This window comes from Microtus oregoni, unplaced genomic scaffold, assembly GCF_018167655.1.
Source record: "Microtus oregoni isolate MIOR12 unplaced genomic scaffold, Mior012 000009F_ref0000495, whole genome shotgun sequence".
NCBI lineage: Eukaryota > Metazoa > Chordata > Mammalia > Rodentia > Cricetidae > Microtus > Microtus oregoni.
This window is the reverse complement of record NW_024543068.1, coordinates 1,714,618-1,786,706: the sequence shown is the minus strand read 5'-3', so window position 1 is coordinate 1,786,706 and position 72,089 is coordinate 1,714,618.

Here is a 72,089-nt window from a genome sequence, read left to right as displayed (position 1 = left end):
TTAAATTATTGTGTGAAGGAGATAGTGCTTTCAAATGACAAATGATCATTCAAAAGTAAATGCCTAGATAAAAGGTGAGCTCTGTGTGATAAGTACTTGGTCATTGCTAATGAGAGAATAACAACCCTAAAATTAGGAAGTATTATTCTTTGATAAATACTGGATCCCAAAGATTACTTCCCCTTTAGTTGGTGGTCTGGTTGTGGACCCTCTAAGGAGCACCTCAGAGCTTTGCAGTCTTCTGTTACTTATATTTGTATTCTCTCATGGTTCTTTAAATATGAATGGTGAAAGGAGAATCTAAATGGAAAGTTCCTCATGCTGAATTGACACTGATATCTCTAGTCATTTCTCTTGGCTTTTAATACCTTGAATGATGTGAATATAAATTTTATGCAGAAAAATAACTTTAACTGTAGCAAGTAAAACTTTTTAAAATCAAGAGTAATTTTTTTAAAAGCATGGAGTAATTCCATTGTATATGAAAGAACAGAGAGACAGACAGACAAATAGACATAGGCAGACACAGAGACACAAAGATACAGAAATACAGAGACACAGAGAGAGACCTAGGACCTTATCACAGGGAATAGGATAGGAGTTTTGACACCCATAAGGTAAAATCTAGGCTTCTGTTAAAATTCATAAATGTACAGGATAGATCTCCATCACAGTTATCAATCTAATCTAAAATTTCTATGGTGCTGACCAAGCGTTGCCAAAGAGGAAGTTAAAAATTCAACTTAATGAAAATTGCTGATTTCATTTTCTCAACTTATGCTCAGCATGATTCTTTGTCCTTTATGAAGCATTAGTAATTGTGGTAATGAAGCCTGCCCTTCCTTCTAGCCCTCCCAGCCTGACACAGAATTCCACTTGCTCCTCAACCATTACACTGCTTACTCAGTAATTTGTCTGTACAGTTGACACTGTAGTGTTTATGAAGTCATCAGACATGCTAATAGAATCAGCTGCAGATACAGTAATTCATTCTCAAGATTACTTCCTTCTCAATCAAGATTTGAGTAACATGGAAAGAACAGGGGGAGTTTAATGCTCATCTCTCCCTTCCCGTGTGTGTGTGTGTGTGTGTGTGTGTGTGTGTGTGTGTGTGAATGAGTGTGTGGTGTGTGTATGTATGTAGGTAGACATACAGCATATGTATGTGGACATGGATGTACCTGTGTGTATATACATATGTGTGCATGTAGAGGAATGAGACCAATTTCGTGGCTCTGCCTTGTTTGCTTTTTGTCCTTTCTCATTTCGGCAAGGTTTCTCAATCAATTTCAGAGCTTATAGATCACATTATACTGACTAGCCAGCTTCCTCTGTGGAGCTCTGTAGGGCCCCACATCTACCTTGTATGTATTTGGGTGCTGGGGATCTTAACTCTTACTCCTCTTGTTTGTGGGAACAACTTAAATATTTTATACGTTCCCAGGCCTGAAGTTCTTTCTCATATTCCTGAAATATGGAAAACATTATCTATGAGCTGGAACACAGAATGACAAATACAAAATATTACAATTGAAAAGTCTCCTCGTGGCTTTACAGTAGTGTGTTCTATATGGTGATAATTATTATATGAAAAAAATGAGGAACAATTTCCAGTTTGTTTCTGAACTATATCAATGTATCTGGATAGAGGAAAGAATATTTTGTGGGACATAATAACAAAATGGCAGTCACTTTGAGACCTAAAATATGATTTCAGTACTTGGCTCAAAGAGTAGCTAAATGTGCCATTTTATGCTGGCTGACACCTCTGTGCAGGGTTCCAGAACAGCACCATTCTGTCACAGCTTTGGCAGATGGCTATCACCCAGAGACCTTTTAGAAGACTGAAGTTGAACAGTGCAATGTGAAACCCACCACATTATTGGATCACGTAGCTGGACCCAGTGGTCTGGAGCATTACAAAGTAAAACCCACTTCCAAGTTTAAATAGCTGCCACCCTGAGGTGAATGGAAAACGACCAACCAAGTTTTTTTTTTTTTTTTTTTTTTTTCCAGGCTTAGAATGACCTCGTCTTATTGCGGAAGAATCAAATGGCATATGATGTATTGTTGAAACGTTAAACCAGTGCAACAGATATGATTGTGTAAAAGCGATAAAGAAAACAAAACACCCTGATGGTAGTACAAATTTGCATATTCATGAGTATCATCTTTCTGAAAACCCACATTCCCCGAAGTCAGTGGACCAAAAGGGAATCCATCAGTAGGATATACTACTGTGAAACAGAAGTTTTTACTCTACTGTAAGGATTCCAAGAGCCCAGAATTCACACTAACGTTGCCATTTGAAAAATTACTGAAAATGTTAAATCTGAAGAGTGATGTGTCTGGTCTGAGTTAGTAGGTTCTTTGAAACACTGTAGCTTCTTCTTAGAGGAATTGAATATGTATTAAACTATTTTTGCCTGTTCTATGTAGGTTTTGAGTAAGAACCCACATGTAAGCTTATTTTTTGTTGAGAATCGTTATTCAGTCTCAATAGAAATACAAAAAGTACATGAAAAGAGATAGGAAATTTTAAATGTAGGCTAGATATAAAAAGTTTCACATTTGAGCCATCTTGTAATGTCTTAGTCCCCAAATTTTCATAAATGCTTTGTCCATTGTTTAGTGACTCAAACATCACTTAATTTTTGTCCTTTTATCATAAAATATGACAGTGTTGGCAATATTGTATGACAAAACTTTTTCAAGCCATTTCCAAAAAGTCAGGTTGTAGGCAGATTTTCTTTCCCAGATTTTGCCAGTTTCCGATTAATTGATATAGAAACAATATTAATGATAAATCCCTGGCCAATACCTCAGGCTTTTTACTAACTCTGACAATTTAAAGTAAACCTGTTCTATTAATGATAAATCCCTGGCCAATACCTCAGGCTTTTTACTAACTCTGACAATTTAAATTAAACCAGTTCTATTAATCTGTGTGCTATCACATGGCTGTTGGTTTGACCTGTCTTCCAGCAGATCTTGTTCCTCTGCTCATGACTCCTCTGAAAATCCTACCTAGCCATTGGTCAATTAGCTTTTTATTAACAATGAGTGCAATACATATTTACAGTGTAGAAAAAATGTTTCACAGCAACAGGGAGACTATTTTCCTTAATTTTAGGCACTTTGAAGATAAACGGTATTTCACTGAAATTACCTATCTTCTATGTTAAAGTTCATTTTGATGGTTTTTTTTGCTTTTATTTTTCCCCAAAACTTAAAATTATAATTATTGTTAGATCCAAAGCTCTTCAACCCCAATGACTTTGCTTGTGACATTGACCTGAACAGAGGGTCTTTGGGCAGGTAAACAAAAGGACTGTAGTTGGGTAAATCAGCCTAAAGTCCACTTCTGTTGTTTACCAGCTTTTAATCCTTCAAAAACCACTTTAACCTTCTCCCAAAGGTCAACAGTGGGGGTGCCCATCCACACACAGCCTGTAATCAGCTCAGACACATAAAATCTGCTCGCTTTTCTGCCATTTTGTTATTCACTTTGCCACCCCTGCCTCCCCTACTCCCAAGAAGCCTTGTCAGTTTGATCTGTGATAAACCTTTCTTTCTACCCACAGAGTAGTCTGGTTCAGAAGTTTCTGTGCACCACTGATTAGAATTATCATCTACATTTTCCTCATGCCTTTATTTTAAACCTCTATTTGGTGCTTATGTCTTAAATGTTAGATTTCTATCAGACATAATTCATGATCTTGGTATTTCCTCTGCCGTTTTAACGGGAGATTAGAACAACTAAGAGAGAAATAAATTTTAAGCAATGGAAATAGGTTCATGAACAACTCTGTTTCATATTAGAATTAACTGTGCATTTGGAGTCTCTAATTCTGATCCTGCAGTGTGAAATCCTACATACAAATGAAAGCAAAATAAACAATTGCATTTGTTTATTCATTTTAAAACATTATTAGTCTTTGAAATATTAAAACACTGAAATTCATATGAGGAAATAATTTAAGTAGCACTGATCATATTAACTTTAATGTATGAGTTACAGCCCTTGCAAACATTATGAGTAGACCATATTTCTTTACGGAATGTGAAAGACATAAATAAAATCAAAGAAATAATAGAAAGGATAGAATAAGAAATAGAAGAAAAGGAAGGTAATGCAATATAATACCAGAAATGAAATATCAATGTATAAAATGTATATATTGTTTTCAATCTGATTTGTAGAAAAATTTATTATCATTATTATTGTTATTATATTAACATGCTGAGGTTTAGACTCAGGGCCTCATGCATGCTAAGTATACACTGTAAAACCAAGCTATACTTCCAAACCTTATGAATATATTTAACTTTTAATTATAATATAATCAAACCATTTCTCTCCTTTACCTTTCTCCCTTCAACTCCTCTTATGTGTACTCCTCCTAACCTCCCATGTCGTCTACTTCCAATTTTCCCATGTCCCCTCCTCCCTCTCAAATTGATGAACTCTTTTTCTTTGTTATTGTCACGTATTTACATATGCATAAATCTAAACACACAACCTGCTGAATCTGTTTAGTGTGGCTTTTATGTGTCTGATTTTAAAGTTGATTATTGGTATTGGATAATCAACTTGGAGACTCATCTCTAAAAGAGATGAATCTTCCCTCTCTCAACAATCTTTATTTGCCTATAAGTCTTTGTCTAGGGGTGAGATCCCAGGAGATTTTCCCTTCTGCTTTAGTATGTCTATTGATATTCTTTTTACTGAATTAATTTTTGGACAATCCTACTGCTGAGGTATCACAGGTGTAGCATTCTGATCATTTCTAGGACATACAATCTCACAAACAACTTTTAGTTTTCTCTTATAATCTTTTTTACCCCTCTTTCTATGATCCTTTCTGAGCCGTAGTTGAAGAAGTTGTGTTTTAAATGCATGTCTTGAGGAGGCATGGGTGGGGGAGAAATTCCCACTGCCTCACCACTGCCCCCATCAATATTGAGGCAGGTGGGAGAGCTGGCCCTGAGGTTACAAGACCAGGAGAGTTGTTCTGACCCCTTATCAGTTGCAGCACTTGGGAGAGTGGTCCCTCCACCTTGCCTAGGCAGCATAGTAGAACTGTCCCTGAGGGTGTAGGTGTGGGAGAACCAACTTGAGGGTGTGTAAGCCAGAGAATTGGACTTGTCACTTTCTCATTGCTATAGGGGGTGAACTGCCCAGCGTGGTCTTGGAGGGCCTCACCCTGGTGACAAAGGTGGTGTTGTGGTGTTGGGGAGCTGACCATCCCTGCAGATACCCAGGCTGGGAGCCAGGATTTTTTGCTCAGTCCTATATCCAACCCATCTGCGACCTGCTGGAGCATGGGGAGTAAAGGAGGTATTCAGTTCTGTGAGCTCAGGGCTCCAGCATCTCCACGACACAGAACAGTGATGGGATATCCAGGAAGAGGTCCCGTGAGGGCCCAGCATTTACAGTGCAGTAGAAACCAGCGACTTTGGAGCAGACCAATGATTTTTTTTAATAAATGCCTTTTTGTAAAAATATGTGAGCAAAGGGGTTCACTGCGTGACTCACTGTGTCACACTGCAGCTTCCATGGCGAGATTTTTCCCTTCTTCCTTTTTTCTTTTTTTTTTCTTCTTTTTTTCTTAAATTTTATTTTGCTTTTTTGGGAGGTGCGGAGGGAGATGGGTGGAATCAGGAGGCAAGATGTGAAAGAGACATAGAATAAATCCAAATAAATAAATGAATAAGTAAATAAATAAATGTGTTCCAGCTGTAACACTATCAACCTGATGATTACCGCTTATTTAACCAATCATGAAATTAAAGAGTTTTAGGAACAGAGTGGCCTTAACTGGGATCTCATCCAAATGCCTTGAAGAAATGAGCCTGGGATTCAGTGAACTCAGTCTTTACCACTAACAGGGCTTGAGATGATTCAGCTGAAAGCCAGAGTTGATATTTTACTCCAAATGAGGTTGGCAATTTAGGAATCAGGAAAATAGAACAATGGAAAAATGGGTTATGTCCGGCAGTGGTGGCCCAGTGGTAAAGAGTGTATACTACTCTTGCAGAGGATTTAGTTAAAGTCCTATAACTATCTCTAATTCTGTCTCCAGGAGAATCTGGTACCTCTGGCCTCTGTAGGCATAGGAACTCATGTGCACAGACACACAGACACACACAAAGCCCCATCGTTAATTAAGAAAGTGTAGACATTGGGCCTCTGGCAGAGGGAGAGACAAAATTACTTAAAGGGTATTGTTACAGTACACAGCCTTATCCAAAAATATCTGGGAAGCACAAATGATTCAGGAGTTATTTTAAAAAATACATAAATAAAAACAAGAAAATGCAAATAAAAGAGGAAATGAACTTGGTGGGTGGAAGTAGGGAAGTATGGTGGGTGGATGGGAGGGAGTCAGGTGGAGGAGTCAAGAATGAAGATGATCAAAATACATTGTACAGCATTCTCAAAGAATTGTTTTTAAAAGAAAATTGAATAATCTACATGTGCTTGAGATAAAGTAGGAATGAAAAACTTGATGTACTGAGAATCTGAGACTATTATTTTATTTAGTTTTTATATTTTAAAAATTATTCTTTATAACTGCATACATGTATGCAACATATTATGATAATATTCATTTCCATGTCTCTCCTTTGTCTCTCCCTAGGCATTCTCTATATGTTCCCTTCCAACTTCATATAAATTACACACTTATTTACTCATTACATTTTATTTTACAACACTATACCCAATTTAGTCCACATTGCCTTCACACTGACTGGCATGGAGTCATCCATTGGAGCCTGGGTAATGTATTAGAGGCCAAAAACTCAAAAATTAAAAAAATAATGACAATCTCTTCCTTACCCATCACCAACTGTCAATATCTACTTGGCTAATGGACAATAATTTAAAATGTTAAAGAATAAATTTTGCCTGTCTACAAGTATTATGAGAGGTTCTCGACATTGGTATCACAGTTTGAATGATTATTGAATCTATTTAATGGGTGAGGAGTTTGAATTAGCTGAATAGCATTGACTGAGATGAAACTGGACTGCTGGTATCATCAAGAGATGTCTCTTTTGCCACTGTACAAATAAGACAAACCGTAGGAAGTTTTCCTACATCTATTTATAATGGCATTTGGCATTTGAAACAAAATTATTCAGATCAGCTGTAATCTTAACAATGATTCATTTCACAACTAGCTAATAAATTCATGCACTTTGGAAGAGAAAAAATAAAATTTGTCTTTTGTGAAGAAGTAGTAAAGATGCAAACTGCTTTTGATTCCAGAGTGAACATTTTGATAAATAGTTATAAATGAAATACCCATACCCTAAGTTTGAGTCTGGATTTTCTGGGCATGTAACGCAGAGGGGCTTTATTTACAAGCTGCACCTCAAAAATCAATATTTGATGTATAGCTATAACATAAATAAGGAAACAAAACTTTCACTTAATCGGACGTTTAGCACAATTCAAACAAAAATATCTCAGAAGCAAAGTTTTTTTCAAAACTTTGGAAATGATGACAATTGATTTGTAGCAATTTAGAAATAGATCTATGGTTTGCTCCAGTCTAGAAGAGGTTCTCTTGGTCAACAACTGAATTACATCAGTGTTCCCAGTAGGTTCACGAGAAATACCTGAAACCTACTCAGGCTCCTAGATAATATAAAAAAGTTAATACAGGATCTGAACATGTATTCTGGTGTCTCACTGCCGTGTGGAACTGTTAACACTATAACATTTATAATGTACAATGACTCAATTATATTTGTAATACAAAATAAAGAATTTTTAATATAATTGTTAATGTGGTGCCTTAATTAAGATTTCTATTGCTATCAAGACACCATGACCACAGCAACTCTTATAAAGGAAAATATTTATGAGATGGCTCATTTACATGTTAGAGGTTTAGTCCATTGTCATCAAGGCATAAAGCAATGCAACATGCAGGCAGACATGGTGCTGGAGAAGGAGCTGAAAGTTCTTACTTTTTGACCTGTGGGCCACAAGAAGTGGTCTAGATCTGAGGCATCTCGACTTGTAAAAAACAAGAAGTTGTCTGAGATATTAGTAAATGGCCTGAGCATATTAAAAAAAAAAAACACAAAGACCACTTCCACAGTGACACACTTCCTCTGACAAAGGCATACCTACTCCAAAAAAGTCACACCTCTTAAAAGTGCTACTTCAGTTGGGAACCATATTCTTTCAAACCAGCACATTCCACTCCCTGGATCCCAAAGGCTTGTAGCCATACAAAATGTAAAAAATGCATTTAGTCCAACTTCGAAAAGTCCCCGTATTCTATCACAGTGTCAACAATGTTCAAAGTATCTCTTGAAATTCATGCAATTGCTTAACAGTAATCTTCTATAAATCAAAATAAAAAACTAGATCACATAATTCCAACATATAATGGCACAGAGCATGTATTATGGTTCAAAAACATGGGGAAGGAAGCATAGTGAGGAGATACTGGACCAAAGCAAGACTAAGAATCACCTGAGTAAACTCCAAACTCTGTATCTCTATGTTTATTGTCAAATGTTCTTCAGATCTCCAACTCCTTTCAGCTTTATTGGCTGTAACACACTTCTTTCTCCTTCTGGTCTGATTCCACTTTCTCTTAGCAACATCCTTCAGCAGGTTTCCCACAGCTCTGACATTGCTAACATCTTGGAGTCTCCAAGGCATTCCAGACTTCTTCACAGATTCACACAATGGTTTTTCTGGCCTCCATTTAAGGACACCCCTGACATATGCCTGACAGTGGTTTTCCTTAATCAAGGGGGCAAATTCCATACATACCCCCTTGCTTCTATCGTTAACTCCAGAGCCATGCAGCTAAAACTTACAAGTTCTGTTGCTTACTGGAGCTGGAACACGGCCCCCCTTGTTTAATGACATCTTCAACCAATTTCTGATTTTCCATGTTTTTCTTCACTGTCTAAACTTAGCTGTCTGGAAACGGATGTATAGACCAGGCTGGCCTCAAACTCAGAGATCCACAAGCCTCTGCCTCTGGGGTGCTGATATTAATGGCATGCATCACACCACACCTGGTTCTAAACTTTTCTTTAATTCCTTTTTATAAATTGGTAATTTAGCTAGATGGGATTTTGCCCTGAGGTAACCACATCTTTTATTCTATTTCGTAATCTGTTTATCTCCTTCAACACAGGACTTAACTCCATCCCACTTCCTGGTGCTCCTTTTCTCTGCTCAAATTGTTCTTTCTCATTATAAATCTTTATAAACATGAACTCTAGTGACCACAGGGCAGAGTCTATACTAGGCTGTTTTGAGATTTCCTCTGTCAAAGGAATCAATCCAAATCTCTTCACTTTAGTCTCAGACTCTTTGGACAAGGGCAAAACGCAGCCACTTTCTTCACCAAAACATCACAAGAACAATGTGGAAGCAACATACTAAAATTCTTCTCCTTGAAAACCTCTTGACCCCCACAGTTAATTAAATCACATTTAGCATCACTGTCTTCCATGCTCCTTCTTGCAGTGCTTCATGCATTCAACAACTTTTCTAATCCACAGTCCCAAAGTCCACATTCATTCGCACAGAAGCATGGTCATGCCAATCACAGCAGAACCTCACTCCTGGTACCAACTTCTTTTTTAGGCAGGGTTTTTAGTGCTGTGAAATAGACACTATGACCACAGCAATGAAGGAAAACATTAATTAGGGGTGGCTTAAATTTTCAGAGGTTCATATCATTATCATCACAGTGAGACATGATGGCAAGCAGGAAGGTACAGTGCTGGAGAAGTAGCTGAGAGTCCTATTGACTTGCAGACAATAGGAAGTGGTTTACTTCACTAAGTGTGGCTTGAGCATATATGAGACCTCAAGAACTCAAAGCCCACTTTCGCACTGACACATTTCCTCCAACAAGGCCATACCTATTCCAACAAAGTCTTACCTCCTAATAGTGTTACTCCCTTTAGGGACCATTTTTTTTTTCAAATCACCATATTTGGTATATGAGTAAACCATTGTGTATAGTGGGAAATTATTTGATCATTTATTTTACCTTAAAGTCACAGGGTGCATAGTGTGGGAGATTTGTTCTGGATAGATGCTTTTTAAAAAATTTATATCCTCTCTTAAAAAATAGTAAAGCATATCACTCTCAGTTAAGAAGGCATAATATTATGTGAAATCAAATTGTAATTCTGTTGAATCCCCTCCTCCATAGCCTTGTCAAGTGACATATTTATATTTGCTTTGGCATTCCATGAATTTTCACCAGTTCAGACACCGAATGTTTTTTTATTTTCAACTCTGTTTTCATGCCTGATTTGTTTATATCCAGGAATTTAACAAATGAACATTTGTTCTATATTCAAGGTGACTTTGGAAAGAATTCATTTCATAAACATGTCTTAGAAGAGTAATTTGTGCCAAAACTTGATTTGTCCCATAAGCTGAAATTCTTTTATTAGTTTACCATCCATTAAATGTATCACAAATCATTTATTGATTTTTTATGGGCATACAAGAAGTATCAGTTACCAAAGGTTTAAGAAATGGGATGATTCAATTATTAAATATAAAATAGGCAAGATGTATTGCAGGCTGTTCACTCTGCCTTTTGCTGAGTTCAAAGTCACTTATTGCATTGCTGTAATGTTCAAGTTAAAAGTTTAAATACAGGCCCTGCATTCTGTTTGCTTACAGTAAAAAGCAAAACTATCAGGAGCCTAAAGAGATAGCATTTATTTGTTTCTCTTCAGAACATCACAAACCATCTATAGATTGATTAAATAAAATAGTGAGGGAGGGGAAATTTGGTAATAGAAAGAGAAAAGAATTCTCCACGGGGGGAAAAAAAAGAATACCATATAAGAAAATAACTATGCTTGGTATTGTGTGATTGTAGAGAACCCCAGAAGAGCATTTTAGACAATGTATTTACATTCTTTTTAAAGATACCCTTGAATTTTGTCAGAACTGATGGTTACATTTAAGAACTTAGCTTTCACATTTACATATATATTGAGGTCAGAGCACTTGGTAGGCCACCATCGTATTGATGGAACTAGCTTTTAATAATGATTTCTGTAATACCTTGATAAGTATTTTTTTTCTGATGAAGATTCAATTTGATTAAAACCATTTTAATTGTACAGCTATTGTTCCAGAGTGACATTCTAATGTTGGTGAATATAATTCATAACTTCTTAATGTTTCATGCAGATTTAATTTCTTTTTACTGTCAGTTGAAGAAAAGAAGCAAAGGCTGATGTATTCAAACTCTTACACTCTTTTCACATATGTAAAAAATTGTTTTTATAAGTGTGGCATGATGATACTTATCTGTAATCCCCATACTTATGGTGTAGAGACATGAGGATCATGTAAGCTGGATATCTCAAAATATTAATAATGATTTTATAGTTTAGAATACCCTTTGATGCTCTCATTGATTTTGCTATGACCAAATATAAAATTCACTTTACAGGGATCTGGAGAGACATCTTGCAGAAGACCTAAGTTTGGTTACCAGCATCCAGTTATGTCCTGAGGCTCACCGCCATCTGTAACTTCAACACTGGGCTGTCTGACAAGTTCTTCTGGCCTCAGTAGGCACATCAATCAAATGCACGCACACATAACTAAAATCTTAAAAATATAGTAACAAATCCAATTTTCATATGGAGGGGGAACCCTGACCCTTGAGAAACAGACTGCCCCACACCTAACAGAAACTCCGTTATGGTTGTGATCTCCAGGTTATGATTGTTATGATCCAGTGATTGTGATCTCAAGGTATCATTGGCTTCCTCCTGCCTCAGCCTTTCCACATATGTTGCTCTCGTTTAAAAGTCAACCTCCCATTCACCATTCATTTCAAAACCTGTGACAAAATATAGATCATCTCACTTGTAAATCAAACAAGAGTGCAGTTACTCAGAACATCTGCAAATACAGAAAGTTTCTCCAAATATTTACAGAGGAAGAGAGTTGAGCCTTATCCTGACTTCTCCTGTTTCTTATGCATACTCTCTCTTCTTCCACATCCCCTGTGTGCATAGTGGATCAGCACCTCACCTGGTATAGATAGATGGCTTTCACACTCCTGATCTCAGTGACTACTTGAATGCTGTCTTGGATCTGTCTGGGTGCTGATGAAGCTTAAAGATACCCATATAGATTGCTTAATTTGTCTGCTGGATTTCAACCAAGAAACTCCTATAAGCCATGTCACAAACATAAAGAAAGAAAATTAATTCTAAAAAAGTGTCAAAAGGTACATTGTGTGAACCAAACCAGAATACCCAGGGTTCGAGTGTTGGATGAAGCAGTTAATTTCAGTTTTTCTTCGTTGTGCTTTCTCTGAGAGTCAGAATCAGTCCACACACACACACACACACACACACACACACACAGCATCAACTGTGTGAGCTATGTCCCATATATAGAACTAAAAGTAAAATGCCCTGGAAGCATTCTGAGTCAGAGGAAATGCTCCTTTCACATTCAGCTTATTCTTCCTTAATTAAGGTAACTTGAGCTAGGTGATACAGTGTATTTCACTTCTCTCTTGGTTACCATAATTAAAGCCATAACTTAATCCTGTGCCCCACTGCAATAAACATCTTTGCCTGAGTGGGAGTATAGTCATCTATCTACAATCTTATTTCCTCTGTCACTATTTTCTGTCTTCATTTTATTTTATTTTGTTCCCACCGGATCAATATCTTTTTCACAGCAGACCACGTGAAAGGAAAAAATTTAATTGTTCAAAATAAAAGGTAATAAATATTCAAGATTTACCTGTTGTTGACAAAGAAATCCTGCTTTGGCAATGCTATTTGCAATAATATCAAAACTTCACACTGAATGAGTGTCTTAAATCAGTAAAATAAACATCAGCACAGTGGAAAAGTAGATTATTATGATTTTTTTCCAAGATATTATTTGGAGTTATGGGAAAGGGTTCAAAAATGACTGTGTATAAAATTAGTTTATAAGTTTGAGTGAATGAATCATTAATGGAAATAAGTTTCCTAAATTAATGATCCCTAACAATGCTAAAAATTGATACTAAAACACTCTCTCTCTCTGTCTGTCTCTCTCTCTCTCACACACACACACACACAGATACATACACACATTTACATTGTTATATGTATGTTTATATCAATATAAGTAAATTATTTTTATTTTTCAAACCAATGAAAGAATAAAAGCATAAACTAGGGAACAGAAAAGCTTAAAAGAATACCTTATACTTCCTCTGTGAAGGCTGTGCAGAAGATCTTAAATCGAAGATGACTATGATTAAAGCAACAAAAATAATTTAAATTTAGCACAAAGGAAAATGTGCTGAAAAGAAGGAGTCAACTCTGGTCAATGAAAAACCATCAACTCGAGGCAAACAGTCAACAGTACTTTACGTAATTCTCTTTTCCAGAAACAAGTTGTGAATTTGTTTGTAATATCACAGTGGTAGATAGCAATTTCTAAGATGAGAACTAAGACAAAGTAACTCTTCATTCTGTCCAGATTTGACAAGTGGAATGCAACCGTTGTCTTAAAACACAAAGGAGTACGCCTGAGTTGCGTTCTACTCCATCTGGCAAGTCAGTGCCTCTTTTTATGTTTAGATTTATGTCACTTTATTCTTATCTTTTTATATATACTTTTTATGCTATGAACTACTTCTTCACCAAATTATACAGACAAAGACATATATTTGAAGTCCAGTTTATTCTTTGAGTATACGAATTACTCCAAAACTTCAATATAAATTGTCATCTAAAATCCTTACTAATTAAATATGAACATTATATTCTACTGGAGGCTTGCAAAAAAAATTATTCTATAATTCATTTGAAGAAAGTACCAGAACCAAAACTGTATGGCTATGCACATAAAGAAGCCATTCCAGAAATATAAAGATTTATTTTACACAATTATTATTTGCACATCAACAAGGAATATCAAGCAGTTAAATAATGGCGTTGTCACCTGCTTTTAGTGGTTTGCATCTCTGATCCCAGCCTTCAGGAGTTTGAGGCCAAAAGAATGTCATGATTTCTAGCCCATCCCAAACTTTAAGTATTATCCTGGCCAGAGCTACAGAATGAGATCCTGTTTCAAGAAATAAATTGCTTTAAATGGACTTTTGTTGCAAGGAGCCGCTTGTTTGTACCGGCTGCCCAGAGCTGAAATAATTACACAGAAACTGTATTAATTAAAACACTGCTTGGCCCATTAGCTCTAGCTTATTATTGGCTAACTCTTACATCTTAATTTAACCCATTTCTATTAGTCTGTGTATCACCATGTGACAGTGGCTTACTGGCTAAAGTGTCTCCAGGGGCTCCATCACTTCTCTCTGACTCTGCCTTTCTTGCTCCCAGCATACGGCCTAGCTTTCCTCGCCTAGTTCTGTTCTTCCCTGCCATAGGCTCAAAGAAGTTCTTTATTCATTAATGAATAAAAGCAACACATAGACAGAAGGACATCTCACACCAGACTTTAACACATGGGACAAGGGACTACCACTGTATCTGTTTAAAAGTCTTCTAAAAAACAGTAATTTTAATAGTTTGCAAAAACTAAGTTTTTTTTTAAAGCATTGGAAGATAACCACAGGTCCACCGCAAACTAATAAGCATTTATTCAACAAAAATGTTTGCATTTCAACAGAAACAGAGAGCTCTGTATTAGTCCAGCATATTTTCCTTGTTTTCTCTTCATTTTGTGGTACTAGTAAAGATGAGAATCTCAACATTAGCATAGTCACATGAATGTAGCCTAGAAGTGACTATGAGGGCAAGGATGGGTTTAATGGTCCCCAAAAGCCCAGCCAGAGAACTACCATTTTCTAGCATATTCAGCTGCTTCCTGGAAACCCTCACTAAACATTCATGCGCATTAAAATTCACATATACACAAATGTGCATCATTATCCATAAGGAAGTACAAATCTAGCCCACACTGAAGTAACTACTTAGAAAGTAAAAGCAGATAACAACAAGTGTTGTGGATGATACTGGGAAGTGAAATCCCTGATGAATCACTGGGGAGAATGTAAAACAGGACACATGCTTTTTCAAATGCTTTGGCATTTTCCCTTTGCCATTTCCACCTTGTCACTAAACGCTTATGAGCCCGGTGCTCATAAAATGATGATTTGAAAAATAAAATAATATTTTAGCTTCACAAATTAAATATTGTTAAGCTCTACAGGTGAAGAACTGGCGCTCGACCTGTGAGGATTTGAAAAGTATGTTAAGTAAGAGAGACCAATTACAAAAGTTCCCATATTGTATGACTTCATTCATGATTCTGAGTAGACTCAACAATCCAGTTCTAGCTAATCCAAATTTAGAGAACTAGAAAATACAATGAGCCTTGCCAGGGGTTGAACAAAGAAATAGGTACACGGTTCTAGAGGAATTGTTAATATGTCCAGGGCCTCTTTTTAAATTGTTAGAAATTTTCTCCTGACACTCTGAAAGGAAGAAAGAAGTGTTGAGCACAACTTTAGAAGAGTTCCCTGAGATGAGCTCAAGTGGATATTTGACAGCTCTTTGGATCGATTTTATTTAAATTACAACTGTTTTTAATTCCTGTTCACATGTAATTATCATAGATTAAAAATTCTCTTTATAGCTCTGGGGGAAAATCATGTACAATTATATAGTCAAGGACTTAAGCTTCAAATTTTAAACACAAATGGTCCACGTTATGCATAGTATCTCAATAATTAGAATTTTACTAAATAATGCAAAGAGCGTTGGGCATAGGTCTGATTGCTTTACATAAGCATTCGTTGAATTTAAATGGTAATTTCTGCTGGCTGTGTTTCAGAATGGATGTGCATCAAACACAGTCCTCGTTATTTCAGCAGGTTTCAGTGGATGTTGAGAGAAGAGAAGAGAGGAATGATCTACGGATTTAAGATCTCCTCGATGTGACTTGAAAGAGCTTCTTACAGTCAGCACTTTCATCCTCATCTCATAAACATATGTCCAAAATGAGTGGGTAGCTTCCAGGAAAAGCACTAACATTCCTAACGTTATAACTTAGCCAGCAACATTTGTAAACTACTCTGGGATGCCCCAGCAAGGACTAAAGCTGGCCTTAAACTCTTGGACCTCCTGACCCATCTCATCAGTGCTGGGATTCTATATGGACAGCATCACACCCAGCGTTGAATTTCTCTCTCGCTAAGCAAGGATGTTGTTCTTAGCCTATTCTTAGCCTATAACTTTTTATATCAAAACAATCACTAGCTATATATCAATATAGTTCATATCAATAGCAGTCACTACCCCATTGCTGAAACTTATGGAGTGGAAGAGTAATCTACCTTGTGGCTGTTATGTGGCTGTTGAATCGCCGACCAGAGAAGGCTAACAGAGAATCATGTTTTCCCTTGGTATAACCCAATGGTAAGGGAAAGTAACAAAAATGCATATATTTTAAACAGTGTCTAGAGTGACTTTTCTTCTCTATTTAAGGTGCCATTTTCAGGCGCCCTTGGTCTAATTTTGACGGTCTCATAGTTGGGATGACACTGAAGAAAGTGGCTCTAAAGACAAGCTGTGTTGTAAGATATAAACCTCCAGTCCAGAGAAAAGAGTGGTAGATGATAAACTGGTTCCACCATACCAACAGCCTTTAAAGCAGACGTTCTCAAATGTGGGGTCAAATGACCCTTTCACAGGAGTCATCTAAGACTATTAGAAAGTACAAGTATTTGTACTACCATTCATAACAGCAGCAAAATTAATTATGAAATAGCAACATAAACAGTTTTATGATTGGGAGTCATCACAACATGAGGAGATGTATTGAAGGATTGCAGCATTAGGAAATTTGAGAACCACTCCTTTATAGAAAGGTTGAAGAGAAAAATCCCATCACCCACACAGACTATGAGCACCTTAATCTAGAAATATAATTCTACATTATAGATAATATTTCTGGTTTGCCATACATTCTCCTCTACAACTTACTAGCTATATGATTTTGGCTGAGGCTTACATTTTCTCATATAGAAAATGGAATGTGCAATCAACTCATGAGGATTATTGTGAGCTTTTACTGGGAGTATATATGGAGAGTATTTATCACTGTGGCAGGCACACTATAAACACACATTGTTTATTGACATAGTAATAAACTATTCCTATAAAGATTACTATGTATACTCAGACTGTTAATAATATATCTACAGGAAATAACCTTTGAAATACACTATAAAACTTATTAAAGTATTTTCATAAAGAGATTAATTAAATGTTTGTTGCATCTATCTCTAATTCCAAAATGCTTATGATTTAGATACATGCAAATTTAAATATCTTATGTAAAATATGTCAAGTGCAAAGTTCCGTTAAATATTACATTCTAGAATGCATATTAAACATTAACTTTTAGCAAAGGCTGAAAATTTGTACTCAAATATATCTATGAATAATATGAACCCAGGGCTGGAGGGATGACTCAGAGGTTAAGAACATTCATAACCACGAGGATCAAAGCTCACATCACAACATTGCCCATGTCTAGCCAGCTTCCTACAACCTCCAGTACTGATAGCTATGAAAAAAATCTAATGTGCTTTTCTGTTCCCTTTGTACACTCAAACACATGAACTTGCACGCACATGTATGTTTTTCTCACACACACATGCACAAACGTGAAAAATAAAATATTAAAAATAGAAATCCAATCATCACTAATTGCAAATAGAGTATCATAGAAAACATTAGATCTTACTTTATAAATGCTGCCATAGTGACAAAGTAAATTAAGAAACTGAGTGGCTGGAAAGCAGTTTGACATACTCATGCTTTCAATGGGTGGTAGCAGGTGACAGGCTCAGAATAGGCAGAACGTCTATTGTGTTCCACATTCTGCACACAGTTGGGAAAGAGGTATAGAGCATTGAGATGCCCAGGAAATACAAGTCAAGATTACTAACATTTATTGAAGGCAAAATGAAGATTATATAGGTTTTAGAAGGAATTGCTACGGGCTTGTAAGTGATGAAACAGTTGATGGGATTCAGATACGGTTCTAGGACACAGGACACACTCCAAAGGACACAATAATTGTATTAGTAGCATAGTTTCAAGGGTGATGATATTGAGAGGTGAAGAAGTGTGTGTGTGTGAGTATGTGTGTGTAGACAGAAACCACTTGTTTGTTCCCAGCCACCCAGGCCCCAAATAATCACACAGAAATTTTTAATTACAATACCATTTGGCCAATAACGTAAACGTATTTCTAGATAGCTCTTATATCTTAAATTAACCCATTTTTATTAATCAATGTATCAACATGAGGTTGTGGCTTACTGGGTTAAGTTCCAGCATCTGTCTCCTTCGTCATCTACATGGCATCTCCTTGACTCCACTTTCTTTCTCTCTGTATCTCTGTTTGGATTTCCCACCTGGCTTTACTCTACTAAGCCATTGGCTAAAACAGCTTCTTTAATAACCAATGGTAGTAAAACATAGTCAAAGCATACAGAGAGGAATCCCACATCATATGTGTTTGTGTGTGCGTGTGTGTGCGTGTGTGTGTGTGTGTGTGTGTGTGTGTGTGTGTGTGTGTGTAGCCCTCAGTGCACATGGTAACAAACTTTTGTTAGACAGATAACAGCTTCGGGTCTCAGGCCTCATCTTTGATCTTGTTTGAAGCAAGATTTCTTTGCCACTGTGCATGTGGAGCTTTGAGACCAGCAATGCTATGAAGATTCTCCTGTTGCTGCCCCTGCCCCACATCTTGCCATAGTGCAGTGGGATCACAGATGCCTAGCATTATTAAAATGAACTCATCCAATCCTCTGGGCCCTTGTGTGCATGACTGCTTACCTTTCTCCTTTGTCATGCTATGAGACAATAAGGGAACTTTTACAGAACACCAATGTGTGCCCTTGAGACTCCAGAACTCAGAGCTAAGTATGATTCTATTTTTAGAAAGAATCAATATATTCAATTTTTATGTGTTTCATCAGAGCAATAAAGAAAGGATTACAACATTAACATATCTGAAATCTAAAAGAATTATAATTTGGAACATAAATATTTATTTATAAATGCATTTTGCATGTGATTCACATTTCTAAACTGTACAGTGAGGAAGGTTCTCCCTATGTAAAGGTAAGGCTGTCTAGGTAAACTTTAATTATTGATTAATGATGAACAGCTGTTATTCATAAGCTCTAATCAATATTTGAGACATATTTATAAAAATATTTCAATATTAATTTAAAATTCCTATTTACCTGTTTTTTCTATTTTTATTTAAAATTTTCATTTTACATACTAACTCCAGTTTTGACTACCTCCCCTTCTTCCACCCCCCCACCACTATTCCATCCCATCCCCTATCTACTCCTTAGAGGGGTCAAGGCCTCCCTTGGGGCATCAACGAAGTCTAGCACACTAGTTGAGATAAGACCAGCCCCTCCCTCTGTAGCAAGACTGAGCAAGGTATCCTACCATAGGGAATGGGCTCCAAAAAGCCAGTTCATGCACCCGCTACTTGGGCATCCTTTGTTTTGAATTTATTTAAGTTAGCAATTCAGATATGTAAGTCATATTGACTTGTGAATATTACAAATTATGTCAAAATAATGAAGTATTCTATCAATGTTAGTTTTCTCTTAAAAATTACTGATATCATTACACTTTCATGAAGATAAAATACTTCATATAGCATTAGATATGGTATCATTTTCCATGTAAGATGGCATGCTGTTTACAAGTGGATGGGATAAAGACTGTAAAACCACAAATGAAATAACAAAACAAGCATCCTTGAGTTATTTTCCTAAAGGAAGCCAATGATCTGATGCAGACCTTGGCAATTATGTACCCATCTCAGCCTCAGACTTAATGCCTATCATGTGAGAAATGATGGAGGAGAAACAGCCCACACTGGTTGGGATTTCTTTCCAAAGAGGAAGTGCAGGAATTGCTGAGCAGTCATGCAGAGCAAAGGGTTTAGATGAGGAGAAATCTATTTATTACAGATGAAATGTATTATATTTCTCATCCCTCTTCCAGAACCCTGTGATATACATAAGAACTGAAAATGCAAGTATGCCTTTAAGAATTACAGAGGCACTCAAAGTACTGATAATATCAAACACGTGTCTAATAAATTTATAAGACGGCGTAAGTGAATGTCTAACTGGATATATGTAAATGTTTATACAGAATTTAACAGAAACATTGACCGAGCCCCAATAAGTCACAGGCATGGTACTTGAAATTTATAAATGTATTTACTTTTCTGTCAGTCATAATCTAAGAGATTTTTGCTTTACAAGGATTAAGCCTGAAGCTCAAAGGCACTAAGTAATTTGAACAATTCTCAGAAACTTGCAAATGGTAAGAGATGGATTTAAACAAGAACGGCTTACTTCAAAGGAAAAGCTCCTAGGGATATCAGAGCATGACCTTTCTCTGCTAAGCAGCATCTGTTTGAAATCTCTGTTGGATGCAGCCATGGGCAGCCCACACAGATCTTACATGGACTTCCTGGTCGCTGTCATTTATATTTCGTGAACGTAAGGACAGCACTATTTCCTTAGAGGTGGTTGCTGGTCGTTTCAAACGCTTTGGGACAAGGATAATATTAGCATAAATAATCTCTAACTTTCCACCTGGAATTGTAGATGCATGACAGAGATAAATATTTTATCCACTGATGTAAAAGGAAAGATGTAGTGGATTCTTAAATAAAAACCTGGGATTAGTAAAAACATCATTGTCAAAATGTCCCCGGAAGTGTCACTTACTGGATTCCTTAACATGTGTATTTCTCTTATTGAAATCTGAGAAATTAAAAATGGTTTTGAAAGTGGCATTAAAGGGAAGCTCTGTGGTGGTCTCTCCATTTCAAATCCAAGAGATGTTGCCTAGTATGTATCCTTGCTTAGTGTCTATCCTTGCTGTATCTGACTTATTGTGGCTAAATGTTCTATCTTTGAAGTATATTCAGAATATCTGTTAAGTCTTGTGTTTTGCTAGAAGGCTACTGCTTTAGAATCTTGTGTAAAAGTAACAAAGTCTAGTGCCTATTTATTTTCATTACTTTTCAGTGTGTAGGGGATTTTGTATAACCCTTCTTTAGATAATTTCGTGGACGTGTCAGTCAGAACTTTGAAGGGAGTATTTCTGACATTTTAACTCATTACATTTGTTTTCTGCAACTTTCTCAGCAATGAACATGTATCCTACATTGAATATTTCATTGCAGGTGCATTTCTTAATTAGAGCATGAGAACAGCCATTAATTTTAAGAAATATTGCCTGGAGAAAATTATTTTAGGCTTACCATTGCATATGAAAGTACAGAGCTACCTATAGAATTGAAAGGAAAGAATCTCTGAGATTATCATTTCAGAGTTAAGCATAGTTTGACAAGACCAATTAAACTAAATTGCTTATATTAAAGGAGCTCTCCCTTTGAGACTGAAGCTGAGAAATAGATCAATCTAAATTTATGGGTATAATAGTCACAAAATATAAATTTTATTATGAGGAGCACAAAATCTTTGTCATAAATTGAAATAATAATCTATGTTTTACTTATTGCCCTGAAGATATTTTTATGCATAATCTATCTTGATTCTATATTGTCATGAGTCTAGAAAATTCCAGAACATGGAAAATATATTTTGTCTAAAATAACTATATTTTAAATTAAAATTAGGGTGGAATACAATATTTAAAGGTGCAATCCACTTGAGTAAATTCTTCTAACCTAGATTTTTTTGAAAACTAACAATATCTGTTCTATGAAAAAAACTGACAAGAGAATAGAAGAATGAACCACAGATCAGGAGAATATTTTCAAAAGGCATATGTGGTAAAACATTTTTATAAAAATTTCACAAAATCAACAAGAACACAAACATCCTGAAGATAAAATGGACCAAAGGTCATACCAAGCATGGAGAATGAGATAGTTCTATGCACCTTTAGGATTGCCAAAATCCAGAACACAGATTACACAGGATGCTGATGAGGATACACTGCAACAAATGTTTTGCTCATGACTCATGAAGAAACAGAGTAGTACAGAATTCCTGAAAGACTGTTTGACAATTTCTTACAAAAGCAAGTAACATTTTACCATATAACACAGGGGTAATTACCCCTGGCATTTACCCAAAGACACTGGAAAGTATGGCTCCCTAGAAACATTCTTATAGATGGCTACAGTGTCTTAGTAAAAATTGCTAAAAACTACAGAAACATCCAATAAGTCATCTAGTAGACAAATTAATTAACTGTGGTACATGTAGAAAATATAACATTCAGTTTCTAAACAGAATGAGCTAGTAAACATTGAAAATGCATGAAGGAAACCCACATGCCAAAGAAAGAGGCAATTGAGATGATTTCAGGTAAGATTGGACAGTATATGTGAGGATTTGAATGGGAATGGCCCCGAAAGACTCACATGTTGATAACTGAGTCCCCAGTGGTTTAGGAAGGATTAGAAAGTGTGGGCTTGGAGGAGGTGTAAGACTAAGGGTGGACTCTCAGGTTTCAGAAGACCCTCACCATTTTGAGTCAGCATCCTCTGCCTCCTGCTTGCAGTTTAAGACTTAATCTCTCAGCTGTTCCTGCCTCAGCTCCACCTTCATGGGCTCTAATGCTCTAGAACTGTCAGCCCAATTAAAGCCATTCTTTAAAAGTTGCCTTGGTCATGGTATTTTGTTATAACAATAGAAACATAACTGATACAGTATATAACCCGAATTATATCATATTCTGAGAATAAAAAGCAGTGGATACAGTAAAAAAAGATTAATAGTTGTCAAAGATGAATGTGGAGGGAAAGAAGAAAACCTACAACACAGAAAAAATATTTATCCCACTAAAATTACTCTAGCATTTTAGTGAGAGATATATGTCATTACACATTTGTCCAAGTCCATGGAACTCATTCTACCAATATAACTCTAATGTAAACAGTGAGCTTTAGATAATTATGATATGTCAAGGTAGATACATGGACTGGATTTGTCTGTATTGCAACTGTTGTGCAGAGCTTTGATGGTGGAAATGGGGAAGTGAAAGGCTAAACAGGAATCTTCTGTGCCATCTTTTCAAACATGTCACGTATTTTCTGCAAAGCATGAAAGTCTTTGCAATCGCCACATGCTGGGAAAGAAATTGGAGGTGTCTTACTACAAAGCTGGGCTGTATCTATCTTGCCTTTTCTATTTCGAGTGTCTGTGGTTTTACTATAATCATGTGAGTGAGAAAAACCTGAGAGGCCAAATTGAAAGGAAGCAAGTTTTATTTGATTCACAGCTTCAGCTCAGAAGTTCAAGGTCAATCCCATTTTAGGTGGAGCTGCTGTCCTGGGCCTTGGAAAGACAGAAAAACAGGGTAGCGAGAACGCGTGGAAGAAGCTGCTCACTTCACTGCAGCTAGGACGTCAAGAGAGTCAGGAAGGGCTTAAAGCCTACACACACCACCAGGCCTTTTCTGGCAGCTAGGCTTCTCTTTCCACAATTCTAAAGTTCCCAATAATCCACTAAGTTCTGAATTTATGATAGAAATAATATATACAACCTCTTTGAGATTTTATTGTGTTGAAAATACTACCCAGACTACCGTGTTGAGTTTGTGTGTTTGTGTGTATGTGTGATTACTTTTATTTTGTTCACTTTGTTCTTTGAAAATGTCATGTGTGTAGGAAACACATTATGATTAGTCTCTCTTCCCACCCTCTCTTATCTTCCATCTCAGTAAACTTTTCCTTCTCTCTGTAAGTCCCATTTTTAGATTCATGACTTTTGAGTTTGTTTTGTAACCTATTTTATTTATTTATTTATTGTTTTTTGAGATTATAATTACAATATTTCTCCTTTCTCTTCTCTCCATCCAAACACTCTCATATACCTTTACATAACTTTCCCTACTCCCCTTCAAATTCATGCCCTCTTTTTTTCACTAATTGCTATATGTATATAGCAATTATATATAATATAATATATATATATATATATATACTCAATGTATGGCTATCTGTGAAAATTGGATTGATCTGTCTATTAAAGCCTGATGGGGATCATAAATGAATGTACAGTTGAAGGCAATGATTCCATTCTCCCTGATTCTACAGCTAGCAGATAGCTTAACAGTGACAGACTGGTGCTCCTGAGTTCCATCTCCATCCATTCCTGACTGTTGATGTGTCCCATTTTTGTGCAGACCCAGCGTAGGCATGTGTAGCTCTATGACTGTAATGACTATTGATCAAGAGCTGACATTCTTCTACTATTCTAGTTGTCTTATAATTCTTTCCATTGCCTCTTCTTCATCAATGTCTTATTTAGGAGTAAGTATTAATTGTCACTTAACAACAGAGCCTTGGACAGCCATGAGTCTATACTTTTACTACTCTTTGAAATGAAAAGCTTCTCTGATTATGTCTGAGAGTGGCATTTGTCTGTGAATATAAACGTAAACATTTACACAACCTTTTGATGCTATTGTCAATTTAGCCGAAAAAACAAGATTTGCTTCACTCTCGGGCACTATAACCCTCACTGGTTTCTGTCCAGGCTTAAGTAACAACCTTCCAAGTCCTTCCTGTGGAGTAGTCCTCGGTTTCATAAAGTGGTTGGTTATCCTACCAGTAAGAGCACCACTGTTACAGGAGAGGGCTCACCTTGTCAGGCAGGTTGATTTGTTTATCGGCTTCACAGCTGAGTAAGACCACTGATGCTTTTCCTCCCACAACAGCCTGTTTAGCACCTTCTGAAACTATGGAAGCTAGTCTAAATGGAAGAGCTTCCTTCTTTATAGTTCAGGATCCATCTTGGGATCATGCTTGGCGTGGGTCTTCTTACCCCAATTAACAGAACCAGTATTATCCCTTATGGCTGTTCATAGGGATTTGTGTCCTTTGTGATTACAGATTCTGTCATTTTGACAATCAACACCAAAGATCACAGTTTTCTTTCGCACATTGTCCGAGTCCCGGTGATCTATTTTCCTAAAGATGTTTAACTTTTCTACTTTGCTGAGTGCATAAAGGAACGCTAGCCTTTCATTTGTTGTTTAGCTTATTTTAAAAATTCATGGAAAATTTAAAAAAATTATTCAAATTAAAACATTGTGCTTAAAATAATTAAAGCAGTTTCTTTTTCAACAATACAACTTTAATAGCTAGATAATTACTTCCGAGGCCCACATAATGTATTACAATTTAAGTGATTTATTCCATCCTAACTACAACCTTGATATTCTTAATCATTAAGAAAACAATGTTTTAATTTCATTAAAATTATGCTCGTGTTTTCAGAAGCTAAAAACAAAAATGTTAGGTCTCTATAATGTACTCTAAGAAATAATTTATCTTACACCCAGGATGAGAACACGAAGAGAATTTGGAGATTCTAAATCAAGTTCAAGGAGCTAGCAGTGGAAAACCATATGAAAATGCAAATGGTGTTTATAAGAAAAGATTGCTCTAGTCTTTCATGCTAATCCTAAAGAAATATAGTTTATTCAAGATTTAGCCTGAATTATTTGGGTAGAGACCATGTCTTTATCGTACTAAAATTGTCATTTCTTTTTTATCAAATAAAAATTATATTTGACACCAGTGATTGTAAAGACATTAAAGGTCTCTCCATTTTGGCATAACACTGACTAATAGCTATGAAGTTCTGTAGAAAAAGTCAAATATTAGAGGAAAAATAAAATTGCATGTTCCTGGCACAGGAGGATATATTTAAAAAAAACAAACAAACAAAAAATAATGCCCTTGGGAGGGACACACACAGAGAGAAAGAGAGAGAGAGAGAGAGAGAGAGAGAGAGAGAGAGAGCAAGGAAAGAGATATCTTGATAAAGGTAAAGGGATCCATTATGGGGTTAGGAAGAAACCTGGTGCTGTGGAATCCACAAGAATGACCCCAGCTAAGACTCCAAGCAATAGTGGAGAGCGCACCTGAACTAGCCTTCCCCTATAATTAGATTAGTGACCACCCTATTTGTCACAATTGAAACTTCATTCAGTAACTGATGGAAGCAGATGCAGAGATCCACAGCTAAGCACTGGGCCCAGCTCCCAGAGTCCAGTCAAAGAGAGGGAGGGGCAATAGCAAAGGAGTCGAGATTATAATGGGGAAACCCAGCCAGTGGGACCTCACTGACTCCAGACTGACAGCTGGGGAACCTGCATAGGACTGAACTAGGCCCTCTGAATGACTGGCAGTGGGATCAGAATTTATCCCTAGTGCATGAACTGGCGTTTTGGAATCCATTCCCTATGGAGGGATACCATGCTCAGCCTAGAGAGATGCAGCAGGGAGGGCCTTAGTCCTGCCCCAACTTGATGAGTCAGGCTTTGTTGACTCCCCATGGGAGGCCTTACCCTCTCTGAGGAGTGGATTGGAGGTGGGGTGGGGTGAAGGTGTGGGGAGTAGGAAGAAGGGAGGGAGGGGAAATGGAGCTTGAAAAAGATTGTTTTTAAATAAAAAAGTAAATCAGCAAAATTTAAACAAAACAAAATAAAAAGCAGTGACTGGGGATGGTATGTTTTCAGTTGGATGTCTTTTAAATAATCAAACAATATTGAATGAATGCAGGTTGTTCTTTAAACAGCAAATGCCTGGAGAATAAATCTATTGTGAGTTTGTAACTGATGAATAGTCTTCTTCAAAACACTACTAGACGAGCATCTGTTACTTTGTATTAACAGAACCGATAGTTTATTATTATACTACAAGCGCAAAAGGAGGAGCAAATATAAGCAACTATAGATCCAGCATTTGATACCTGAGATCTTGTGGTGAAAACCAGATAAAACAAAAACAGCAGGGGAAAATGCCATGAAGAGAGAATTTAATGGGGTGTTCAGGAATTAGATGTTTAGTTTAGGGACATATGGGTGTCTTTAAGATTCTTTCTCACTTTTACCTTTGACAAACTATTAACATCTAAAAGTCATGCCCAAAGTGTTTGTTGGTGTCTAAGGCAACTTATCTGTCCTGTGGTAGCCACAAGAGGGTGGCAAAATCAGATGAACTGTGAAAAAGAGTCTTAACAGACAGGATAGATTCCCAGCCACTTCAGGAAGACTGAAAATCCTGTGACCCAGCTTGAACCCCCACATGCTATGTTGTCATTAATTAAACCTACCCCAAGTACACACTTAATAAAAATGTAGGGAGGCTTGTATTTTAGGGATGTCCTCCCTCACTAGGATCACAGCTTTAAGAGAAAGAAAGAGAACAAACAAAACTGCAAGTATTTGGAAAAAAATGAATTATTCTCTTAAACATATGCTTCTGGTCACAAATATTATGTGTGTAAAAGTATATATACTTACATATACCTATATAATATGCCCAAGTGTTAGCCATTCTGTCTCTTGTGCTTTGTGCATAAAAATGTCCATTTGGTTTTTTTTTTTTTTTTTTTTTTTTTTTGGTTTTTTCGAGACAGGGTTTCTCTGTGGTTTTGGAGCCTGTCCTGGAACTAGCTCTTGTAGACCAGGCTGGTCTCGAACTCGAACTCACAGAGATCCTCCTGCCTCTGCCTCCCGAGTGCTGGGAGTCTTTGGGTTCCGGGGGGAGTATGGTTGCAAAGCTGAAACTTAAAGGAATTGACGGAAGGGCACCACCGGGAGTGGAGCCTGCAGCTTAATTTGACTCAACATGGGAAACCTCACCCGGCCCGGACACGGACAGGATTGACAGATCGATAGCTCTTTCTCGATTCCGTGGGTGGTGGTGCATGGCCGTTCTTAGTTGGTGGAGCGATTTGTCTGGTTAATTCCATTTGGTTTTTAATGGTAAAGAGAACAACATTTTGTCAGATTGGCTCTAATGTATCATTAAGAATTAACAGGACTCCTCAAAGTTAACAGGAAGTTTTGTGGTTGGGTCAGTGTGTGAGAATATACCTGAGTGGTCAGACTTAATATGTTCATGCTGCTGCTTTTGATAGTTTGATATTTTAATCATGTAATTAAGAATTTAAAATATACATATACACATACATACATATATACATTTAAAATATACATATAATCTTTAAATATATATTCAATATTTAATTTATTCAAAACATACATATATACATTTAAACTAATTAAAATCCTTAATTAGTTGAGACTTCTATGAAAACTTCTGAAGACTGATTGGTTTTAACCATGTAAATGTAATTTTTCATGTTTCTAGAGACTACACACTGTGATCTCAACTTAGTCAGGGTACAGTAGAGACTCCCTTCCTTCTTTTTAAATAGCTCCCTTATTGATGGTTCATTTACATAACAGAAAGAGTGGATTTTCAGATGCCTCTTATGAAAATATCTGTTGTTATCAGATCAGGACCATAATCCTATGATGACCCCACTTAACCTTAGTAATGTCATTAATGGCTACTCACCTAAATAGGTCACCTTAAGAGTGAAGGCTTAAGCATACAAATGTATTAGAGAAACACTCAGTTCATAATAGTTATGGTAATTTTTGTCTTACTATATAATGGGTAAAAAAGTAAAAGAAGTAAAAGAATATGATCAAAACACACATGGAAAGGTGACTCAGTAGATAAAGTCCTTGAGTTCAGATCCCCAGAACCTGCATAAAGCTGGGTAAAGTCATGGGTACCTGTCATCCCAGTCCTCCCAGGTCAAGAGGATGCATGGAAATAAAAGGCTTCCAAGTACTCCAGGGCCAGGTTTGCATGTGTAGCTATGAACAAAAGACTGTTTTCCACCAAAGTAGAAAATGATTTTCACACATGCTCTTTGATACAAGGTTTTCACAATTACAAGCACAAAATTAGGAACATGCATACACACATGTACAAACATACACAAGTGTACTTACACAATCGTTGAGGCTACACTGGATGTTTAAATGAGGGACTGTTTCAAGGAAATAGTTGGTAGAGAATGAAACATCATATATCAATGATATACAAGAACTAGAGAATCTATTTTCCAAACTGGAATTAAGAGTAAACAAGCATTGTGAACAACTGAAGAGCAGGCTGTGTGTGCAGACAAGTGAGGTATCTGCCAATCATATGGAGTCATCATTCATAATAGAGAAGGCAGGTCTTAAAACATGACAGAGAGGAATTCTTTGTGTGGAAAACAAAAGGTTTGGAACCCAGTGAAAATCCTGGAAGCTTGGTTGATTTTCCTGAACAGAACTGTCATGTTCAAAGCTAGGCTTCTATATGACAGATCAGGAAGATGTACAAAGGCGTGGAGTTACTGGCTTTGCATAGATAGCAAAGAGGTAGAAGGTGATAGCAGAGACGAGGAGAAAAAGCTAACGGTTGCAGAGTCTGATGGTGATGCAAGCAGACGGCTTAGGTCTAAGAGGTGCTTTTTTACTCTCCTTTTAAATATCATTTGTCGACTGAGGAGTTCCATCTGGACGGAACCTTCCATCAATGGAGATAGAGACAGAGACCCACACTGGAGCACTGGACTGAGCTCCCAAAGTCCCAATGAGGAGCAGAAGGAGGGAGAACATGAGCAAGGAAGTCAGGACCACGAGGGGTGCACCCACCCACTGAGACAGTGGGGCTGATCTATTGGGAGCTCACCAAGGCCAGCTGAACTATGACTGAAAAAGCATGGGATAAAACCGGACTCTCTGAACATGGCGAACAATGAGGGCTGATGAGAAGCCAAGGACAATGGCACGGGGTTTTGATCCTACTTCATGTTCTGGCTTTGTGGGAGCCTAGCCAGTTTGGATGTTCACCTTCCTAGACATGGATGGAGGGGGGAGGACCTTGGACTTTCCACAGGGCAGGGAACCCTGACTGCTCTTTGGACTGGAGAGGGAGGAGGAGAGGAGTGGGGGGGGGAGGGGGAGAAGGGTGGGAGGAGGGGGAGGGAAATGGGAGGCTGGGAGGAGGGGCAAACTTTTTTTTTCCTTTTCTCAATAAAAAAAAAAAAAATCATTTGTCCGTTACTTTTTCTCTAGACTTAAAACTAAATATTCAAAACCCGCCCTTTACCATGAAGATGGAGGTTTTCCATTCCACACATCAGGAATTGCTGCGGCCTGCATGGAATTTTGTGTGGGTGAGCAGTTGGCTCGGATGTCCTCTCAGGGGCAATATTTTCCTATGCCGTGACAGCACATCTAGTGTGTAAAAAGGGTACTATATTAAACACTGTTCTGCTTGAGAGGGCATCCAAAAGTCTCCAGATACTTCCTAGCGGAGACCTCTCATTCCTCAAAATTATAGTAAAAAGGCAACACAGTCTGGGAATTAAAAGAGTTCCAAGATTTCATACACTGCCCTTTAAGAGGAGAGTTAGGTAAGTTTTAGATAGGAAGTTATGAAAGGATATTGGTATAAAACCTAAACCATATGATTAAAAATAGTCTTTGTATTAACGGAAAGTTGATTGACCTACTACCCTTCAGCCGCTATCTGCACTCCTCTTCTCCAGAAGAAAAATAAAGTTTCAAAACTTATTCACTTACCTGGAAAACATCCAGTGTTGCATCTTTAGTTGATAATCTCTTCGTAATCAGGGTGAGGGTTATCTTTTGTTCATTTGTTCAGAGTCACTGTGAACGACTTGTTCTCAGACTCTCCTTGCTTTTCATAAGCCAGAATACTCTAGGTTTTGCTTTTGTTTTATGTATTTGACCTTGCTGCTTATTAAATATGCTTATTAAAAATCTGTCTAGGTGATCAAGTTTATCCATAGGCCTACAAGCAAACCCTCTTCTTCAAGAAAGAACCTTTGCACCAACCCTTTCTCGATTTTTCATAAGTCAGTATTCCTTTGTTAAAAACGCAAGCTTCAGAACAATGTGTGGAGTTATTACTTAATTTTAACAATTTATGACAGTCATTTGCTACTGAGTCTATTGCTATCCCCCAGTTATGCCCAGGAGTCATTAATTCTAAGCCTGTTGAAAGCTGCCTGACATTCTGCCAGGGACAGAATAAGTATGTCTCTTTGTTCTAGACTATGAATGCAGCTTTCAGGCAACATAAGCGGGAAACACCGGTAGGAAAGGAAAGTAAAACGTGTATAATTCAACAAAATACAAAGAGTTGGAGAAAACATTTCAGATCTTGCTGTGAGGTGAAATGAAAATATTTAGAATATTCTGGGGATGTTTGAGAGCATTTCAACTTTAATCACAAAGCCGTTGATTTCTATTTATAATATGCCCAGACAAAACAAGGTACCAGAGATCCAGAAAAATTATAAGGAATATTTAGTATTTTAGAAGCCACAAATACAATACTGATATCATATAAACAGGACTAAGGATAACATCTCAGAGTTTAAAATGAAAACATTTAAAATTATAAACATTTACAAGGATGGAAAATCTATTGGAATACAGACTACCTTCTGTAAGATTTAATATAATTAATTAAATGGAAGAGCTGGTAGGCACAGGACAGATTAGGTATGGAGCCACTTTTAAAATCAAGGCAGAATGGACCAAGTAAGAGAGTATACTGGGAGGCATTTTGCTCTGAGAACAATTAGCAACTCACTTGTAATGTCAAACATGGTCTGGGACCCTTAAAAGAGAAGGCAAATGGCACATGGATGCCAAAAACATTCTGGGATCAAATAAAGATGTATTTTCTTCAGCTCTGAGACCCTATTATATGTCCATTTTATGTTCTTTGGATTTGTATAAAGAAGTAAAGTGGAAAAAAAATCTCCCATCTGCTTCAACTTGTAGTATGCCAATGGTTAAAGCCACGTGGTTCACTGAGGAAAAGGGTGGATGACAGTGATGGTGGAAAGTACTTTATCTTGACGAAACTCTACTCCACCTGTCCTGAATTCTTAGCAATGAAGCCCTGACTTCTGGTTTCTTTCTTCATGTCTACATTGTCCAGTGGTATCAAGAAACCCACTAAGTAAGTTTTATCTCAAGTGCTTTTCATTCCCCATCATTTCTATCAGAATGCCATGGCCTGACTCAATCAAGAATATTAGACCAGAATCATCCTACTTAAAAATCTACCTAAGACATGTTTCATCTTGATGGACTCCTACCATCTCACCCTTACAGTAACCAACTTTTTGAAGAAGATCTGGCTTTCTGTTCTTTAGAAAACAGCATAAGTATATTTTCCACCAATAAAACATACAACTGCATTTGGCAACTTTATTCACAAGCATTTCTGGGGCAAACAGAAAAGGATAGGAGGTCTGAAAGCAATATTGCACAGGGCCAGGTTAAGGATCCCTAATCATTCCTTGCACGTATAAAATTCTCCTATAATATTTGCTAAATCTGCACATTTACAGGCTCCACATCATAGATTCTAATCCAAGTGAAGGAATAAATTAGCTTTTTTGAAACAGTTTCACCCATTTATAGTGATGCAACAATTTTCCCAAATTTATAGAGAATCTTGAAAATGAGTGGTAAATAAATGTATAAAGTTTTTTTTTTTTTGGTGGGAAAAACCAATTCAGTCAATTCCTAAATGTCATATGATAAAATACAATGTAATCCCAAATTGTTAATGGAATTAAAGACCCACACACACAGCTGAAAGAGCAATGATTCACTCAAAGGCAAAAGATACTCAGATTCAAGTTTGAAAACAAAAAGCATTTATGAGATTAAAGTAAATGTCCATAAGTCATTCCCAGCTTTAAGATTGCCAAATTTTTTTTTCACATACTGAGAAAATAACACTTGTTTAGGCCATTGCATGCCAGGGAAGAAACTAAAAAGCAAGAATGGAAAGAAGGAATACTTAGTTACCTTATATAAAGTGAAAAATCTATTCCAGTTCTACATTATTGATGGTGGGGTGGAATGAAGAAAGCTGAGATTATTTCTTTTCAATTGATTTCCATTACTTTACAGATATTGAATTTTAAATTGACTGAAGACATAAATATCCAACTGTAATAAAGTTATTCCAAAGTAGCAGCCCCTCAGGACTCTTGAGTATTCTGGTCATGGACAGTGCAAATCAAAATAATCTCAAGAACCAAGATGAAGGGACATGCATATCTGTAATCTCAATACTTAGGTGCACAAGGTGGAAAGTTCTAGGCAAGTCTATATACCGAATTTCAGGACAGTTTGGGTTGTATAAAGTGATGCCATAAAAAAAAACTATATAAAACCAAAACAAAAGCAAAATTATCTAAGGTATTTGTCTAAAATGTCGTTTCCTGGGCCTTGACCCGTAAGTGCTGATCAAGTATTTCATTGACGAGATTATAAATATCTTCTTAAAAAGCTCTTCAGGGGAACCTTATCTACACAAGGCTGTAAATTATTATTTCACTTATTTTTGAGTTGTTTCAATACTGTAAATTGACAGCTTTTCAGAAAGCAAAGAGCAGCTCTAACTTCTAAATTAAAAGGAAAAGTATACCAATAAAAATTCATAAACAACAGCTTTTATGTTCTCCCATTTTGAGTATGAATGTCATTATTCTACTTTGCTCTCCCCAAATTCTATCCCAAGAAATGCCTAACTCCTCATATTCAGTAACTAAAACACAACACCCAGGAGAGCCCAGGCTTAGGACCACATCCACAGTCAAATCTACTTTCTGATTGGACAGTGAACATATCCTAAGACTTGTTAACTTTCACAGCATCTTTGATGCCAGAGAATTTCACATAGGAAAAGCTTTCAAAGGTGATGACTGCCAGACTCTTCTTGAGTAGAGGGTCTAAAATTTAGCACAACTGGACACATTACCACAAATTTATATATTCTCCCTTCCAAACCCAAGGGGCTTTGGAGACATCCTAGGTTGGAAATCCATTCAAATCTTCCCCCTGAAAGTGCAGTCTGTATAGTAGCAGCAAAAGCAAATGATTGATGTGGGATTGCCCTCTGTATGCTGTGAATATCATTGGTTAATAAACTGGGGGCTGAGCAGAGAATAGAGGTAGAAGGGAAAAAAAAGCTGAATGCTGGGAGAAAGGAGGTGGAGTCGGAGAGAAACCATGGAGCCACTGCCATAGAGAGACATGCTGAAACTTTGCTGGTAGGCCATGACCTTGTGATGATGCACAGATTAATGGAGATGGGCTAAATTAATATATAAGAGTTAGCCAATAAGAAGCTAGAGCTAATGGGCTAATCAGTGACTTAATTAATACAGTTTCTTTATGGTTATTTTGGTTCTGAGCTGCCTGGTGGCTGGGAAACAAACATGCTGCCTCTTACATCAGATGATGGCTCCCTAGGAATATTGAATCTGAAACTCCAGCCCAGAGAAGTAGAATCCACTCCTGGACTTCAGAAAGATGCCCAGGTTACTCACATTTGAAAAGGTCTGAGAGCCTATATTTCACAAATGTGTTGAACTAGGTCAGTCATGTCCACATGAGGATTTAATTGGAAAAGAAAAACAAGAAGCAAGAGTTGAGCTAAGGACTCAGCTTATAGCTTGATGGAAAACAAAGGAAACAAAGCCTGAAATGGTCTTCAGGGAACAAAGTATTTTAGGTCTAGCAATTTTGTTTAAGATAGACACTGGACTCTCTGAAGGACCTGCGGAAGGTAGGCTTATTTTATTATATGGGGGTTGAGTTCCCACACATCATACTTTCCACTCCTAGTAAGGTGCGAGTGCCTGACATCAAGCAGCTGTAGATGACCACACTTGCTTTATAGTCCTGCTGGAACTTCCTTTGCATTTCTCTCATGTTGTCTTTTTGTTGAATTGCAATGCGGAGCAGGGAGCAGCCAAGTTAAAAATATGTTCATTCTCTAGTTCTCTCTTCGGATATAACTGAGTGTGAAGAAACACATAAACCATAAAGCAGAAAAGAGAAAACACAGATAAACTTCTCAACATCATCTTCACATTCCCAATATGTTAAGTTTTTAATTTTTACACTTCAAATGAGTCTGGAGAGAGAACTGCTGCTGCCTTCAAAAGAAGATAGTTAAGTGGTAGACAAGCACAGGGAATGTGAGGATTAGCCTGAGGGTGTGAGTGGACTCATGATTTAGGAACACATTAGCGCATTCCAAACTGTAAACTTAAACTATGTGTATTTTACTTTATGTATACTATTAGGGCAAGCATACTGAAATTGTAATTTGAAAACGGATACAATATCAATAGAATTATTTCTCATTAAAGCTGTTTTATAAAAGTGAGTAAAGAACACTCGAGTTCTTGTTTTACTCTCTCCATTTTCATAAAAGTTTATTAAGGTTCATCAATGACCAGTTCTCATAACTTCCTTTGGATGAAATGAACTTAGTTAGTTCAGCAAATGATTAAACTTCATATATATGTACACATAAATTAGTTTATTTTTGCCTCAATTATAGTGATGATTTCTTCTGACCCCAATTTAAAAAAAAAAAAAAGAAAAAGAAAAACAGGAACACAAACTGAAACCAAATTAGCCACACAGAGGTGGGACAAAAGAGAATTCAGCAATTTAAGCAAAATTAGAAATGTATTTTAATTGGCTATAAAACCAAGAAAAATTGGGCAATATTTCTACCTTATACAAATCTTTCAGCGTTACTTGTTTTAGAATATTGAGGTCTTATAATAGACACAAAATGAACTATATTTTTAATTTTTGAGTGTATTTTCTAATTAAAAACAATTAAAAATTAATGTTCACTAACTAAAAGCACTATAGTTAATTGTTCAAACTAGCTAGCATTGTTTGTAGTAAGTGTAAAAATGATCAAACAATAGTTTTATTTCACGTGATTATAAGTGATGGCTTATAAAATGGCTAATTTTAATGTTATAGGTTTTCATGACTTGTTTAATAATTTTTATACATATCAATACAATTTCCTGCCATATTTTACAGACAACATTGGTTGACAGTACATGTTTACTGTGTACAAACAGTTTTCAATGGAAATCTATGAGACTCTAATCTGCACTCAAATATGACCTTGAGGTTTCAGTTGCCCACCTTACTCCCTTCCTCATGCCTTTTGATTAAAACTGTAGATATTATGTATTGATAAAATTGTTTTTTAAAGTAGTTGGGAAATACATTTAAATGTAAAAGAGAAGCGTAGTAGCAGGTGACACAAGGCACTTGGGCAGTAAGCACAGGTACATCAGGAGTTAAAAGACATCCTTGGTTCTGTAGCAGGTTAGAGGTTGCCTTGACCAATTAAGACTCAGTATCAAAAAAAAAAATTAAAAGAAAACAAGGGAAAGTAAATTAAAATCAATCACATGTAGTGACCCATGTGAGTAGTGGCAGAAGGAGGATCAGAAGTTGCCCGCCTCTTCAGCTGCCTATCGAGTTCAAGGCCAACCTGGCCCACCAGTCCCTGTCTCAAAAACCCCAAGTAGGTAAGAATGAAAATTAAATTGATAAATTGTTTTAATTTTTCTTACTAAAGAAAAAATAGAGTGGTTGTGTCTAAGGTAAAATTATCTTTGTGGAACAGTGAAAAACAAAGATAGTTTAGTAAACTAAAAATTTTGAATGTTAGTGAAGTTTATTCATCTCAGTTTAAAATGCTGGTAATGACTTTGAGAAGAAAATATTGTATTTTTTCACTAAGACCAGTGTTTGTAGCTTAGAGGATGAATAATTAAATTTTCAATGAAGGTAATATTTATTTCTGGAGAACAACAACCAAAACAAACAAATGAACAAACAAACAAAAACTAGAGATTCCAAACTTTTTTTACATGTTTAGTTACCCAAGCTTCATATTTATTTACCTACAACTTATTCTCACATCTTTTATACTTTTTCATACTATTTTTTCAATTTCATGTTGGAATCTAATAAACATTCTTTGCCATTAGCCTGTTTTTGGAGTTTTCCAGACTTGCCCTTGGACCATGCCAAAGCTTAGCTTGCTTACTTTACAAAAGTAAAGACTAAAAACTAGTATGTATGTATGGTGCTTTCTAAGTTTTACCTCACTTAAAATTTTTATAGCTTCCCTGTTCATCAAACCAAAAATTCAGGAAGAGCGATGAAAATCAAAGAGAAATCAACCTTTTGAGGTTAATTATATATAGCCAAAATAATGAGACAGGAATCTCTACTCAAATGTACTTTTTCTTATTAGATAAAAACAATGACATATTCATATACAAAAAACAGGTAAAGTAACTTAATAATTAGAGCTTTAAAAGGTTTTATATCTTGTTAAAATTGATTTTTAATTAATAAACACTCTTCAGACATAATGTTTGTTACAGTGAGCCAGACAATTAGAAAGGATAGTATGGAATGCATACCTGGCACTCTTGTTAGAACTATAAACCTGTGGGTAGATACATGTTAGGACTGATATGAGAAACTGCAATACTATTCTGCTGAATGGCCATCATATTAAACCAGCTCCTAAGGACTTATTATTATACCCATAGATTAATTAATCTCTGAACCCTCGTTAGAGAAGCGTCCACTTGAAGTAGATGGTGATTAACAAAGATAATCACAATTGGTCAAGGTGTAGAGAATGAGAAACTGTGGTAGGCTCAGTCTTAAATGGGACATCTTTATCACACCCGTTCCTTCCAAGGCTCAGACATATTTGTGAAAACATAGCTGGAAAGGATGTAAAAGCCACAAGCAGTTAGACGACAACAAGGAAACAGTGTTTGGGGAACAAAACCAGGGTAAATTGCACATGTGGATGAATTCACAGCAACTGAATTGCACAAGTCCTGGCAAGCTCAATGAGAAAATCCCAAGCATGGAGAGCTGGGGTAGGCATGAAGTACCTCCAAGCTAAACAGTTATTGATAATTGATAGCTGTTGGGAGAAGGAAAGTACATTATTAATGTGCAGCCCCTGGTGGGTTGACTCTGTTCTGGTCAAAGGCCACACATTCAACAGTACATGGGCAGCACCAGCTGTACTTGATAGGATTTTGAAAACAGAGGACACAAAGTTGGGTGGATATGGAAAGGATTGTAGATCTGGCATGAGGGAGGGGCAGTGAATGTGGTCAAAACAAATTTATGAAAATCTCAAAAACTAATAAAAATGAGAAAAAAACAAACAAGTGTTCCATCAACTAATTATAGCAAACTCATTAGATTATAATTCAAACATATGGAAGAAATGATGTTTAAAAAACATACAATCATTAGACTGAACACTAAGAAAATTTCTGGCATTAAAGAAGTTTCTCAGGAGAATCCATACTTGTACATGTGTCAAAAATCAAGTTTCTCTTAGAAATATACACAAAAGTAATTAGACATAAAATTAAATCGCATATGGAATTTATATGCAAATAATGTCTGGGTGGTAGAGCATAGATGTTCATATAAGTGTTGTGGGAATGGCCGTAACCGTTTAAGTGAGGTATTGAATGCATATGAGATTGGTATGTTCTTTGTTTGTTTTTGCATATGCTTAATGTTTTGTGTACTATAAACTGTTACATGTATTTGTGTCAAGTGCAAGGTTAATAAAAAGACTGAACATGATCTTTAAGGGAACTGATGTATTGGTACATTTTCTATTGAGAACAACATTTATGAGTCTAGCTCATTAACAAAATATGGCACTGATACAAGGATAGACATACTTCAAGAAATAGTCAGAAATGTATTGACTAATCAGACCTTGAGCAGTCAAACACACATAACACATAAATCAAAACAGGGCCTGTAGTACAACATATAAAAAATCCAAAAGAAAATGACTAATGCAATAAAACATGAACAAGATATTCAAATAGGAAGTTGAAATCGAGATATTTTAATAAATCTATTGAAATTTGTCTGCAACACTTTAAAATCATCAGTAAAAGATTAGAGAGATTGCTCAGTGGTTAAGATCAACTGCTGTCATGGCAGAGGACCAGGGTTTGGTTCCCAACACCCACACTGAGTGCCACACAAAAACTCACAGGGCCAGTTACAGGGAATCTTGCCCCTTTCTTCTAGCTTCAACTGGTACTGCATATGTGCAATCAGATGCTCATAAAATAAAAAATAAATAATTCTGAAACTGCCAATAAAATACCTAGATGTATCTACTGGAGTGATTTAAAAACCCAACTAACACAGTATTTATGCAGCAAAGGGAATTTTAATATAATGTTAATGAAACAGTTGGTGGCTGTTATAACTTAGAAAAAGTTTGTAAGAATCTGCCATGAGTGAATATATACCCTATTTCACTCCTAGTCATACACCCAAATAGAATATGAGCATAAATTTATAAAGTCAAGTAAATAAGTGCTCATATAAAATCGAATAAAACATCTAAAATTAAATAGGAGCTTGAATGGCTAATAGATTTAGCACAAGTAAATAATACAAAGAAATAGTAAACATCAATAAACTTAATCTATTGGTTCAAACATCAGCAGAATGTCATACTTACAGCTTAAATAGAGGTAGAAACAGTAAGATGTCTTTTGCAGAGGACTCCAGTTTGCACACTGCTGAAACCCAGCAAATAAAATACAGAGATCTAGAAGTGAGACCATTACAGCATTGCAGTAGATAGAGAGATTAGTGGTTAGAAAGGGTCCTGACTTCCTATGTACCAAGAGCTTTCTAGTCCATACTGTGAGGGATAGTTATATGTAAACCTGTGAAATACTTGCTTTATGAAAATCTAGTGTATCTTAAGTTTAATAATTTAGTGTATTTTGCATTTAAATGAAAAATATGCTCCATATATACACACATACAGTTGTCCAAAATTTCAACCTTTTTCTCTTTCAATGTCAGGAAATGAAAAAGAATGCCACTCTTCAGAATTTCAGAATCCCCCAAACAGAACAAGTAACTTTGGGGAGGTGACTATCATAGCATAGATATTATGTATTAATCTATGACAATTCTTATGTAATCCCTCTTTTAAATGTAGACATAATTACTTCCCTCATTTTCACATAGATATGCTGGGGGTCCTAAGTTAAATAAATTCAAAAAGGTCATGATCATTCATATAAGATCTATTGAGCAACAGTTGACATGCAGATTGTATTTTTCTGTCCCTTTTAGCTCTCTCACTGACATACTGCCTAGCATCAGAATCTTTCAGCTATCTAAGAGGAAGAAGTTTGAGAAGCAAATGCATAGAATTATTCCCACACCAGATAAACTGAGCACATGAAAAGAGTTTTCTAAGCATGGAGCCGTTCTTACATTTCCCTTTGTGCAGCAGGAGGAGAACACATCCGGTTGGAGCAAGCAGGTCATTAAGTCCAAGCAAAATAATGCACAGAAGCAGAGGCGCCTGTTGTTTATCTCACAAAATAACTGGAGGGTTTTTCAAAAGGAGTGGAGCAAAGGGTACATTACCTAGTGGAAATGTCAGCGGGACAGGGCTGCACACTGGGGTTTTTCATGGACAATTCACAACCGCTAAAAATAAATTGAACCTGGCAATAGCTCCCCCTGTTCCTGCAGCTCCAGGGTGATGCTTTCATTTCAATAAATGATTGAACAAAGTGTTTAACTTCTTTCTGTTTTCAGACTGATATTCGGGTACATAAGAAAGAAGTGCATTGCTCAATATTTTCCTTGCTCTGCCTTGGCTTCAGGTAAAAGGCCCCTCTTAACAGGTAGAACTAAAGACTTGGTCAGCTCACCATTAAGAACACAGGAAATTTGCCTTCTGTTGCTATTGGAAAGGAAGGCTTGTCCTGTGCTGTCTAGGTCTGTTTCAGCTTGTTGGGGACAGAAGTGAGGATAAGTCTTCTGGCCGCTGAGGGAAAGTTATATACAGTGCAATAATAAAAAGAAATTAAAAATAAACAACACCTGTGAGATGTGGTTTTTGTGATGCTGCCAAACAGACATGAACTAGAAAAGAAATGGGAAGGAGAAATGAATTAATATTGAAACATAATATTTTCCTAATGAGAAGCTGAAATCAAAATAATAAATGTCAAGGGCTCCTGGGGTCTCTGAAAAAAAGAAAAGCATCAGGACAATACGAACACATTTGATTTATGTTCCTTAAAGATAATGTCTAGTTACTTTATTTGTATTTCCTTCCCATGGTGTGTTGGTGTGGCAAGGGTGCTTTGCAAATGTGTAATTTATGGTATTGAATAGGATTAATGCTTTATTAATTGATAAGTATTTTATAACATTTTAATTGGTGATACTTTTAAAGCATACAAAAACTGGTATTTCTCACCCTACTAACAAAAGTTATGGCCAAGACTTTATGGGAATACCTCAATTCTTACAATAATTCTGAAAATAGCAAGTACTATTCTTTAACATATTTTGTAAGTAAGAAAAGGAAGTCTGAGACAGAAAATGACATTTTGAAGTTGTACAAGTGGTCAAAGGCAAAGCTGGTTCATGGAGCATACCTCTTCACGGACTCATCAAACACATACTGAATAGGTTATTCTCTTGTTCTAACTGGGACGAGACATGGGGGCAATGCAGCAGAAGGTGTCTGTTGATTCCTTTAGGACCTTAACTTTCTTCATAGAGACTACCATGAGAACACTAGAATGCTGAGTTGAAAGCTTAGAGGAACCTAGTCAGTCTTCCTATGTTATAGATACAATGATTTGCCAAGAAAATACTAAATTGTCATAATAGAAACAAACTTTAACTACTAGATTTACAGTTACTCAATTTACCATAACTGTTTAGCAGGGCCAACGGGTCGACCGTCATGTGTTTCTCCAGAATTACCTGTGCTAAGCCGTGAAAGGAGTTCAGATAGAAAGTGTTCCTATGCTTACTACAGAGAGTCTATAGACTGTACTACCCAAAGGAACCTGGTCAACAGATATATTGAGAAATTCAGCTAATGGTGAATTGGAGGTTCTATTGATACTTTGTGTTTGATCTGGAAGGACACTTGAGTGAAGAAATACAAAAGAGGGCTGGAGAGATGGCTCAGAGGTTAAGAGCATTGCCTGCTCTTCCAAAGGTCCTGAGTTCAATTCCCAGCAACCACATGGTGGCTCACAACCATCTGTAATGAGGTCCGGTGCCCTCTTCTGGCCTTCAGACATACACACAGAATATTGTATACATAATAAATAAATAAATAAATATTAAAAAAAAAAAGAAATACAAAAGACTCCGAAAAAGAAAGCAACAAGTATACAAATAAAAAAACAAATTTGGGGATGATTTTTTTTTAAGTCAAGATACCTTTAATATATATTTTTCAGATATATATATATATATACATATATGTATATGTATATATATATATATATATATATATATATATATATATATACTAGTTGCATCAACTAGTACAAAGCAGGAAGCCTTCTTTTTTTAAAATATTTTATTGAGAAAAAGAAAAAAAAGTTTCCGCCTCTTCCCAGCCTCCCATTTCCCTCCCCCTCCTCCCACCCTTCTCCCCCTCCCCCCACTCCTCTCCCCCTCCCTCTCCAGTCCAAAGAGCAGTCAGGGTTCCCTGCCCTGTGGTAAGTCCTAGGTCCTCCCCCCTTCCGTCCATGTCTAGAAAGGTGAACATCCAAACTGGCTAGGCTCCCACAAAGCCAGAACATGAAGTAGGATCAAAACCCCGTGCCATTGTCCTTGGCTTCTCATCATCCCTCATTGTTCGCCATGTTCAGAGAGTCCGGTTTTATCCCATGCTTTTTCAGTCACAGTCCAGCTGGCCTTGGTGAGCTCCCAATAGATCAGCCCCACTGTCTCAGTGGGTGGGTGCACCCTTCGTGGTCCTGACTTCCTTGCTCATGTTCTCCCTCCTTCTGCTCCTCATTGGGATCTTGGGAGCTCAATCCGGTGCTCCAGTGTGGGTCTCTGTCTCTATCTCCATCCATCACCAGATGAAGGTTCTATGGTGATATGCAAGATATTCGTCAGATGATTTTTAACCAGAAAGCACTGCAGACTAGATAATTTGTGAGTGATTTTCCAAGTTGGGATTATGTAATGTTTATGATCATAATATATTGTGGTTCTGTATTTTAATCTAGAAAGCATCCTTAGATAGGGTTGTGAATCCCAGAAGAGTCCCAATATAAAGGAGTCTTAAGTTAGGACATAGAGGACAGAATTTATATTTTTAAAAATGAATGATTATATGGACAAGATGGATGGCTCAGTCAGTAAAGCATGCAAGTTTGAGCTCCAGTACTCACGTCAAAAAACAAAGATATTAGGGCTCACTAATAATTCTAGTATTTGGGAGACAGAAACAGAAGGATTCTAACACTTCACTGGCTGACTAACCTAGACTAATGGACAATTCTCAGTTCTGGATAGAAATACCATCTCAAACAACAAGATGGACTGTGACTAAGGAATGATATTTGAGACTAACTTAAATCCTACACATGAGCATGTGCGCACTTGTGTACACATGCGCACTCACACACAAGGCTAATTTGGGGATGAAAACAAAAAAAGCACAGGGAAAACCTCTGTTTTAATTAAGACACATGGGTTCTGTAGTCTCATTTTCTAGTTGTACCTTTTGGCCAATTGTTTGGTTTCTCTGGATTTCTTTTGCTCATGTGTCAAATGGGAATGTTTTTTTTAAAGTAATTTATATGACTCTTTTCAACTCATTCACACAACATATTCTATAATTTTAAGTACAGAAGTGGCCAACAGAATTAAATGTTCTAAAGAAGAAAAAAAATAATTGAATTAGAACGGAAAGTCATATCGTCTTCAGAACTTTCATCTAATTATAAGCATTTGGGAATGTCTCCAAAGAACAATAGAGACCAAATCTGAGAGGTCAAGGTGAACAGCAGTCTAGGTCAACAAGATAATTCAGAAGGCTAAAGATAAATATGATCACAATCTAAAGGAGCAAGCTAGGGAAAGAAAGGCCAAGAAGGTAGAGCTATACAGGAAAAGGAATCAAAGAGAGGAGCGAGGTATTTACTTGTGTGACCACAGTATGGGTACAGTCATAAGCTTGAACTTGTGGTTCCGGAGCAGAAGGAGAGAGAGCACGAGCAAGGAACTCAGGACCACAAGGGGTGCACCCACACACTGAGACAATGGGGATGTTCTATCGGGAACTCACCAAGGCCACCTGGCCTGGGTCTGAAAAAGCATGGGATAAAACCGGACTCGCTGAACATAGCGGACAATGAGGACTGCTGAGAAGTCAAGAATAATGGCACTGGGTTTTTGATCCTACTGAACGTACTGGCTTTGTGGGAGCCTAGGCAGTTTGGATGCTCACCTTACTAGACCTGGATGGAGGTGGGTGGTCCTTGGACTTCCCACAGGGCAGAGAACCCTGATCACTCTTTGGGCTGATGAGGGAGGGGGACTTGATTGTGGGATGGGGAGGGAAATGGAAGGCGGTGGCGGGGAAGAGACAGAAATCTTTAATAAATAAATAAATTATAAAAAAAGAAGGGCAGCCACTTCCCAAGACAGGATTCTGACTTAGCCAGGAGGGCTCTCAGGCTTCCTTTGCACAGACAGCCTGAAGTATAAATGAAACAGTAGACTATCAAGCAGCAAATGTACAAATAGGAAGAAGATGAGTTCTCAGCAGTGTGTTTTGCAGTGTATAAGGAAATATAGATGATATTATCAATTCTTTACATCTGATATCTTGCAAAAATTATCACAATAAGGCACGAGAAACATTATTTCTGCATAGGACCTTTCTTGTCTATAATGACAAGGTCCATAGAGCACAAGCTCATTGAGGAAACAGTAGATGACAAACCACTGTATCTAACTTTAAACACTGGCATTATCTCCTGAAAAATAGATTGTAAACTAAATCCTCCTGGGTTAGAAAACAAACATACACATGATAAATAGGAATACTAAATGATGTATCCCAATTCCTCAAGAAAGAATGACTTAACAAATATGTTCTGGGAACAAACTGTCTTATGGTCATGTTAAAAAAAAATTCACACTATATTCATTTATGTTCTGTAAATAATATTTAAGAAAGCAAACTTAATTTAGAAGTTCTTTTTAAGAGTGATCTTTATTTTAGAGTACACAAGGGAATGACCGTCAAATATCTGAAAATCAAATTATGTGCAATATATTATGATGAACATATAAGAGTGTCCACAAGAAATGTCTTTAATGGGATAAAAAAATGTGATTTCTAAAAATATCGCACACAAATTCACTTGGATTTCTTCACCCACAACTAACCAAATTGTTGAGAACTAACCCAGTGCCTTCTTGGGTATTTTCTAATTATTATGCAGCTTTTCTCTGCCTTCTGTGATAGCAATTCACAGGCTATTGCATACCGATTTCCATACGCATTTTTCCTGCTTTAGACCAATGAAGCAATAAATAAGGGAGGGGGGAGGCAAGTCTCTTAAACAGCATCCAAGCAGTGGTGCAGGAAATAGAAAGCAACTCCCTGAAGTAGCAACTGCATGCATAGCAGATTCCACCAGCAACTGCCCTGCTATCATCCAGCTAATTATATGTAATTGTCCCCTATATTGAAACAATAAATAAAGTGAGAGGCCATGGCTTCTTGTTGGAGATTACAACTCCATATAAGCAGACAGTAAACAAATGGAGAAAATCTGAAAATAGGTAGCAAGTACTAAAATTGTTGTCAGAGCATTTTATACTACTATATTCCAGTAATAAATTTTCTGCATGTTAAACACACACACACACACACACAGGCATGCCCAAATCAGAATGGTGGTTGTGGATTTTGCCATATCCTAGAACAATGCTAAGTGTTTCACACCTAACATGTATAAATAGCCCAAGCCAGTTAATAGTGTGGGGTTTAACTTGGTAAATTAATCAAGAGCAGTAAGATTTAAAAATTTCTTAAAGATAGCTATATTATCTTAAAACTTTGTGAAATTATCATTGACCACTATCGCTCCATGATTATCACTAGAACATCAATTTCCAGCTGGTGGCAGGTCACGGATATATGAGAAAAAATGAAAATAAAAAATATAAGAAAATCGCTGTGATTTAGGAAAAATACAAAAGAAACAAACTTCCCAATGATAACAACAAAGCCACGAGTTCAATGTCATTGCAATCAGTACTGATCATAAAACACCAACTCTTCCCTCATAATTCACCCTACACTGCCCAAGTCGATGTCTGTATGCACAGAGGAGGATGTCTTCCTTGTCCTAATTTTTCAATTTATGCAAAGACATGTCCTTGCCTATTCATCTTATAGTCACTTTTTTTTTTTTTTAACTTGGCTTAAGGCAAAATTCCAAGTCCTTTCGAAGGTAAGGCTAAGACCTCACAGTCATTGATGGCTGGGTCTTCTCACGGCAGATAGAAAGTACAAAGATCCAACTCCACAGGGTTTCAGCAGCCTAGGCTTGCTGAAATTATCATCTTCGTGTATTTATTTTTATAACTGTTCTGGTATGGGAGATAGCACTAAGCTACACATAATTCTTCATGGGGACATGCATCCATCCACTCACTCGAGTTTTTCATTTTCATTCATAGATGATGCATTAAGAATTTCTTGGGCACTAGGTCCATGAGAGGCTCTGGAGACAGAAATGAGTAACACATGACACGTCTCCTGAAGCAGCTTTAAAAAGTGAAAACGGACAATGAGCCTTTTTTCTCTCTCAGTAAATACCCCAGTTGACTGATGGCAATTGAAAATTTGGAGGTGAGTAGAGGGTGGCATTCAGAAGACAGATAAGCCAAGTTCTGCACATTCCAAGATCAGCTGGTGGCTGCATTGATGAAAGAATATAGCAAAAGAAAATATGGCAGGGTATGATAGCATGCTTATTAGATAAAATAAGCAGAACACCATCTTTTGTTGTCATTGGAAAACCTTTAAATTTTTAGTTTCACTTGGAATAACCACAAGCATTGGGAGGGAGGTCTATTGCAAAGATTGGTGCAGTGGGAGAACCGATGCTATCCATGGGAAGGAAACCTGCGGCATTTGGGTTTCTAAGCCTTGATGTTTTACAAACACGGCCTGGTTAAATGTTTCTCTTCCAAAAACCTGTCCAGAGTGGTCATCCCCACCCCAGGTGTATATCAACATGCATTCCCTCAGTGTCTTAAAGATGTTAGTTCAAAGTCTAGGCAGACTTCCCTTGTTATCAAATCAGTGACCCTCATTGCTAGAAACACTCCCTTCTTAGCATTGCTACAATAAGGCCTTGTCCCATTCCCAAATTTTTCCTTGGTAAGTAGCACACTCAAAAGAGCTTTCGTGTGTGTGTGTGTGTGTGTGTGTGTGTGTGTGTGTGTGTGCATGCACATACCCATGTCAATTGTGTGTGCATGTGTGTGTGTGTTTGTTTTGTTTTTTCTTTGTTTTTGGAGACAGGGTTTCTATGTGTAACAGCCCTGGCTATCGTGGAACTCACTGTAGACCAGGTTGGCCTCGAACTCACAGAGATTTACCTACCTCTGCCTCCTGAGGGCTGGGATTACAGGCATGTGCCACCACCACCTGGTGGTTAAGGTAAAGTTTTGCGTTTTGTTTGCTTTGAGGCTAGACCTTTGTTTGAGAATGGTTGAGGTCTACCAATGTAATTATGTGTTTCTTTTTATTTCAACAGAAATTTTAAAATAATGATCTATTCAAGGCATGAGTGAGAGGCAGAGAGTAAGAAAAGAAACGTAGATGTCAAATATCAGAATGGCAACACAAAGCTTGTAACTCTATGAACAGTTTAGATATAAATATGCAGGAATAAATTTCTGGAGGGTTCTTCTCCAAAACCTATACCCCACAACATATACAATATATGTCTATCCAGCAGTTATTCATGTGTTTATTACTTGTTTCCAAGAGTATTTAGTTATGTAATATAATGTATGTGAGTACTTACCTTTATATGTGACTGTTTTTGAAACCAATGACCCTGGCCCACTCTCAGTTTTATTTAGCCAAACCCTTTCCATGAGACCTAACAATAGAGTAATCAATAAAGCACCCAGTATAAGGAGGGGTGATGAAAGGTGCAGAAGAAAAATGACAGCAATAAACAAGGCAAGAGAAAGAAAGCATGCACAGATATATGCAAGCTTCCAGATTAGTTGCATTCAAGGTACACAAAATACCATAGGTAGCAGGATTATCCTTAGAAAGTATTTCAATAGAAGACGGATTTGGTGCATATTTTTGAAAGCCTGGGGAAACACAAAATGGTAGAAAGCAATGCATGGGCTCTGCCCCATGGTGTTTTCTTTTGACACACGAGTACCTTTAAAAATAGCCTGATGGCCCTAAGCCCCAGGAACTAGCTGTTCATGGCTAATTATCCAAAGACTTGAAGAAGCCAAGCTGTGCAAAGTCAATTCAACTTTGCCTAGTGCAGCCGGAAGCTACTTTAGTTAAACCTTAGTCATGGTGTTTCTAATGAAAGGGGCAAAACACAATAAAAATTGCGAGGCCAGTTCAGTGGATGTGTATAAAAGTGTAATAGAGAAAAGGCAAACATAGCCAATTGCTAGACCACCAACGCTATTCTTTCTCTTGAAGCCCGGACTACAAAAGAGGCCAGTTCTTCATATTTTTTTCAAAGATAAAATTGGTTTAATTAATATTCACAACTAGAGCTTATTGAAACTGATGTTCTTTTAAAGTAGGGGAGAATTACATAAAAAACTAAATGTCCACTGACAGTAATGTCTTCAATCGTTTTATTTATTGTGATCTGGAAAAATTCTTACAACAGACTACTAAATAAAAATTTTTCAAAAAGGTAAAATAATCTACACATTGGGTTGTTCTCTCTGTTGAAGGCCTGTTCTTTCAGCAGTGACATTATCCTCCCTGAAGGTCCACGAGGCACCAGGTGGTAAGATGATGGCCAGAGTCTTTTCTTGCTAAGATTATGTGATTTCTCTGTTTACTTTATTTGTGCAGAATCATTATGCAGGTTATATTTAACTCTCCTCATCCTGATACCACTTACAAAACTCCTTCCAACCCATGGAACTCACAACCAACAAGGAAACAGATTTGACAGACACTGTCATAGAACTCGTCACTTAGAAGCAGATGACTGGAAGCAACAAGAAATGACATGGAGGGGACTAGAGTCGACATCGGTAAAGAACTGAGCAGTTGTATTGCGATGGGTCTTAACACGTGGGTATGAGCTCATGCTAAAGACATGGAGAACTTAGAAAAATCAGCCAAGAGTCCTCTGTGGATTCACGTGACTGCAAGCATAAAGTTGTTCCTGTCCTGTGTACACAGTGGATACTTCTCAGGTGAAACTCTTATACGCCCCCACTTATCTCCTTTGAAACCTCTGCCTTCTATATTCTATTTTCTGTATCACACGTGTTTTATTACCTTCTTTATCCTTTTCCCTTAGTATCTCTTTTGTTTTCTTAGCTCATAGGTTTCCTTCTTGTTTCTTGGCTTCTACCCACGCCCACTTCCACCGGTATACACATATTTGAAACTCAGAAGCTAGAATCAGCAAGTTGAAGAGCACACGTGATATTTGCCTTTCGGAGCCTAGGCTGCATCACCTAGAATTTTCTAGTTCCACCTATTTCCCCGTATCTTTCATAATCTTATTTTTCTTTATGACTAAAGATCTTGTGCCTACTTTAGGAGAATGTAAAAAGGAACTCTTTTATAAGTTTTGAGGCCAGTTTCAGGAGAGAAGGTATACTAGATATTAAGAGGATTCCCCTCCTGTTTTTAGTCTCTTAAGCTGCAAGGTGCTACACTCTGGGCAGTGTGTCCAGAGTCATGTACTCAGCATTTGTTTACTCAGATACACTGTGCACGATGGGTCAAGGTGAAAATAAAATAAAATATAATACAATTTGTTTGAGCTACAGTTCTACAATGCAAATAGATAATGGTACTATTTTTGCTGTGACAAAATGCCTTGGAAAAATCACCTTAAATGGAGGAAGGAATAACCGTAGCTTGTGGCTTGAGAAGCGCTAGTATATGGTTTCTTGGCTCTGCCACTTTTGGTCTAATCAAGGCAGACTATCATGGCAGAGAGCTTGTAGAGCAGAGATGTTTACATCATGGCAGCTGGTAAGCAAAGAAATAATAAGGAATCAGGGCCTCGAGGTCCCTTGTGAGGACACACCCAGTAACTTAACTCCCTAAGCAGAATATCTAGGGAGCTGATAATAACAGAAGAACCCTTGAGCATACTTCAAATGGAACCAGAACAGACATGTAGCACCTTATTTAGAATATGAGCATCATCTACAACAGCTATCTTATTCTTGGTTGTTGGAGTCTTTGTTAAAATGCAAATGCAACAAAAATAATGTCATTTAATAGTGTGTTATGCATACTATCTCTAAGAAAACTGTAGTGGTATCCATTAAACAGTTATATTTGAGTTCCATCATGGTAAATCTTTTTAAGAATGAAAGACAACCAAATATATTGACTTCCCATGAGGTGTGGAATCTCCTACTAACCTTCAGCATTTAAGCAGAGACGAGATATCGCTTTATTTCAGTGTTGTGCCCAGAATTAGATAGTTGGATTAACTGACTTCCCATTCCTGTATCTCATTATTGCTTGGGTTAAATCATACTAGGCTTTGCATTTTTAAATGCCTCTCAAGAACCCACATAGTAAAGGGCTGGTCCACATCTTATGACATCATCAGTATGTAGTGAGGACTTTCGGAGGTCGTAGGGTCTGCTTGAAGGAAGCTGGGTAATGGCGGTATGCCATCAAAGACAATGATGAAATTTAGCTTTCCTTCTTTGTATATTTAATTGTTATAAATATTATTTGTTGCTATTATTGTGTATATGTGGTATTTGTGTGTGATGCTTAGACATTCATACTGCCTACCACACATGTATGGAGGTCAGAAGACAGGTTAATGGTATCAGTTCTCTCACTCCACATTCACGTGGTTCTGGAATTGAGCTCAAGCTCTCAGGCTTTGCATGAATGTTATTCGATACAAAGTCATCTCACTGAACCTCTTCTTTTACCTGTTTATTTCCCAGTTGCCAGGAGAGGCACAAAATCCTCTGCCACATGTTCTTTGCTATGATATGAAGAACTATGACATCCCCAAAGCCACAAAACCAGTCTACTAATGGCCCAACTTTAAAAACTATGAGGAAAATACTGATAATCTGACCATTATCAGTATTTCCTTACCATGTAAAAAGATGTTTAACACATACGATAGCACATTTGGTGAGGAAGGATCAGATGCTACGTTTTAGTTTTAAAGATGTAGAAACAAAATGCTTGTGAAATAAAGAATCTATTATAATGTTATTTATTATTATTATTATTATTATTATTATTATTATTATTCAATTCATTCAATCACAAAAACTAAATTTTGAAAGCCCAATGTGTATTAGGCACTTCATCATATACAGAGAAAATTAGAGAAGGAAGACGGGCATTGCTCCTGCTTTAGAAGGGCTCACACTAGCAGGATAAAAATAACTAAAAATTACTTTTTAGCATGGTATGGCCTGCTTAAAGCTCCTCATTTGAAATGGATCATAGAGCAAAGTAATTTTTCATAGACAATTTAAAATGACAGATCACTGGCAATCTAATGTAAATTAAGCCAGTATCAGTAAATAATTCACCCATGTCAATTTTTATATTCTAGAATGTAGTTCACTCATTATATATTGCCAGTTTCAAAGAATTGTCTATGCCTGCTCACACAAGTTTTTTCTGAGCTACATCTTACCTTCATGGAAGCACTCCTTTGTTTGTTTGTTTGTTTGTTTGTTTTTTGTTCCCAGGTAAAACAGAAGGAAAAAAATAAAGTTACACTGGGCTTCTCAGAACACAGCATGCCTAAACCCTGTTCACAGGGCATTCAGGTGCCTTTATGAGAAAAGTGGTGAGGAAGGACTGCCAACAGAGTTTAGAGCACCCGTGTCACTCTGTGCCTCTCATTCAGTTGCTTAACTGAAAATCAATTGCCTATTTTAAAAGCAGACCCATCAGAGGCAAGTGTCCAATTTTCACCTAAATTCTAGAGTACTCTTCGCTGTCTCTCAGCCTGTTTCCCTTTTCTCATTCCGGTGTTCTGCTACATATTTAGGGAAGTTTTGCTTTCATACTTGCTGGGTGTTACCATTGTGTGGGCTGAAAAGCTGTGAAAGCCCACAGAGAAAAGTCACTTTCTTCAGTCTCTTGAGGAGAGGGCCCCTTGAATCGCTGATACCACCTATGGCACTTGACTGAGACTGAATTGATCACAACTTCATGTTGTGCGTTTGTGGGGTTTTATTTCTCTCAAGTTCTTTTACATTTCAGGAAGCACTGTGGACTGTTCTTTGATGTTCATACCAGCTTGAGTGATTACAAAATGCTGCGAAAGGGAAACTACATCCTTAAAAGACATATTCATTCAGGGCTCCAGAAAATCACACACCAATATTCTTTTCTGATTGTTAGAATTCAAAGCCAAATGTTGGAACCACTCAAAGAATTTAACTTTTCACAGTCTTATTTTTCTCTTCTTAAATACTTAGAGCTCTTGAGACTAAGGATTTTTATTCTCCTTACATTTTGGCCATTAGTATTCTCTAGTTATATTTGGACTGTGTTGCAGCAAATAGACCAGACAAAGACACCGGGTTTAATATAAACAACTTCTCTTAACTTTGTGAGTCACATTGTCCTTACCTTAAGTACGTGTAAAAAAACGTAACTGAGAAAGCCGTGAAGAAGGAAAACTGGCAATAGTAAGATCAACTGAAGAAAGAATGGAAGACAATGGAAAGTAGTTGAAAAAAGAGCATGATGCTGATGTCGGTGTAGAGGCCACATGGCCAAGAATCACTTCAGTTCTGGCAGCACCTGCTGGCTGGGTCATGAAAACAGTACACTGTAAGTGATGCTCATGAAATGCCTACAATTTTCCAGGTACAGGCATGAGTAAGTATAGATACATGGACCAAGCAATCAGATAATCTTCCTTCTCTGGTAGTAATTAGAAGATAATTATCCACATAAAATGAACATGTGTGAAAATAGAAAGGCAAAAGTTTCTGTGTTGTTCAAGAAGATAGAAGAGCCTAGAAACATTATCAGGAAAGAAACCACACTTGAAAGACCAATTATTATACAACTGTTTATGTGCTAGAACCAGAAAAGGTAGACACAATGAGATTGAAAGGTGGTCCATGGTTATGGGGTGTTGGGTTGAGATGTAACTCTAGAGTGAGAGGGGTCTAAATGTGATTTATGGCAATGCTTTATTGTGTCCAGTAATCTTACTGAAACCCACAGAATTGGAGACTTAATATGGTCAATGTTTTGGTATATAAATTTTATGTCAGTGAGGTTGCTTAAAACAAAATCAGGTGAGAAAAGAAGGAGAGAATAGAGGAAGGGAAGTTGCCTCAGAAGAGCCTTACATTGCTTTCCTGTGGTGGCAGCACAGTAGGTTTGTTTACACCAATGTCATCACAAACACATGTTAATAGATTTCATTGCAAAGTGGTAGCATGGTACCAGGTTATTGGAATGCCTATTGCAATCTTGCTGGGCCACTTTCATATAGGTAGTCTGTCATTAATCAAAAGCTGTATGCCCATGTCTTTATCTCTTAGTTTAATTTCTGCCTTTCACTGGTTTTCACTTCAGGGAAGATGAGCTCATGTCTCCCTGACATATAGCTGGATGTCAAGTGCCTGGCAAAGTGAGTACCCACAAAACCACTTAATAGCTATTTGCTGAGTGATCAAATAAATGAGGAGTTAAATATTTCTTGCAGTTGTCTTATGAGTCACTCCCTGGATATTAAACAGATATTAGTACTTCTGAACCGAAGGCAAAATAGGCTCAAAGAGAATTTAGGGATCTGATTTTGTCTTAGCTCTTTAATCTGGTTTTCTTCTCCTCTTGGGAAAAAGAACCCAGAATCTCATTATACATGGAAATGAGTATCACAAGTTCTTTCGCTGTTTTTGTAACCCAGTGAGCATTGCTACTTAAAGAAGGTCTCCACTTTTCAGTCTCTCTCTCTCTCTCTCTCTCTCTCTCTCTCTCTCTCTCTCTCTCACACACACACACACACACACACACACACATACACACACACACACACACATTTGCATGCACACACACCAGATCTTTGGATACATAAACAACTAGCATTATCAATGGCATATTTCTTTGAATGAGTAGATGTTTATATAAATGCATGTAGAGTTATAAGTGACAGAACAAATGTACATAATCAGGGATCCTTTCTCTGGATGATGAATCAAACAACCAAAATGCAAATATGTAGATGATTCTTGCTTTGAACCTGGCAGGATCTAGTTAATATTTATTAGATAAGGAGTGTAGTCTCCAGTAGGAGATTAACGAGCCAATGTTGAATCTATTGTTAACATATAGGTAGGAATTGTTTAATGTTAAAGTTAACACCAGTCCATTTCACAGCTCTGTATTCTGTTCATGCTGCATATATGTAACTGTAATATTTTGGCAAAAAGTTCTACCCGGGGAGGCAGGTTTACGGAAATGTTATTCTGTTTCTGGGGAAAAATGACTTTCAGTTCCTCATCACAGCCCAGAGACATTGAACGCTGTTTGTTATATTGGCATGCAGGAAATCTCTGTTCTAAAATCTCATTTGTGGACATTATCATTTTTTCTATTATAAAGTAATTGTGGTAAATGAATGAGCTTCAAATATGTTTCAATATGCTCATTATGTTCTCCCAGGAAGCCAAATGTGCTATGCTTCATTTTCTTTTCCCGTCCTTTTTTTTTTTTTGTTTTTTGGTGTTGTTTTTGAGAGAGAATCTCTATATATAGCCCTGGCTGTCCTGGAATTCACTGTGTAGAATAGGCTGGCCTTGAACTCACAGAGATTCACCTGTCTCTGACTCTGAAGTCCTTGAATTAAAGGTATGGGTTATCATGTTTGACATCATGCTCCATTTTCAATTTAGTATAAAAATATCTGATGAAATCTCAGATCCTTTGGAGGGCTGTATAAATTGTATCTTTATTTTGATTGTATTATATATATAATAAACTTCCATATAATACAAAGAATTTAGTAAACATTTAATAAACGTGCATTTCTATTTAAAACTCTTGAAAAATATAATTCACTCACAAACTAATAATTATGCATGAATCACTAATTTTATTTTGGGGGTTATGTGGGATTTTCATGCATTCTTTGATTAGCTCTTTCATCCTCACCTCATGAGGTAGAAATGACCATTACATGCATTCTGTAGTCTGGAGAATTAAGACATTCCTGCAGGGTTACCACTAGTAATTTAAGTCCGTCTTGTTTCAAATTCCATGCTAGCATTTACCTTCATGCCTAAGTTTACTGCTTAAAAAGAATCAGTATGCTTAAAGCATTAATCAGGGATACTCTGTCGTGACATACATATTTGAGCATATGAATATTTTAGGTAATGGTGGACTCTGTATGAATAGCTGTTTTATTACTGTATTTCTTTTTATGTCCTGATTCTTCGTAGTCTTGAGTTGTTACCCAGGCTTGATAATAAATGTTTGGTGAGTGAATGATAAAGAAGGATGCAAAGCTTAGGGTGCATCATAGCCATGTTCCAGCAGAAGTGGTGTAGCCACTTCTTGGGCGTGGTCTTGGAAATAATTACAAAATCACCATAGAATCTGCCCTGAGGAAGATAATATCAATGATTCACACAAACACCACAATCTTTATTTTTTTCCAACCACATAAGAGTTTTAATTCTTTCTCCATCCAGAAGTTATGTTTGTTGTCATAAAAAGTATGTATCGGGTGGTAAGAGAAAAGAGAAACATTCTATTTCACCATCACTGCTCTAAAACACAAGGAAATTCCTAATTCTCCAGATTTCTGTATTCCAATAATGTGTACCTCCTATGTGATCTTGAGACATGCCATTGACACTCTGCCACTGTTTATAAGTGAGTTAAAGACAAGAGTGTTGGGATAATCTCAGGTTGCCTGGCAGAAAAGTGCCCATGACTTAGAAATTCAGGGTGCACAAAATCATTCCATTACCATGTTGCTCTAAGGAGCAATACACGCTGAAAATTGCTGTGCCCAGATGATCTGAAATTATATATATATATATATATATGTATGTATATATATATGGAGAGAGAGAGAGAGAGAGAGAGAGAGAGAGAGAGAGACTCGTTCTTTAAATGTATACATCCACACAAAAGATCTCATACGATTGCAAGCTTTTTTGTCAAGGTTCTCCAGGGAAACAGAACCAACAGGGAATAAAGAAGAGAGGGATAGGAAAGGGAAAAGGAGAAAGGGAAAGGGGAGAGCTGAGAGAAGAAATCAGGAAAAGGAGAGGATCAAGAACGGAGAAGACAAAGAGGAGGGAGGAGAAAAGGAGCTATAAAATGGCAAGATTGACATTGGCAGGTGATTCCAAACCAAGGTGGGTGAGGAATAAACACATCATATTGACAGTTTAACTGCAGATTTTATTGGGGGAGAAACGAACAACCGGAGAGAGAGTGGGAGCACAGAGCAGCCTCATGGGAAGACAGAGACAGAGAAACAGAGAGAGACCAAAAGACAAAGAGAGACAGAGAGGCCAAGAGAGGCAAAAAGTCAGACAGAACAAAGAGAGAGAGACACGAGTGGGAGACAGGAAGAGGACGAGGAGAAAGGAGAAAAGGAGTAGATGGACTTACACTTTTTTTTGTTGTTGTTTTTTGGTTTTGGTTTTGGTTTTTCGAGACAGGATTTCCCGGTAGCTTCAGAGTCTGTCCTGGAACTAGCTCTTGTAGACCAGGCTGGCCTCAAACTCAGAGATCAGCCTGCCTCAGCCTCCTGAGTGCTGGGACAAAAGGCCTGTGCCACCACCGCCCAGCAACCCCCTTACTCTTATCCTGTTCCCAATACCCACTAATTAACTCTATACTCCAGCTCTCTCTGCATGGTGTATCTGTCTGTCTCCCACCGGACACGGTCTCCCACCCACCAGGGTCCTGCCAGAGTTGCTCTGCTGAATATCTTTCCCTCCTGTCCTCCTAGTGCCTCATCCTGAACCACCTCTCTGTCCCCATTCTGTTCATCTGCCCTCCTCTGTTTCTGTTTATGAAAGAGTAGGTCTTCCATAAGTATCAACAAAACTCAGTATATCAATAAGACTAAGATTTCCCCATGTATTAAAGCTGAACAAGGTGACTCAGTGTGAGGAATAGGGTCCTAAAAGCCAGTAAAAGATTTAGGGATAGCCTCCATTACCACTGTAAGGAGTCCGACAAGAGGACCAAGCTATAGATCTATAACATATATGCAGAGTGCCTAGGTCAATCCCATGCAGACTTCCTGGTTGTTGGTTCAGTCTCTGTGAGCCCCTGTGAGCCCCTGTGAGCACAGGTTAGTTGATTCTCTAAGTTTTCTTGTGATGCCCTTGACCCCTCTGGCGTCTAAAATTCTTTCTCCCCATCTTCTTCAGGATTCCTGGAACTCTGGCCATGGGTCTGTGTCTTTTTCCATCGGTTGCTGGATGAAACATCCCTGAGGACAACTGGGCAAGGCACCTGTTGAAAGGAGATAGTCAGTTCAGGCTCATATCATTGCTCGGAGTCTTAGCTGGACTCATCCTTGTAGTTTCCTGGGAAATTCCCTTGCACCATGATTTTACCTGATTGCACCCCACCTTTTTCCAGTAGTCTCTTAGAGTACTCTTCCCATTTGAACCTATCCCCCACCTGCCTTCAGTCTACTCACAAAATCTCCTGTTTCCCCTTTCTAGGGAGATCCAGTTGTCCCTCCATGAACCCTCATTGTTATCTAGTTTCTCTGGTTCTGTGGGATGTAGCATAGCTATCTTACATCTTAGAGCTAATATCCACTTATGAGTGACTGTGTACCGTGCCTGCCTTTCTCAGTTTGGGTTACCTCACTCAGGATGATTTTTTTCTAATTTTATCCATTTACCTTCAAATTTCTGATGTCCTTGTTTTCCATAGCTGAGTAATACGCCATTGTACAAATGTACCACATTTTTTTTTATCCATTCCTCAGTTGAGGGGCATCTAGGTTGTTTCCAGGTTCAGGCTATTACAAATAAATCTGCTATCAGCATAGTTGAGTAAGTGTCCTTGTGGTATGATTGAGCATCTGTAGCCATGAAGAGATGGCTCAGTCATTAAGTCTTGGCTCACAATCAAAATATAAGGGTAAAATATTTTAACCAATTAATTTCAAACTCAGGAGAATCTCAACTCACTTGAACACAGTGAGATTTGTTCCCTCTAGTCCTGACCAGTCACCATTGCTGACAAACTGGAAATATATACTGAAGAGAGACGTGCTAACCAAATGGCCATCCTGTCATAGACTGACAATGATCATCCTTCATGTTAAAGCATAGATCTAGGCTTTTTGATTTACTGGAAAAAAAATGCTTTGTCCACCCCCAGGTGGTCCACAAAAAAATTGTTTGGAAATGAGAAAAACAGAAAAATCCCAGTCCACACTCATCCTGACTGCCATGACAGCTCCATTGCATCCCAACTTCATTACTACGAAAGCCTCATTGTCAAGACATCCCCACATTACACACAACCTCCATGACATGCAATAATAACCCCAGTCCATACTCGGCCCCTTTTTATAATATCGTTTATTCACTAGGTCCACATTGCACAGAAACTTTTATCCTGCCATTTACTCCGTAGAAGAAATTAAGTAGCACTAAAATTCTGTTTCCTATGACATATGAAATACTCCTTAATTGGTCTTTAGTGGAAAGCTATCAAATTTCCTTAACATATCAAAGTAGAAAATTTTAAAACACATCCCTATAACTCTTCGTTAATATTTTGCATTTATATTTGTCAGGTATCACAATCTTATCCTTCACAACAATTTTTCAAAACTAACCCAAAGGAATTATCATTTATGATAATCATGCCTTGGGGCATTATTTGATGCCTAATGTTCCCAAGAAATACTTTTCTGCCTAGAGTCTTGCTGTGGGTATGGGAGAGCAATGTATGGAATTAGAATGTAGCTCCCTTGGCTGAAATGGATCAGTGACTAAGAGCTATAGCCACTCAGGCATGAACTTCAGATCCACAGCACATACGTACAAGCCAAGAATGATCACGCGCTTCCATAACCTCAGTCTAAGGATGAAGTCTCATCCTAAGGATTCACTGGTCAGTCAGCCTAGTCAAACGGTGAGCTGCAGTTTCAGTGAGAAACAATATCTTAAGGGAGTAAGGTGCAGGGCAATAGAGAAAGACAATCAGTATCCTCCTCTGGCCTCAGCAAGCATGTTCTCAGGTGCATGCACCCCTCCCTCACTGTATACAATGTACACACACACACACACACACACACACACACACCTTTCAGAATGTTTTTTGCTGATTTTACTATATACTTTCAAACTTATACATTTTTGGGTGTTCAAATTATTTGTAGATTCAAAGGTGATTTAAATGAAAAAAATGTACTTACTATCTATATGCTTGCAGGTAGAAATAGAACTTTAACATGGTAAGGATGGGATCTTATTTTCTGTTTTCAGAAGTTATAAATGCTAATGTCACTAAACAAGATAGACTTGTGGCATGCTAATGATCATTTTCCAATCCAGGCTACCTGGTAATATGGAATTCCTTTCCTATCTTTCATGACAATTGAACTAAAGATATCCTGAATTAATCTGATGATTTTGGCATTGTTGCTATTATAAGTAATATATTTCATGATTATGTCACTATTCTTTCTGTGACTCTGCTCACTGTTGGAAATCTCAGCATGCACTCAACATAAATGTCGGTGATCTTTTGTTACTACGTTTCACATATAAATTTAGCTTAGAATTAAGACCAGTGAATAAAAGTATTATAGTTGTGGGTAAAAAATAACAGTGATCAGAAGGTTCTGGAACTGCCTTCATTCATGAAGCAGACTGAAATCATAGAAAATTGCAATCTGTTATCATTGGCTAAGCATTCTTTGATCTATAAGGATGAGGATTGCAAAGAGGCAAAGTGTAACTCTCTTGACATCAGCATCTCTGAAGTCCCAGTGTCAGGAGCCTTTATTCTAAGTAACCCCGCTGCATCCTTAAGAAAGTGGCTAGGAACCTGACAGCTAATGTTACAACTCTGAGCTTAAGGTGCCAGGATCCTCAGCTTTTAACGCTAAAAGTACCTTGGCAACAAGAGCTAGTACTTCTCCATAACTGAGTTCTGTCCTAACTGCAGTCCTCATTCTTCACAGCATCTTGCTTACCCATCATCAGAAAAGCATTTTCCTACAAGTAGATGAGAACAAATTGGGAACCAAGACTCACAACCAGATTTGAGACTTAATATAAGGATTTTACCTTGGGGCCTTATTTTTTTTTCCCTTTTGATGTAAGGGATGCCCATTAAAAACAAGGAAATTCTAGATCAAAGTAGATATTTTCCTCCTTCAAATGAGCATACTTTTAGGGTCAAGCCTTTTGAATAGAATATTTTTTTTCACTTTATAATTGGTTTCTGTTTTCTACACCCTGTTAAAAACTGTTATGAAATTTGGGGTTTGGGGGGTGTTGCTTTAAGGAATAAACAATGACTACTGCATCTTAAAAACAAGGTTGACTGCTACAATGAAAGTTAAAAAATGAACCAACTTTAAAAAAGAAGTTTTAGGTGTTTTTCTAGTCACAACGCCAAGAGTTCTGCCTGGAAAAGTCTTTATTAAAATCTCTTCAGCTATTTAGATCTTTGAGAAAGGCCCCAGGGTAGGTGAACAGTAAACATACATCTAGCTGACAAACCCATCATCTTATTAGATACATGGACTAAAAGTAGGTCAATACCCCACTTTCGGAGAACATTTTTCTTTATTTGGTATAAATTATAAATGACCTTTCTAAAAATCACAATGACATAATTTCTGTTTTTTTTTTTCTTAAGAAGTAGCGTTGATGTTTAAGCCTTCAACTGTGGTAGGTAAGGCACTATATTACTGTACAATTTTCATCCAGGCAGGAACTTATTCTTGGGAACAAAGCCACATGATCCCCAGATGCTGAGGTCATGGACTATAGGGGGTTGTAAGGCAGTGCTCATAAACCATGGCATTGCAGAAAGGTTAGGTCTGATCCAGAGAGTGGAAGAAAATATTGAGATCATTATTCTAAGCGAAATACCGAAATAAAGAATGCCTTCCTTACTCTTGTGCCTATTTCTAAATGTCAAGATTTCTGCAAACAACCAACTTAAACATTTAAATTTTATGATTTCTTAATTTATAAATTATTGTTTCTTTCTGTATTTCCTACATCCTCTGTCTTTCTACATCATGATCCAAAACAGTTTTTCTTTAATGCTTATATAAAGCAATCTAAAAAGGTGTCCATGGGAGAAAGAAAGATTAAGAAACATTTAAATGGAAACTCAGTCCATTTCTCTGGCTTTCTAGGAAAAGAAAGTTAAATGAAAATTTCTATGTTCTTTTTTTCTTAATTCCATTTTCTAATAATTTTCATATTATGAAATTATTCCTGGAAGATGTTAACTAAAGCAATACTTTATAGATGACCATAAAGAATTATTAGAATTATTTTTTTGGCCTTGCTACAGTTACTCAGTAGTAATTGTTCTGATTTACTAAATATTATGATGAGCCAACATGCAATACCTGCTGAACATTTTCTGTGTCAGATCTTACACTGTGTACTTTACATATTTCTCATCTATGTTTCCATTGCATGTGAGTAAACAGAGGGAGAGAGATGACTGAGCAAATAATCAAGGTCACATGATGGACAAGGTATCTGCTCTTACATCTTGACTGTAAAAGAAATGCATTTTAAGCCATTTTTAGTTTTTTGGGACAGGATTGCATTATATATCCTGGACTGGGTTAGAAATCTTCTGGATCATGTTGAATCAGCTTTCATAGAGCTAGTGATACAGGTGGGAACAACCATACCCAAGTACAGAACAAGAAAGTTTAAGGAAAAGATGATGACCTGTTTCCTCTAGCAAGGCCTCTCTAAAACTTCTAGAATGTCATAAAACAGCAGTGGTAGCTAGAGACCAAGTATGTAGTACATGAACCTATGAAAGAATATTTCATATTCAAGAATCATAGCTTCTTAGATATTTCTGCTTATCTTTATGTGATTTATAATACCTGGATTACTTGTTAGTGCACAAAGGCCAACAAGGACACTGGTCAGCCATTAACTGTGAAATCCAGCCAACATCAAATAGAAAGGGACCAGTGTAAACTGGTTCTCTTGAGATCTCATTATCTAGAAATGTTGTGAGAGGCAGCTTGTTGGTTCCCGGCTGCTCAGCCCCAAAATAATCACACAAAATTGTATTATTTAAATCACTGCTTGACCCACTAGCTCTGGCTTCATTTTGGCTAACTCTTCCATATTAATTTAACCTATCTCCATTATTTTGGATTTTACCACGAGGCTCATAGCCTACTGGCAAGAATGTATCATGTCTGTCTCCACCAGCTGCTCCATAGCTTCTCCCTGACTCTGCCACCTTTCTCCCAGCATTCAGTTTAATTTTACCCACTTATCTCTATTCCTTGTACAGGCCCAAAGCAGTTTCTTTATTAACCAATGGTATTCACAGCATACAGAGTAGAATCTCACATCATAGGAACTTAGTCAGCATGACCAAGTATGTTTCAAGAAATTCTGGAAAACAGGTTTATTAACCTGAGTGTATTGTCTTTTCAAAGATGGAAATGTAGTAAACTGATGGAGGAGGGTCATCTGTCTATCTATTGCTTTCATTGGTTAATTAATAAAGAAAACTGCTTGGCCTGATAGGACAGAACATAGGTAGGTGGGGAAGACAGAACAGGATTCTGGAAGAAAGAAAGCTGAGTCAGGCAGATGCTATAGCTTTCCTCTTCAAGATGGACACAGGTTAAGATCCTTCCCGGTAAGACACCACTTCGTTGTGGTACACTCATTATTAGAAATGGGTTAATCAAGATGTGAGAATTAGCAAGAGGCTAGAGCTAATGGGCCAAGCAGTGTTTAAAAGAATACAGTTTCTGTGTAATTATTTTGGGTAAAGATAGCAGCAAGCTGGGCAGGAATGCAGCCCGCTGTGCGGGAAGTAGCCTGCAGCACCTCACTACAGTAATCCAAAGTATAGATAATATAGATCTCCTGGACAATGATCTAATAAAAGGAAAAGGTAGACTAGTCCATAATAGTGAGATTATTTTAGGCAAAGAATTGATTAGTAACCATGTACCTGTTAAATTTTGCTGTGTTTCAATCTCTCATATATAGTTCACATTTCATCTTTTGGATTTAATCCCTTTCATCTTTCTCTTATCAACAAAATCCTGTTAAGATTGGAAAGTAAATAAATGTTTCAAACAGCTCCTTTTAGATGGCTCAAGACTGAAGCTAGAATCAACGCATTCAAAACACACTGCATGTACATTTTCTGGGGGCAATAACTACTTTGTTTTTAGAACACCCTTTTCCCATTTTGTACTTCTTTTCTAGTCTGTCTTTCTTTTAGATGACAAATTATTTGGAAACTGAGACATGTCAACTCATACCTGGAATTTAATAGGTATTTTTGTAAAATTCCAAGATAATTAATCCCACCATGGATTGTTACTGATTGTTATCTGAGATGATGGACGTATTTCACCTGAAGCCATGGTTCTAAGATACCGATAGGAGCAGCAATAAATATGAAGTTCCCTTGATACACTCCTTTTGTAGAAAGGCTCAAAATACCCAGTAGATTTGGTAGCTCTTGATATCAGTGTTCAAAATTTTAACATTGTAAGTGAAAATGTGACTTGTATTTTGTAAGTCACTTTGAATTCCAGTGTTTTTTTTTAATTATGTATAAGTACTAAGACTTTAAAGAGTTTGAAAGTATTTATTCATATGAAGTGAGCAGAAGAATTTTTTTTAAAAGCCAATGGGAAAGTGAAAGTTATACTGAAAAAGATCAATGAAAATTCTTTTAAGGAACCTATGTGTTATCGCAGTCTACATCTAAAGTGCTCATTTATAGTTTTGGGAAAATTTCAACTTTGGCAATGTTTAAATTTAAAAACATGGTCAGTGACAAAAGCTACTGTAATAAACCTCTGTATTTCTGTCTGCTTTCCTCCATTCTGAAAATGGCCCAATACACATAAATTCAATGTGTTTGTACATCCTGCAGAATTCATATTTTTGTTTACAGTATAGTCTTGAAAGTCTTATTTTGTCTTCCAAAAGAACCCAATCTCCCACTTGACCTATGGCAATTATTCTTAAGAGCTGGAGAACTCAGTGATAGATTTGGAAAACAAAAAAAGTTTGCTTTTTGGCACTGGGAGAAAGTGGCTTTATTGATGCACATTTCAACTACCCCAAGAAAAGACACTAGATAAAAACACACATTAAGATCCTTCAGCAAAAAGCAAAGTGCTTAGTATGCAAATACTAACACTTCTCAGATCCAGAATTGGGAAGTGATGTCTCCTGCCTTTAAGTCATTTGTAGGGAGGAAAACAGTTGGAAGAAAAAAGGAGCCAACATATGGCAGGTGTGACCAGCAGAGAAGTGAGTGTTGCCAGCTCAACCATCCAAAATAGACTGTCCTTGCCTCTTGTCATCTCCTAGAATAGTCTCACATGTAAATCACCCACAACTATGTCATCTCACAAGAGAATTGAAGCTCTATTTAATTATATTTAGGCATAAGCATAGCATGTGGTACTTGAATGATATGTCAGCACGGAATACATTTTATTCTCAACCAAATGTTTTGTCAAAAAAGGAAGTGATCAAACCACAAAAAAGAAAATAAGTTACTATGAAACAAGGACTTTTTTTTCTTACAAGAAAAATAAACTGTTGGAAGTATATAATTGAGAATAAATTTTTAAAGATATACTGTCAAATAAGTTATCTTTTGGAAAATTCTTCAATAATCAAAATGAAGTGTAGGAAGCACATCATGGCAATGTATTAAATATACTCTTAAACTGACATCAAATTATCATATTTTATACTTTCACCCATTCATTCAAGATGAATGGTTAGACAGAGAAGTGAAAAGACCGAGATATGAATAGAGCATTTACAACGATTCCAGTAGAACAGTAAGGACTGAAAATCCAAGCTGAACTTATCAATTTTCTTTTCCCGTTTATGATCTTTTTATTTATTTTTTTTGAGATTTGAGTAGGTTTTAATTTTTTATTCTTTGCTCATATATTACATCCTAACCATAGTTTCCTCTCCCTCCCCTCCTACCAGCCCCTCTATCTCACACACACACACACACACACACACACACACACACACACACACACAGACAGACTCTCTCCTCCAGAGCCATTCTTTTTCCACCTCCCTCAGAAAAGAGACACCAACCAAACAATTTAATATGCTACTATAAGACCAGAGACATACTATCAAATCATAGCTATATGATACAACCCAGTAGGGGGAAAAAGAGTCAATGACCACTCCCTACTGTTAAGAATCAAGAACACCAAGTTACTCAGCATATATGTAGAGATCAGGGAACCTATAGGGGTCTGAACTTGGTCCTCTGCATATACCTGTCAATTTTTAACTAGTTCATCATAACTTATGCCTGTCAAGGCCAACATTAGTCAAAAAATCATTTATACTTTTACAGATCAGAAGAAACACTTCATACCACGATGACATGGCAGAAGAGGCTACAGGAGGTACAAAGAGTAGAGAAAATGTGAGCAAGAACCAAAGGCAAGAATAGGGAAAGCAGAGGCAAGGTTAGAATTAACTAAGTTGAATAATTTTAGCAGGTTCTTGGCACAAGGACCATTCATAATTTTACAAAATAGCTAACGTAGGGGTGACTGGGATAAGCAAATGGTGGTCCTGCGTATGTCTGATAACCTAACAGAGGAAGTGATATGAAATTCTGTGTATGGATTCATTCATTTGCGTACATGAGGAGCTACAAGCAAACATGCCTGTCCACCTGTAGTAGCACACCAGTGCAATCGTCCATTGTAAGTCAAAAGATGATGCGAGCTGCAAATGCAGTTAGTTACAACTATGCTAGTGTACATCATAAATTGTTGATGCTTATACTGCAGCATCCCTGTGGTTTCTATGCGATGGGAAAAGGAAGATGATGAGTGGCTAACATCAGGTCAGCCATAAGGACAAAGAGAACACAGACCTGGCTGGGTTTCTCTTTTCCTCTTTTTGGTTCACTCAGTTCCCAGGTTTATGAAGTAGCACAGTCAAACACATAGTAAGTCTTCCCTTCTTAGTGGACCCTATCCTTTCTGATAATGCCCTTGCACACAGTTTGTGAGGGCAACTACTGACCATCTATCCAACCAAGTTGACAGTCAAAATTAAATTATCATAATTACATAACTCTATACTTTTGAGAATTTCTTATGTAGGTACTGTACCTATAATATTTCCATCTCATTATCCTCCCCCTAACTCTTTCAGTGTCCCCATCCATGTCCTCTCAATTCATGACCTCTACACACACACACACACACACACACACACACACACTGTTGAGTCCATGTACAATTGGGATTTGATAACCTATCAGGGGAATTATCCCAGAGATGTCTGATTCTTCTTTAACAGTCATCGATTACTAATCACATTTGATCTATGGCTAGAACCTTGTGAGATTTTCCCCATCCATGTTGTAATGTTAGCACTATCTTACAACAGTCATCCTGGTCCTCTGGCTCTTACACTCTTTCTGTCCCCTCTTCTGTGATTTTCCCTAAGGCTTATATGTAGGATTGTATTGTACATGTAGCAACTGGGCATAGGCACCAAACAGTATATGTTGTGGGAGCTGACAGCCATTTCATTGTCTACTTGGACTTAAGGCATACTCAATAGGAGAGAAGTCATGTCTGGTACTATAAACCTAGTTAACTACATGTGGCCAGCAAGGCTATGGAATCTATGGGGAAAGCCTGCCACTTTCACGTTCCTAAAACAATATACATCTCAGCAGCATTCTAAAGACCTATACCTATATTCATAGTTGATAGTTAAGGAGAAACAATCACACAGATAAAAATGTTCAAATACAGTTCACAACAAATTTGTTAGATTACAGTACAGTTCCTGGTTTTATCACTCTAGTGGCATTAAATTTAACTGGTTCTTCCCAGAGGCAAGCATTTCATTCTTCAAACATAATTTAGTTGTCCATAAGAGCTTCTGTCCATTTCATCTAGGTAAATAAATAGGGAGTGTGTATTAGAATTTCTGTGGTAAGCCGAGCAATTTAAAATTTTCAACCTGATAAATTGGCAACTCTGGTCTCATTATATTTATTGATTTCTACTAAAGAAAAAATGTATACTTTAAAGATTTGTTTTGAGGCATTCAAATGACCTTCATCTTCAGTTCCATTGCTCGTGGTGGAGTAACAAATAGCCAGTTTATCATGAAGGAATATAAAATCCAGGAAGAAGTATTTAATCTCTGTCAGATGATAGCATTTGTTATGTCAAGATGCTAAAACACAAAGATGACATTAGTTACTACACTTGACCTGTTTAGTAGTTACAATCATTGTGTAATGTTAACGAAATGGTTGGAAAAAATTGCAAAAATGTAATTAAAAGAATTCAAAGCATTTGTAAAGTAGCAATTTTGCTTCTCTAGCAAAGTGGCAGTAAAAAAAATTCTTATGTAATGCCTTTGATCTCAGAACCAGAAATCTTTCAATACCAGGCATGATTGCCCTGCTGTTGAGTTTCAATCCAATTAGACAGCTAGTGGTTGCTACTAACGAGTGAGTGCCACTATTATAATTTCATGCATATCTTGCCATATGGGTAATTGTCTTGGTTCATGGATGCTGCAGCTAGGTAGAAAAGTTTAATTGCTCCTCTCCTTTGGCAGCTTCATAAACATTTCTGGAACCATGGAATCTAAGCTACAGGAAAGAGGTTTTCAGGTTAAATCCAACTTGAGTCATCCAAGTCTTCTGTACTAAGTGTGCCATGACTTCAGCAACAGGAGCTTATCCTCAACTCCTGAGATGCAACCAAGGACTACACTGTTAATCTATATTGTTGGGGTATTCAATGGACTATCCTAACCAACCTTTTGAAGAGTGTCTTAGGTCTGGTGCTAGGTTTTGCGAGTCTATGGATCTTGTGGGTACCATTGTCAGCCCAAGTGGCTTCACTTCCTCTTTACAATCACACACACATACACACACACACGCGCGCTCCACATACACATAAATTTGTACATATTGTGTATAATTTTAGGTAAATATGAAATAATATGATTTCCCTGTCAGTCTTTTCCAGCCTCAGTATGAGGGCTCTTGACTTGTCTTACTATATCTTGTTTTGGCAAGTTTGGTTGTTGTCTCTTGGAAGTCTGCTATTTTCTGAAGGAACAGGGAGTGCATCTGGGGGAGAGGGGACCTGGAAGAGTCAAGGAAGGCAAAAGTGCGGCCTGGATTATTATATGAGATAAGAATTAATTTTTATTAATAAGAAAAAGTGGAATTACATCATTTCTCATCTCATTCCTCCATCCAGTCACCCTCAACTATCTTCGCTAGTACCCTTCCCATACCACACTCAAATTGACAGCCTCTTTTTCTTGGCTTGTATTTGTTATGTGTGCACGCAAATATACAAAATTAGCACTTGCTGAGTCTGCTGTTGTTTGTTTCAAGACTGACAACTCTGCATGGCTCATCCCTGGATGAGGCCAATTCCTCACCTCCCAGCAGTCACTAGTTGCCTATAATTCTTTACTTAAGGGTGACACAGCATGAAAGCCTTCCACATTAATGTGCCATCGTTACTGCTATTGTTTGTGTAGGCATTTCTAGGAAAGGCTGTTTTGCAGCAGACTGCCTGGTATTCTGGCTCTTACATTATTTCCAATTGTCCCTATTACATGATGCTCTCTGAGCCATAGATGCAGGAGCTGTGTTGATTTTTGCACTGTGTTTAGTTGTGATATTCTCTAATGGTTTCCATTTGCTATAAATAGAAGCTTCTTTAATGGAGCATGAAGGTACGTAGCTACACTTACCTATGAGTATAAGGATAAGATCACAGAATAACTGCCAAAAATCCTGACGTGTCTGTGGAGGAAAAAGGAACACTTGTTCCTAATTGCTACAGCTGCTCTGGAAATCATGATGGAGAATCCTCAGAAAACTAAAACTAAAAGGGTGCTTCTGTCAGTTTGTGAAGGGCAACCTTCCATACTAACATCAGCTTGGGCTGTTCGGAGATCTCCACCAGACTCCCCTAGGCCAACAACTTGATAGAATACAATTTTTAATCCCCACACTGACACTCCTGTTTGATTAAAATTGTTAGCTATTTCAGGCCGAATCTCCCACTACTGGAACCCTCACTAGGATCAACCTCATATATTCCAGTTTCCACTGTACTAGGTTTACAAACCACTCCAAGGGCCACACAATTCCACCCATCTTTCCTGTACTCTCTCCCTCCATAACATCCTCCCCACCTGACCCCTCTCATTCCCATGCACACCTGACCTCAGTCCACCCACAGGAAAGAAAACATTCTGCTTCCCCTTCCCCAGGAGATCCATGTGTGACCCTCCCCACAGAGTTCTCCTTTTACCTAACTTCTCTGGGGCTATGAATTGTACTTTAGTTATCATTTATGTAACAGCTTATCATTAACTTAACATAGTTGAGCAAGTGCCCGTGTGATTAGATGTAATGTCCTTTGAGTATATGTCCAGGAATGGTATAGCTGAGTCTGGAGGTAGATCATATCTCAATTTTCTAAGGAGTAGCAGCAGCTGTACATGTTTACAGTCCCACCAGCAATGGAGGAGTGTTCCTCTTTCTCCACATCCAGCTCATCCTTGCCAGCATGAGCTTTCACTTGTCTTATTGGTTTTAGCCATTCTGACAGGTGTAAGGTTGAATATCAAAGAAGTTTTGATTCGGATTTCCTAGTGGCCAAGGATGTTATTCAGCCATTTGAGATTCCTGTGTTGAGAATTTTTTTTATATCTGAAACTCACTTTTAATTGGGTTATATGGTTTTTTGATATCTAGTTTCCCGAGTTCTTTATATATTTTTGGATATTAGCTCTCTATCAGATGTGGAACTGATAAAAATATTTTTCCATTCTGTAGGCAAATGTTTTGTTTTATTGACAGTATCCTATGCCTTACCAAAGATTTTCAGTTTCACATGCTTCCATTTTTTTTTCAATTGTTGGCTTGGTGTCTAAACTATCACACAAAAAGGGGCTTCCTGTGCCAATGCATTTAAGGCTATTCCACTTTTTCTTCTATCGGGTGAATCTGATCTTATTTTGAAGTCTTTAATCCACTTGAATGTGCCTGTTTCTGTGCCAATACCATGCTGTTTTATTACTATAGCTCTGTAGTACAGTGAAAAAATCAGGGATGGTGATACCTACAGCAGTCCTTTTGTATTTAGAATTGTTTTCTGCTGTCCTGGAATTGTTTTTTTTTTTTATTTTATCTTTCCATATGAAGCTGAAAACTATCCTCTCATAAAATGTGAAGAATAGTAATGGAATTTTGATGGGGATTGCATTGAATCTGTAGATTGCTTTTGGTAAAATGGCCATTTTAACCTTATTAATCCTACCAATTCATGAGCATGGGAGATGCTTTCATCTTCTGATATCTTCTTCAATTTCTTTCTTCAAAGGCATAAAGATTTTGTCATACAAGTCTTTTACTTGCTTGGTTAGTTACCCCAAGATACTTTATATTAATTGAGGCTGTTGTGAAAGGTGTTGTTTCCGTAATTTCTTTCACAGTCCATTTGTCATTTGTATATAGTAGGACTACTGATTTTCCTTTCTTTCTTTTTCTTTCTCCCTTCCTTCCTTCCTCCCTCCCTCCCTCCCTCCCTTCCCTCCTTCCTTCCTTCCCTCCTTCCTTCCTTCCTTCCTTCTTTGAGTTAGTCCTGTACCCAGTCACTTTTCTGAAAGTGTTCATCAGCTGTGAGAGTTCCCTGGTGGAAAGTTTAACATCAGTTACATATACTAGAATATCATCTACAAATAAAGATACTTTGACTTTTTCCTTTCCAATGTGTATCCCCTTGATCTCTTTAAATTGTCTTAATGCTCTAGCTAAAACTTCTAGAACTGTATTGAATAGATATGGAGAGAGTAGACAACCTTGTCTTATTTTGGATTTCAGTGAAATTGCTTTGGGTGTTCCTCCATTTAATTTGATGTTGGATATAGGCTCGCTGTAAATTGCATTTTTGAACAAAGGGACATTGGATTTTATCAAAGGCCTTTTCTGCATCTGATGTAATGATTCTATTTCAATGGAAAATATTAAAAAAACATAAAAATAAGAAAAATAAAAGAATTAAAGGATCTAATTAGAGTACACTTCTGCGATATTTATTTCTGGATTTTATAAAATAAAATTGTATTGGTTCATTTGGTTTAAGTAATGAGTTCTCAGAACTTGATGGGTACCCAGTCAGATAAAAGCCTGACCAGGTAGAGATAGGAGTTGCATATTTCTTTCTCTCTGAGGGACTTCTTGAGGGAGAATTTTAGGATCTTAACAATCGGCTACATCTTGCTATTGTTCTTTCTCCTTCAATGCCTCATCCTATAGGTCCTTCACTTATGCCACCTGATATTCTACTCTAAATATAACATTAACATCTAATAACATTATTAAAATCTAATAATGTTAATAAAATATTCTAAATAATGTTATCCTAGGCTCTGTTTTCCAGAGAATTCAAACTATGATGAATTCTCCCGTGAATATCTTACTTTAATTATTAAGACATAGGTAGCATGTTTGTTTGCCAATGTATTTCAGTGTCATGTTTTATTGAAACTTTTAATACATGGTTTTGGTATAAAAATAACTAATTTGTGCCCATAATAAAGAATAAAGCAATTATGCAAAATAGATAACATCAAGCTTTGTGGTGTTATGTGTCTATAATCCAGATGACTTTCTCTGGATTTTAGTAACAAAGCCTATCTTTCCAGAGATTCTGTTGAGATATTGCCAGCCTGTTGTTTACAATAAGAATTTATGCCAGTGTCTCATCTTTATTGTCCTCTGTCCCAATCTTTTCACAGATGCTTTTCCAAGGAGATTTTATATTAACTTGTTTTATGTGCAACATCTTGGACATATTCTTATGAGTCTTGTATGTTGGTCAAGGCCACTGCTACAAAAGAAGTATCCATTTTATCATCTTTTATGACAT